Source organism: Nicotiana tomentosiformis, chromosome 4, assembly GCF_000390325.3.
Source record: "Nicotiana tomentosiformis chromosome 4, ASM39032v3, whole genome shotgun sequence".
In the NCBI taxonomy this organism is placed as follows: Eukaryota; Viridiplantae; Streptophyta; class Magnoliopsida; order Solanales; family Solanaceae; genus Nicotiana; species Nicotiana tomentosiformis.
The window spans coordinates 10,869,366-10,941,454 of NC_090815.1; the positions used below are offsets into that span (position 1 = coordinate 10,869,366).

General features: G+C 37.0%; 3 protein-coding genes across 4 annotated transcripts; all 3 read right to left on the bottom strand.

The window, feature by feature from the left end:
* Positions 1–12,469: 12,469 nt before the first annotated feature.
* Positions 12,470–15,298, bottom strand: LOC104089736 (UBP1-associated protein 2A-like). The gene is made up of 2 exons (XM_009594704.4): positions 13,976–15,298; positions 12,470–12,752 (listed from the first exon to the last, which is right to left on the bottom strand). Coding segments are annotated over exons 1-2 (1,203 nt in total). The 5' UTR covers positions 15,178–15,298; the 3' UTR covers positions 12,470–12,751.
* Positions 15,299–25,320: 10,022 nt separating this feature from the next.
* LOC104093653 (pumilio homolog 1-like) lies at positions 25,321–34,083 on the bottom strand. 2 transcript variants are annotated; one of them, XM_009599434.4, is made up of 10 exons: positions 33,098–34,083; positions 31,817–31,973; positions 30,562–31,585; positions 30,335–30,476; positions 30,088–30,195; positions 28,950–29,162; positions 28,753–28,863; positions 27,914–28,108; positions 26,361–26,535; positions 25,321–25,741 (listed from the first exon to the last, which is right to left on the bottom strand). In XM_009599434.4, the coding sequence occupies exons 1-10, from the start codon at positions 33,731–33,733 to the stop codon at positions 25,701–25,703; spliced, it is 2,802 nt and encodes a 933-aa protein (XP_009597729.1). In that variant the 5' UTR covers positions 33,734–34,083; the 3' UTR covers positions 25,321–25,700. The 2 variants fall into 2 exon arrangements, with proteins under 2 accessions (XP_009597729.1, XP_009597728.1); XM_009599433.4 differs by having other exon boundaries at positions 30,562–31,973.
* A 19,830-nt stretch (positions 34,084–53,913) lies between these two features.
* Positions 53,914–54,300, bottom strand: LOC138909251 (uncharacterized). The gene has a single exon (XM_070200437.1). It carries the CDS (start codon positions 54,298–54,300, stop codon positions 53,914–53,916), a length of 387 nt encoding a protein of 128 aa, XP_070056538.1.
* Between the last annotated feature and the right edge of the window lie 17,789 nt (positions 54,301–72,089).

Sequence of the window (72,089 nt, forward strand, 5' to 3'; positions counted from 1 at the left end):
TTTGTGCAGCAACAGAACCTCCGAAAGGGTAATTTTGTCTGAAAATTCCAGCTTTGTATAAATAGACTACTTTTACGAAATTAGGTCAAGTTTTGAAATATTAAAAGCACTGTAGATGTTTTTCTTTATCCCTTTAGAAAACTTTAGCTTATTTTGGTGATTTAACATTGGATTTTTATCTTTTAATCTTGCAATATGAGTTTTATCATTTTTTCTTCTTTATTTTCTTCTATATCTATTATGAGTAGCTAGATTTCTAACTAGAGTTGTGACCCAACCCTAGTGTATAAACCTAATGTGTATTTGATTTATGGCTTGTTTATAGTTGGAAGTTTATTATTTAGCCTTGTTCTTGCTTTTGATTGTAGAATTAATGGTTGCAAATATTAGTTCATGCCTATTTGACTTGGTCTCTTCTTGAGAAAGAGAGACTTAGTATAGGAAACCTTGGCTAACAAGAATTTGGGATAAAAATAGGAGATTGACAGTCCCAATTAAAGGGTTGAACCTAGAGATAGTAAAACCCGACTTGAGCATTTTATCAACTATTTTGTTCAATAAACATTTGGACTTGAGAAAGCCAAATTGGGCAAAATCACTCTCTTACCGAGAGGTATTGAGTGGGTACTTGAGTGTTGATAGTTATAATACACCCCGACCAACAAAACAAGCTTTATATTTTACAATCTATTAGGCAAACACCTAGGTGAAGGTCATAGCCCTAAGACTTTTTATATATTTGAAAACCATCCAAAAACAATAATCTCTAGTTTTATATTTTTAGAATTGCAATCCTTAAAGTAATTTTAGAAGTAAAAATAAAACCATATTTGTGGAAGTGCAACCAAGATACTTCACGCGCTTTATCTAAATATATACCACTAATCTCATCTCAGCTCCCTGTGGATTCGATCCCGGCTCCTTGTTGGGTATTATTATTGCAATCGACCATTTTACAACCCCAAATATAGGTGTGACTTGCACGAGATCAATCACTTATGCCCTCTGGTAGATATCTAGCTCCATATGCATGTGTTTGGTTCAGCCAATCATTATTGATGAACACCCAGTCAATTTTAGAGTACACTCTATTTCCTCCATGTCTATCATTCCATGTGAATCTACTCCCTATGGTAGGTAATTCCATCATACCACTAGACTCCACACAGTGCTGGAAATCTATTACTTCCCTCTTTGTAAATGGGTTTCCTCTAATTCGATTCTCCATATTAAGGATTGCATTAAAGTTACCAGTTGTGATCCAAGCATGTTGTCTCCCCATATTGATTCTATTCAAATACTTCTATAGCTCTCTCCTTTCATCATTTGTACTGTATGCATATACCACAACCAGTCTAACCATTATATTGTTAGTTTTGTTAGTCACCTTACATGTGATGGCCTATGCATTGCCAGATTCATATTGCACTTGATATTGATTTGGTCTCCAAATCACCCAAATTCTACCATTGTAGTGATGCTCTAAGTTTGTAACATAGCTCCACCCATGGAATAGTTTATCAGCTAGATGTTCTATCATTTCCTACTTTATTTTTATTTCTGCTAAACCTACCATTCCTACACTTTCTCTTTTGCAGATGAGTTGGACCTCCTTCTGCTTATTGGGGTTGTTTAGGCCCCTTACATTCCAGCACATCATGTTATCCATTCCCTAAGAAAGGTATTTGATGTCCTCCCTCATTTCGGTCCTTATTCAGTGGTCCTTGCCTACTAGTTCCTTACATATTCAATGCCTAAAATGTATTTGTAGCATGCATCTGAGTCACTTGTTTTGTCTGGTGCTTCCTATTGTTCAGAGGTGTAATCCATCCCTCCTTATCAATTTATTGTTTAGCCTTTTATGCCTTCCCTTTCTCCTCATTTTGCCTAGGGTTCTGTTGGTTCTCCTGTATCCTTTTCTCTTTTGTAACTTGTCTTCCTTCATTTGTTTCCTTCACTATGTTTGGCATAGGTCCCTTTGTTTCTTCCCCATTAGGAATATTCTTCTTCCTGCAGTTTTCATTTGTGTGCCCATATTTCTGGCAGAACTTGCACAACGTAGGTCTCCAATCATATTTCACCTTTTGTTCAACCAGATTTCCTCGTTCATTCCGGAATAATATCTTTTCAGGTAGTTTGCCATCAATGTCCACCTCAATTAGAAGCCTAGCAAAGCTCAAACCCAATTTTTTTTGTATTTTGGTCCACCATAAGTGGTTTTCCGATTAAACTTCCAATTTTACTTAGTCCTTTGAGACTCCAATATTTAAAATCCAATCTCTGGGTACTGTATGTAGTTTTATCCAGGTAAGTTTATCCAAATGGGTACTGTATGTAGTTTTTTTTTCGTGAACTCCATCTCTGGGTTCCAAGCTTTCACTATGAACGACTTATTACCAAAATGGTAAATGCCTCCCTGAACAGCATCATCCCTCCCAACTACAGAGTCAAACCTTACCACTACTATCCCATTTTCAGTATTAGTATCTTATTTATCCCATATTTAGCCCACAGACGTTGTATGTATCTATTCAGTACTGAGAAAGGGGTATGTGCCACCAACACATAACACATAACAGCAGTTTGCCAATACTCTATTTCAGAAGTTATGTCATCTACTTCAATTTCACAAACAAGTACCTCATCGATTATCACTGGCGTAACGAAATTTAATTTGAAACCAACATTCGATATCTTGTTGATGTCGAAATTGTCCCAAATTGAGCTCTTCCTGGTCGATTTTCTTGACCTCTTTAGTTCAATCGCCTCTGCTTTAACTTCTTCTGCCCATGACTTCTTCTCATTGCTACTAGATGCTTGGATTGCAGACCATTCCTCTATAATTGGGGAATTTTCAGTTCATGTACCCTTTTCTTCATTCACCCACTACAAAATAAATTGGAATTAGCTACGAATGTCGTCACTAATCCGTTGCTAAAACGCTCGTAGCTAGCAGAATTTCTTGATAATCCGTTGCTAATCCATCGCTAAATGAGATTAGCGACGAATTTTTCTGCTTAGCTACAAAATTTGTCCGTCGCTAAAACTTGATTTTTTAGTAGTGACCTCTTTCCTTTTCTCTGATGCTTCTGGCTACTGTTTTTCATCTTTTGTGCTTGATTTTCCTGTCGTTGTTGTTGGCTGCGTATTTTTTGTGCTTGTTCCTGCGCCATTCTTACCTTCTCCTTAGGAATTCGAGCTCTCATTCTCATGGATGGCGTAGGTTATGCTAACTTATGCCCAGAGAGAAACATTTCCTGGAGAGAGAAATAATAACCTAAGAATTGGATATGTGCAAGATATAGTACATAGTATTTAAAATTGGATATGTGCAGGATATAGAAGACCATGGAAATAACCTAAGAAACTCGAAGCAGCATTCCAATTGTACATTAGCTGTTAATTAGAAAACCAAGCATTATGCTTTGAGTAGATCGATCACCAATGGAAATCAAAATATTTTACGTTTTAGAATATTAAAAAGTCGTTTATTGCTAGTTACTTTAAGTTTACTCTTAATTTCTATTGGTAGAGTGTTAATTATGTGAGACGTTTTTTGAAAAAATAAAGAATAATTTAGATGAATACTTTTATAGTAAGACTATAATCCAAGAAGTCATTTATTACTAGTTCATCTATTTCTTAAAGGATCGAACAAAAATATTAAAAGATAGGTAACATAAAATATGATTATAACATTCAATGAATCCAAAACATATGTTTTATATATACATATTTATCACTTAACTATGATTAAGTGAGAAGTATTTTCACTTTAGTATTTAATTATTAAGGTTAAATTGTGTAATCTGATGTAAATATCCGGATAAATATTTACCATAATTATTACCCACCCACTTTTACTTTTCATGTTCCAACTTTAACTCTTTCCACCAGACCAAATTATACGTAGTATTTAACTATTTATCGAGGATCAAAATATGTGGGCAAAATGTATCCTTCCAATGATTATGTGGGAGAAGTACATAGGCTGAGGTCTTTGTGTTTCCTAATATTAGTACAAAACAACAACAACAACTCATTATAATCCTACTAGTGGGTATGAGGAAAGTAGTTTGTATGCAGACTTTACCCCTACCCTAGGGTAGAGAAGCTATTTCCGATAGAAACTCGGCTCCCTCCCTCCAAGAATTCCTCACCTACTCCCTCCATCCAAGAAAATTCTCCACCCTGCTCTTGGGGTGACTCGAATTCACAACCTCTTGGTTGGAAATAGAGGATGCTCACTAATAAAGCAACACACTCTTGTCTTTCCTAAAATTAGTATTTAATAAATTAATTAAGATCCACTGAGCATGTAATATGTGGTGTGAAATGGTGTTAAGAAAATTATATTAACGGTTTAAAACGCATTACAACTTCAATAATTTGCCTCTAATAATTTCTTTCCCTTTTTTTATTCGAACCCATTGACAATTTGGCATAGGAGCTCAATGGTAAAGTTAAAGAAACTTCCCTAGTGAAATGTACATTTGAATTTTGACATTTCCCTCTCCTTAAGTGAAGGAAGTGATAAGAATGACAATGACTCAGGTTACAATATAAAATTTAATATTGACTTTAATTTGCAAAAAAGAATCTTCATATAATTGAGGTTACTGTCTCTCTATTAGTCAACCAAGAAACAGTCACATACTTTCAGGAATAGTAGCCAATTAATTGAGTTGGTGAAAAATACTACTCCATAATACATTCCCTTTTTAAACCCTAGAGAAATATAATTTGTTAGAATGATATATCTCCTTTAATAATTTATGTAAGAAGATTGACATTATTATTTGCTGGAGCCGAGTCTATCAGAAACAACCTATTTATTTCGCACAAGATAGGGATAAGATCTGCGTACACCATAACCCTCCTCAGACCTCACATGTGGAATCACATTTATGTATTGTTGTGTTGTATTGACATTATTATTTGGAGAGTCAGTCAAATTTTTGTACTACAATTTTTCAATTTATTGAAAAATTTTATATAATTTCTAAATATGTAGATTTTAGTTATAAATATAAAATCAATATATGCATTCAGTTTGAAGATTAAGTGCGTAAAACTTCTTATTATGATTCAACGGCTTGCTATTAATTAAAGATTGTATTACTACATAAAAGAATAATACTGTGATTTGAAGTTAGAATAGATTGAGATAGAGAGTTTTGGAACAATGATAAAATTGCCCTCGTGTAATCTATAGGTTATGAGTTCGAACTGTGGAATCAGCCATTGATACTTTCATCAGGGTAGGCGGCCTACATTACACCCCTTGGGTGAGGCCCTTCCCCGAATCCTGCATAAACGCAAAATACTTTGTGTATCGGACTGCCCTTTTAATACACAGAGAAACTGCATCATATTGAAGCTAAAAAGAACTTCTCAATTAATATTATGCTAAAAATCTAACACTTTTGTGACAAGTCAATTTCCATTTATGTCCCATAGTCACGTATTTAAAAAACTTATCAGTGCAGATCAAACCAATTAAACATATTAAAAATATGTATTACTTAACAATGCGCATGATCAAGTTAAATATATATTTCTTACTTTAATTTTCATCTGTTAAAATTAAATTGCTTAGCTCAATATAAACACCGAGTATTGATAATTTTTTCATAACACTACTGTCATATTTTATCATTTTAGCAAAGAACAAAAGTGGAAAATTTTCCCATCTTATCATCCTCTTATTTTTTGCTATTCAGGCTTGTTGAAGGTTGGTCCACTTATCTACTTTACATATTAATTTCCTAGACAAAGTAATGAATATTTCTTGCAAGTGGACTTTATTGGGTATCACCTTTCAATATACCTACATCTATTCTCCCCCTCCCCCCCCCCTACAAATGGCATGATATTTATCTAAAGATAGATGCCTAAAGAATAGAAACTTCTAAACAACTACTAACATTCTTTTATATCACAAAAAAGAATCTTGTTTCATTTCTCCCCTTGACATGTTATTGTTGTAATTACTTATTTGAAGGATAAAAAGAACATTCACCTTTCATATCATTCAAAAGAATATTCCACATCAGCTGAAGATGAAGCTAGTATCACTAGTTTTTCTCTTTTAAATTGTCCTAGTAAACAGTCACTAGACTCAATAAAACATTTTAATTAGTATTTCATGTTTAAAAATTGAGCAAAAAGTATTAAAATTTATTAAGGATTTTCAAAGCTATGTTTTTTTCAACAAAAAAAAAAGGAAGAATATAAAAAGGTTCTTTAAAAAGAATTTCATTTTGCTTAGACTTTTTAAAAAATATCGTCGAATGTGTGTCGGATCCTTCAAGAATAGTGTGTTTTTGGAAAATTTGACGCGAGTACGGCAGCATTTTTGGAGAGTCCACACAGCATAACAGTTGTGTAATGGTGATCAGGGGCGAAGGCGCTATAGTGTGTAAGATACTAGTTCGGCCGCTACAAGTAACTTTAGTTCAACCCCTATATTTGTTATCTTAATATGAAACTCAGTTACTTAAAACGACTAAAATCTCAAATACAAATTTTAAATCATGGCTCCGCCTCTTAACTAGTACTAGAGTTTCTCTTTGTCGGAAGTAATAAGGAATTTGCAGATAATTCCTTGTCCATAATGAGTCGATGGTTAAAGATCCGTGTACAACATGGTTCTAACCCTAATTAACATAATTAAGCAAAGATGTCTAGCTAGCCAATATTAATTTATCCACTTAGCCAAAAGAGATAAGATTAAATAAGGATAACAGTTTAATTTGGTCATTGTGCTGAAATTATGTGTAAAGATACAATAACATCAACAAGCAAAGGTGGTAGTAGTACCTACCTATCAATGGATATATGATAATTTTTGTTAGTGATTTTCCTTTTCATATTCTCTGTTTGGAGGTAAAATTATATGGAAAAATACGTCATACTTCCCCAACTTTATATATTTTCTTTTCCATTTTCCTCTCAAGTGCACTCTAGTTAAGTGGATTTATCACTAAGAGTGGCTAAGGTGGCGTCACAATATGTAAAGATTCAATTATAGGAATTCTTTGAAGAATTTATTAGATTCTCAAACCCCATGTTTGGATCATGCAATTATTATGATTTAGGGTTCAATAGGATTTTGGTGGGGTTTTATCATATTTGGATCTCATTTGCTTGACTTTGTTTGTGGCTTCATAAGGAATGTTTATCTATATATGAACGGTCAATAATTTTCGTTAGATGAATATGTGATTGGTGAAGTACTTTAATCTAAATAGCCGACAACTCACCGCTTAAATTAAAAACAGCCGGCAGATATATAATATATGTATAGTTCATGTATACTTATGTATAACGATATATAATTAATGTATAATCTATGTATATAAATTAGAAAAACTAAATAGTGAATCCACTCATCTATTTGTGTAAAGATCTATATATATATATATATATATATATATATATATATATATATATATATAACCGTATATAATTCTGTGGTGAGTTACCTTTATCTTACTTCTATCAAATAAAATATAGCATCATCAACTAAGTAGGCGATTGGACATAAGAATTATAAAATTCGAAAAAATGGTGAAAAAAATTTTCAAGTGAAAATGGTATTTGAAATTTAGAGTTGTGTTTGGACATAAATTTTAGTTTAGGTTGTTTTTGAAGTTTTGTGAGTGATTTGAGTGAATTTTGAAAAATAATTTTTTGCAGTTTTTCAAATTTTCGAAAATTTTCAAAATGCATCTTCAAGTGAAAATTTGAAAATTTTATGAACAAACGCTGATTTCGAAAAAAAGTAAAAATTTTTTGGAAAAATCTTCCATCAAATTTTATGTCCAAACGGGTTCTAAATAGTTGAAAATTCCATTAATGACATATATCTTTTAGAAGTGTACGATAATTTATCTCTCTATTTAGAACTTCATCAGCAATATAATTCTAGTGAAATATGAATCACTTGTCCAATACGATCAATCATTTTCTACTCTTTTCACATTTTAATTTTTAGTTAATGTGGTTAATAATTTTGTTTTCAGTTAGTTTCGTTAGAGCCATTTTCTCACTTAGTTACCAACTTCCAATTCAAGTAGTCATAAGAAGGTGGTCTACGATCATTAGATCCTTAGAAAGAGGAGCAACTAAGAAGAGAGGGGGTAAAAGAATGAAAGGAATATCGAAGAAAGGCCGAGTGGAAGGCGCGGTCAGCTGACTGTTCTTTGCCATGCGCTTTGCTTCGCTTTATTTTAAAGGCGCATGGCTTAGCCTTGCCTTTTAGAAGAAGAAATAGAATAAATTCCTTTGAAGGGTTTAATCCCCGTCAGAAGCAACCTCAGCAGAAAGCCTTCTTCCAGATGTCGTCACCGCTTAGCTTGATTTACTTTGGTTTGAATGTAAACTAAAATAAGCGGCATTTATTCAAACAAGTCTTTTGAAAAACTTCACTTCATTTGTTCCAATGCGTAAGAACCTTGAAAGCAATAACTCCACTAGTTTTCCCCCCTAGTACCTGTCTGTGGGAGCTTTCGGAAATCACTTAGCACGTCTTCATCATAGGAAGAGGGACTAATCTTTCTTATCCGAAAGCAAACAAGACAACAAAGGAGGTTTTACACAACTCGCTGGTTTCCAGATGGGTATCCTTGCGGGTGTGTCCACTTGTTTTTCTATTCAAGTTCTGATTTCAATTTCAGAAAGTTCAACTCGCTCAGAAGAAGATAGACCCTCCACTGTAGATTTGTCAATCCCTGGGTGGTCTAACTAGCTCCACCTCTTTGATGGGGGAATGTACTTCATGTCCTAGCTTTCCTTTCTTTCGGGACTATTTCCTTCGCTCTTTTTTCTTAGTATGAGGCACCTCCCTCACGTCCTATATATAATTATTAAACATATAAAAATATTTTAACATTTGATTCAACTCAAGTATTAATTTGAGCTTCGAAAATCCAATTATTCTTTTTGGGACAAGGAGAATTCATAAGGCAAAGACAACTTCTATCATTTATCTTGAATAATATTAAAATTAGGTACGAGACGCACATCTCCACGACATCTTCAAAATATTGGAATAAAAAAGAAAAGGCAAGGGCTATTTAACAAATAATCCAATATGATTTTGAATATTTATGCTGCTTTCTGTTCCTTGGCAATCACATTAAACCTTAGTTTCTGAATGGTTCTCCTATAGAGGATAAGGTGTACAATTAAAGAATAAAGAATACAACAACTGTCATTTTCAATTACTTAGATTAAATTAATCCGCAAAATATTAACTCGGCAATTATATAAGGAAATTTTCTATTTAAGATGAAGTTGCAAATTTTAGGCTGCACCTATAATATTAACTTTTGGTAGTGGAAAAGTCAAGAGTTAGCCGCATTTAACCATGTTTCAAACTTAATATCATTGATTGTACATTTGTACCATATAATAAAATTTACTTGCAAAGAAGGTTTACACCAAATTATATAAATTTATCATAGTTAAGTTATTTAATGAGATAATAACAATTAACTATGGTAGTGAGAGAAGTTTATATGCTAACATATATCATAAACCTATTGATTTGACGTAAAAACTCAATATACCATCATTATAGTGTTCCAACTAAGTATTGATCTATCTCTTCTCTTGGCTAAGTGATATCAACATCAAATTGTATATAAATTATAAATTTTCACCGAATATATATATATATATATATATATATATATATATGTATTATTAAAAAATTAATTACTTTCTATAAATAAGCAAACCTAGCTAAAACTGAATAAATAAAGAATTAACCGAAATAGCCGCCCACTAATTGCTTAAACTAAAAATAATCGGCGGATGTATAATATATATAATTCATATATTGTATGTGTATAATTATGTATAGTGACTAGAAATCACTGGCTATTTGTGTTAAAATCCCATATATACACGAAAAAACCCCATTCACCAAATCACTGTTGGAGGCCCAAAAACCTCACTTCATCAATTATGAGCTTCATTAAGGAGTAATAATCTTCCTAAACCACACAAACTTAACCATAGCTGGTAATTAACTATAGTTAGTACAAGGCATCTCTAGAAGATTTTTGTTTTCTTTTTTCTTGAAAGCACAATAGTTCACATAACTTACAAGTCACCATTTAATTACTCAAATAACCAAAAATCTTAAAAGTTCACTACTCGCTAATTATCACACCATGGTTAATCAACCCTTAACTAATTATCACACTTCTCAGCAGGGGCGGGGAGGCATGTTGATGACATCATTTCGTCGGAAAATTATAAAAATATGCACAAAAAAAAAGATAAGAATTTAGTATTGTAAAACAAAGTAGTAACCACCCAAAAACAACTCAGTGCAATCCCACAAGTAGGGTCTGGGGAAGGTAGGATGTACGCAACCTTACCCCTACCCTGGAAAGGCAAAAAGACTATTTCTGATAAACCCTCGACTAAAGAAGATGAAAGAAGCGTTGATAGCAAGTAATAGCAAGACAATATAATTAGAAAACTAAATCAAAAATAGCAACAGAGAATATGAAAGAGGTACAGATAGCAAGTAATAGCAAGACAATATATTTAGAAAATTAAATTCAAGGTAGCAAACGAGAAACAAAGTAGAAGCCACCAAAAAGCAAAAATTGTAAAAATAAGGATCTTGATTTAAAAAGATTGAAGTGATACAGCAAAGGTCGCATTAGCATCCAACTCACATGAATTGATATGAGCTCTATAAAATTAGGCCAAATATCAAGGCGGAGGTCACAGTTTCGAGCAGTGAAAACAGCCTCTTGCAAAAATGCAGGGTAAGACTGCGAATAATAGACCGTTGTGATCCGACCCTTCCCCGGACCCCGCGCATAGCGGGATCTTACTGTACCGGGTTGCCCTTTTTATCAAGGCTTTCACGGTATGAAATACGAGTAAAGGCAGTCTTGCTTCTGATACAAATCAAATTCAAAGCATAATGACTTAACTGAAGTTCACAGCTGAAGAAACAAAATAAGAACAAGTAAATCTTAAGGTAACCTTGAAATGTTTCTGACCATTTTCATTTCAGGATAAGAACTATCTACATTTGTGGCAAGAAGTGCTGCCAGCAGAAATTAAACTAGTAATCTCATTTGCGGATATTTGCTGAAACATCAGTATGCCAAGTTACACGACGACAGAAAGGATAAAGATTAAAGGAGCAGCCTGGTGCACAAAGCATTCAGCGTTCAGGCAGGGCCTAGGGAAAGGTCGCACCCCAGGGGCGTTATGTAGACAGTATAACCTAATACAAGCATTAGTGGCTACTTCCACGGTTCGAGCCTGTGACCAGACACAACTTTACCGTTACTCCAAGGTAAAGAATGAAAGGAAAAGGATGAAGATAATAGGTAGTGGTTATACAGATGATATGAGCTGAGCTGATAACTGCTGAAGAATCCTTGAAGTTACAGATATCAAACTTTATTTCGCGGACAAAAAAGAGAGGAAAGAAAGAAACTAATGCAAGATATTTTCTTAGTTTTTGCTTGGTCTGGAAAGTGATGCAGAAAAAGAAACTTTAGCACTTCATTTCTCGGCTCATCTCATACTGTTAAAAGTATAATTGACCGAAAGGATTGTCAGGCAACAAAGTACAAGAAAAGGTAAGGGAAGTATGCCTTACAGGAATTACTAATCTAACCTAAAAAAATTGTTACAGATTAATACTAATACAAACAGAAACCAGAAGTTCAATGTTATAAGCTGAACAATGAAAACATACCCCAACATCAAAATTACTTGGTTGGAAGTAAGGACAAAAATGACATCCAGCTCAAAATTCTACATAAGAATTTAATAAAAGTGAGAAGCATGAATTTTCATGCAAAGGAGGTGACAGAAGGATATGGCCTTCATTCTCTTTTAAAAGTTATTTATCAACAAAAAGAGGCAAAGAAGAAAATGAATTAATACCTATACCGAAAAAGGCCTAGTTAGCTTTCATATGAACACATGAAAACAAAGAAGAAAACAAAGCCCAAGTTTAAAAAAAGATACCAATAGGTAAAATGGAGAAAATATCAAAATCGTCTATTACTTAACAATAGACATCCATGAACCCTGAATCATCCTGGTTAAACAGTCGAATGATGTTTAAGAAAAAAGACTGAAAATAAACAAAAGAAAACATCCAGTCGGACGCGTATAAGAATTTTACGAACTCAAAAAGGCATGATTTTGCATGCAAAGAGGGGAAAAGAGGATACAGCCCACAAAAAGTCAAAAGAAGAAATGGATTATAACAATATCAAGAGAAAAAAGGCCTATTTAGCTCCATGGAACAAATTTTCACAAAAAGAAAATGTGAAAAGATAGTAAAACAGCAAAATATCAAAATTGTCAACTAATAAGTACACCAGATCATGAACCTGAGATATCTGTTGATACCACTTAAATAATAGATAAAAAGAGAAGAATGAGAGAAACAAAAGAAATCAAAAAGGCACCATAGCGCAAACCTCAGAAAAATATAAAATCAAGAAAAATGAACAAATCCACTTCAAAATAAATCTAAAAGAAAAAATTGAGAAATTTATCCACCGATAAAAAAAAACACAAGACATAAAATCTGCCAAGTCCTGTAGGAACTTGGCTTAACAGTAAGAGGTATGAAAGTAAAGGAATAAGAGGCAAATGGCTACAAATCCAATAACAAAAAACCAAGCCATTGACCATAAGAAACTCATCAACGCTTCAATAACTTTGTTTCCTCGTGGTCAGGCACTGTTCATCTGCAAAGATCATGCACAAGTATTAATACATTTAATAAGGGGAGAAGGGGCGGGATTTAAGTAGAAGGCAAAAGCAAATCAAAATACCATTTAACTGATATAGAAAGAGAAAGAAGCACAGGAAAGCTACGGCTACTGGACAATCCACTCAAACTAAGAACACATCTTTGTATATTCAAGCGCGAACAATAACATCACGAGTTGAATGACTTTTTTGTGTAGAATCTACATGTCATACAGACACTAATTTGCTAATATAGCCTTTTAGCTCACTACAACTGAAAAATAAGTTCTAAGAGAACTCTTCGGTCTTTGAGATAGTCAGCGATCAATCAACTAAGCCTCATTTCAAAATTAGTTCAGTAGGCTACATGAATTCTCTAAACCCATCCGCTCACTTCATGCCCATTTCACATCACCTATAACTAATCTAAAACACATTCAAGGCGCTAATTACAAGGATATACCAATTAGTGAATGCTTTTGACAGCAGAACCAGGCACTCGGAGACAAGAAATATTTAGAAAATCATGAAGAACTTTACATCTACCGCACGCCAAACATGTAAATAAAAATAAACACAACAGTGTTAACCTAGTCGACCTAACTTTACAGATTTTCTAGCATACCAAATCCGCGTAGTTAATCAAATCACTAGCAAACATGTTAGTAGGAAAAAAAATCAAGAAAAGCTGCATTTTCTGGAAAGAAAATTCTTAAGAGTTTGTAAACATGATGAAAAAAATTTCAATACTGGGAATCTGGTATGCAAAGATCTGCAAAGTAAGAACGGAACAAAAAGACAACTTAACACAAACATAGTACTACTCCCTTCATTCCGGTGACACACTTTCATTTTTAATTTGTCCTAAAAAGAATGACACTTTTTCTAGATTTAGAAAAAGGGTTGAACTTTAAATTTTCTATTTTACCTGATAATGAAATGATATATAGTCATACAAATGTTTATAGCTTGGTTTACCCCCCACAAGTTTCAAAATTCTTTTTTTTCTTTCTTAAATTTCGTGTCCAATCAAACGACAACACATTAATGAAGACAAAGGAAGTACTTAATGAGCCACACAAATATCTATGACTTATTTCAGACCACATATTTCATAATTCTTTTTTTCATTCTTAAAATTCCGTATCCAAATACCACCACATAAATGAAGACAAATGGAGTACTTAATACGAGTATTATCAAATAGATGACTAAGTACCACAAGTGCGACGAGTAGCCACTACTCCCCGGTAGCTTAGCAGGTGAAGGTTGGCCAACATGCTTATTTGGGTAGGCCTGTATTAACCCGGGCGCCACTCCCCTGCTAGAACCACCTATGCTGCTACCACCAACAACACCACCATATGCCCCTAAACCTGAAACATCCCCTCCTAAACTACCCAACATCCCACCATAAACTCCTACAAACGGATTCATAAATCCTACATAAGGATTCACAACCATTCCACCATACAACTGGTTCATCATCGCCACATTCGGGTTCTGACCCATCATCCCCATATTCTGAGCAGCTGCAACTGATGGCATTGCCAGCAGGGGCTGCTGTATAACCTCAGTCGTAATACTGGCCTCTCCGCCACCAATTTTTGGCTCAGCAGCCTTCTTGCAGTACAACTTCCGCCCCTCAAACACCTTACACGGCTCTTCTAAACATCTCTTCGCCTCCTCAACCGTTTTATACAGAAACAAAGCATACCCTTTTGATTTCCCAGTTGTTGGATCAAACCCCATTGGTCCAGCCTCGATTTCCCCGAACTCTTCAAAAAACAACCTTAATCTCTCCGGAACCACATCACGCGGCACATTACTCACGTAAATCTTCCTATTACCAAACTCCATGGTCCCATTAACGGCAGCGTCCTTCACGGCAGCCAACTTACACGTAGCCACTCGCCCGTTGATTGTCATTTGAGGTTTTTTTAACGCTTTATCGGCCGATTTTCGGGACTTGAAGACCAAAAAAGCGTACCCTTTTGCCTTGCCAGTGTTATGGTCCATCACGACGTTGCATTCCTCGACTTCTCCGAACTGTTCAAAAACGGTGATTAGGGTTTGGCGCGTGGTCTCACGCGCTAAGCCGTAGATGAAGATTTTCCGGTGAGTGATGTCATTGTCGGCAGCTGAATTGATAAGGTTGTAAAAGGAAGGGTGAGCTAGAGCGGTGTCTACGGCTAAGGTAAGGAGTTGATCTTTAGAGTAAGGTTCGAGAAGATTCTGGAGTTTAACGGGTGCCGGCTGGTCGGAGTCCGAATCAGAATCGGGTCGGGTTGGGTTATTGGATTTGAGTATCTTTTGCTGCTTCTTGTTGTTCTTCTGTTTTTTGTCGATTTTTGAGGGTGTAGCATTAATGGAATCTGCCTTTTTGATGAGCTTTCGCTTTTTTGTATTGTTTTTAGCCATATGGAGTTTGACGTTCTGTCAAAGAAAGGAAGAGGGTAAGGTTTTGGGTGAGATTTTGCCTCACAAAAAGAGAGAAAAAACGAAGGGAAGAGGGCAAGGTTTTGGGTTTCGTAACTGTGATTGCATTTTTGTTTTTCAGAAGCAAACAAGACTTTAGTTAGTTCTTTGTACTTGAGGCCCACAAAGATTGAAGGACTGGCCCAATGATCAAATAGTCCACTAGCCCTGCTAAAATGGAGGAAATTCGCGAATAGCCATATTCATAATTATTATTTGAAAATAAGCCACATTTCAAAAAGTAATTGAAATATAGTTATTCTTTCATGCGCATATAAAATTTGGACAAAAATACTGCAAACTTTTAAAAAAAAACACAAAGATCCGCTTTCTCAATTTTTTCGCTTTTCTTAACACTAACACATTATCCTGAAAGTCCTTGGACTTCTACACTTCAAGATATTTAGAGCCCGCTTCGACATAAGAATTTTTTCACTTTTTTTAAAATCAATGTTTGGCCATATAATTTTTAATTTTTATTTGAAGATGAATTTTGAAATTTTTGAAAATTTAAAAAATTTTAAAAAGCTGTTTTTCAAAATTTTCACTCGGATCACTCACAAAAATTCAAAAACAATCCAAAATTATATGTGATTTTTACCTTCATATACACTATTTGAAACATTATTACCCTCTCTACTCAAGTTTCAGTTTAATTACATGGTCATATATAATTTACTAATTATATACAAACAAGTTTTAAATGAGTATCCATTTATATTATGGAATTGAATAAGGAATATAAGTTATTTCCCTACCCCTTTATACTTGTCCATACTCTCTCTCTCTCTCTCTCTCTCTCTCTCTCTCTCTCTCTCTCTCTCTTCGTCTCTTTACTCTCCTCTATTTTTTCCCTAATTTTTCTTCATTTGGTGTTATCTATTTTTTTATGTTTTCTTGTTGTATATAGTTTTAATGGAATTCATCAATGGATTTCAATTGTCTTAACTTAGCAATTTCCTTTCATGTTGCACAATTGGTGTTCAAATTAAAATTGCCAATCAATAAATTTTGAAGGGGTTTGACTCTCCACCATTGACAGCCATTAAAAAACTTTGAAATCGAATTTGGGTTATCAAAACCCATTATTTGTTTGGATTGGGTGTTATTGCAAACAATTGGGAATATTGTTTGGAGTTTATATCTCAATTTTGAGGGTGTTTTGGTAAAGATTAGACTTGATTTTGGCTGAATTTCATATTGAAACTCGAAGAAGAAGAAGAACACATGACATACAATATAATTACGAAATTGTAGTAAAGTTGTAGTATAATTGCATGTAAATTGTATTTTATTATAGTTATATATATTTTTATTTGAATGTTGTATGAAAGTTAAAAAATAGTTGTATAATATATAAATCGTTGTATAAAATTTGTATTTAAGTTATCAATACTATCTTTTTATATAAAGTTATTAATATGTATCAAAATTATATTCAGAGAGTAAGTTTTGATTGGAATTTTAGAGAGAAAGAAGCACACACCACACACAAAATATATACAAATCAGATACAAAAAAAATAATGTATAAAATTTGTATTTAAGTTGTATGATATTGTAGTTGTATTTAACTAGGTAGAAATAATGTATGAAAGTTATAGATTAGTTGTAAATAAGTGTATACTGTATAGTTAGTTCTATAAAATTTATTTTTAGTGTGTATGAAAGTTGTAGATCAGTTATAAATAAGTTGCATATTATATAATTAGTTGTATAAAATTTATTTTTGTTTATATGATATTGTAGATGTATCAAATTTGTATTAAATTTTTATGATTTTTTTTTAATTTGTATGTTGTTGTACCATACAAATTTACCATCTCTCTGTTCTACTTACGCTTCAACTCCAACTAATCTCGAGATCATTGATATACATGTCATGTTTGTGGTATGTGCTTCTTCCTCTCTAAAATTCCAATAAAAAAAGAGCTTGGTGAAGCCGGAATTAACTTTTTAAAAGTTGGGAATATTTACAGAAGCTTTGAAAAAGGACATGGCGGATGACAAAAATCTGTTCCGAATTTTTTAGATGAACTAGGTGAAAAGGAAAAAGATAAGTCAATTGAGAAAAGCAAGAATTCTGCAATGAACGAAATAATTTATATTCCTTAAAGAAAACCATGCTGGCAACTAAGGAATGCAAAATAACTCTGTAATTAAAAGAAATAGTTGATATGCCGATTATGGAAACAGAGAATAGGGAAACGTGACGAAGATTAGCTGGAGTTGAATAGGGAACATGCAATTGAAAGGAATGCAAATTTTTGGGTCAAAGAATAGGGAAATTGAGGGGAGGAGAAAAAAAAAAGGGAAATGATGCAACTAAATTCCTGAATTTAAGGCACTAATAATGGATTTGGATCCTTTTAAGGTGGAACTAGATTTAGTGTACGTGCGTTGTACGTGTGGTTAGTGTCAATCAGTAAAATATGTGTATATGAAGAACATGTAAATCAAGTTATCAAATGCTAAGTTTTAAAAATGTCTACATTAAGTTAATATTTTAAAATAAGTAACTTTGTACACAGAAATGTATAGGGAGTTGTCATTTATTTGAACGAATACCAGAAAGAAAATTAATTAATGGCAACTAACTTAGAATATATTTTGTCTTCTAATGTTTCATTCTTATTGTTTTTAACGTTTGCATTTTTAACAGTTTGACTCTTACTACTATATTATAATCTATTTTATTATAAATTTCGAAAAGAATGACTTGGATTTTTTGTAAATTAGTTAAATCAAAGACTTATTTGGTTAAATAGGATTGTCCTTAACGTTAAAGAGATTTTTTTGCCGTTGATTCAAATCTTAATAATAGCTCGTCCCAAGTTTTAAATATTTAATTGTAATTATAATTTTGTCCAATAAGAATTTTACGTTCAATATAATAAATAAAAAATCGTTCAGGGTACGCACATCGCACGTGTATCCTATCTCAATGAGTGTTTGAGTTATGAAATAAAAGTATAAGTTCCTAACAATAGTCATTAATATTGACATTGTACGTATAACTAACTCAATTAAGAAAAAAACGTCTCATAGAAATCCTCAATCATCAGTTAATAATCCAAGTTAAAATTTATGTCACTTTTTTAATAAATAAAGTTAGCATGCTTCCTTTTCAGTTTAAGTAGTACACATAGTCTTTGAAACCAAAAATAGTGGATAGAACTTCACACATATAGCAAACACTTAATAATTCATGAATTTCAGATGAACATAAAATCAAAGTGCCCTGAAAATGAGAAAAGACATTCAAAAAGAATACTAAAGTAAGCTAGTAAAATACATCGGAGAATGACTCATAATTATATTTGAAAGAGTATATTTAGTTTCGATATATCATTATTCAAGTGGAATTAGAATTCTAAATAATTCTAATATTGATTAACTCCATTTGTCGTTATATTTGAAAATAATTAGATTTATAACAATTCTAAAATTTATTTTCAAAAGGTAAAATGATCGATACAGATTTCGATTGAAGAACACATATTTCTTCTTAATTTGAAGGGCATATCTTTGGAAACAATCTTATGAAAATTGTAGTAATTCATGTAACATGATATTGAATCTAAAATGATTGATATATCTATTTTTTGGTAATTAAATTTCGATTTTTATTATGTATTTTTATTATGATTCTTCAAAAGGCCATCAATAAAAATAATTATATTTTTTTAGAGATTTGGAATAAAGAGGGTCGTCATATAGTTTTTAGAAGAAACTGGTTCACACGTAAAATATTTGAGCACATATATTTTATATTAATTTGAAGGGCATATCCTTTGGGGTAAGCTTACAAAAATTATAATAATTTTTGTGACATAATAATAAATTTAACATGATCGAAATCGTTATATATTTTTATTATAATTCTTCAAAGAGTTATCAAATTAACACTAATTAAAAAAATTGTATCTTTCTTTTAGAGCTATTTGAATGAACGGCTAGGTTATATAGTTTCTAGGGAAAAAAATGAATAATTAAGTAACAATGTAAGGTATAAAACTGACTAATACTAAATGTGTATTTTACAACCAATAACTTATTACGTATACAAAAAACTATAGAAGGCCATTTATTGGAATAGATGAAAAATAAAAATAATAATAAATGTCAACTTATTATTTCATTCTTATTTCTTCTATTTTGAATTTTAACCAAGTTAATTTTGAATACTATATTATAATTAATTTGACTTTATTTTCTAATTTCTTTCATCATCGGTGGTCATTTTTATTGAAATATATCTATTTAAGCCAAGATTTTTGTCGATCTGAAGATAGTTTTACTTGTGTAATGAATTTGAAAAATAATAAAATAAATTTTTTTTCTAATTAGCTATTCCAAATACTTAATTATTTATTTTCAGCAATAAAAGATATAAATTATATTTTATTGTAAATTCTTAATATTAGCTCATACTAAATTATAAATATTCGATTATAATTATATTTTATCGAATAAAAATTCTTTTGTCAAATTGTAAGAAAATCAAATGAGCGGGAAGTTTTGTATATTTTAAAGTATTTTAGTATATAAAAGAGTTCCACCTAAATCAAAACATAAAAAAAAGTTACTCCGTCATCTTCCAAGGACGTCGTACGTCCTCTTTCTTTTCTGATTGAATTCTTGGTATCTGTCCAAAGGGATAAACTTCTAAAATACCAAGTGGTTACGGCCTATTTGGTTAGTATTTTTAATTCTTTCATTTTCTTGCCATTTATATATAATTTAAGTGTAAACATTTATATAAAATAAAATATTAATATTTTTGAAATTCTAAATATTAAATTTTTCCACGTAATCCAATTAAGGAAGAATGTAATATATAAAATTTAGTTGATTTTGTAGTCTTAAATATTAAAAAAATAATTAAATGAGTATTCCTACATATTAGGAAAATAATAAAATGAGTATTTCTACATATTAAGAAAATAATTAAATTACTATTTTATCCAATACAAACTCTATTTTTAAAGGGTAAAAAAGACGAACGACATTTCGCTAAGGGCCTTCGTGGTTTTAATATAATATAGATGTATATAATTTGTAAGTAATCCTTGTTTAAGGCAGGTAATATACAAAATTAGAATAATTTAGGTAAATAAGTTTTAAATATTGTATAAGAACGAAAAACCTCCAAATTATATTTATGTCCAAACACAACTCTAATTTTCAAATATCATTTTCAATTGAAAAAAAAATCACTTATTTTGGAATTTTACAACTCTTATGTCCAAAAGCCCACTTAACATAGTCGACGAGAAATTATGGATGGACTGATGTTCCATCTCGTTTTGGGGCCTCCTTTCCTATAGTTTATGCATCTGGATTTGCGAGAGAGATTTTTTATTCATCAATAAAAACTCACTAGTTTGATCACATGTAAAAACTTGAATGATCAAATGTAAGAAAATTGTAACGATTCGATAGGTCATTTTGAGTATTACAATCCCGTTTCCCTATTTACTGCTCAAATTGGACTTTACAGTTGTTGTGTGACTTGTCGGGGCAATTGGTTCGGGTCCGGTGAGGTTTTGGAATGAATTGGAACACTTAGTTCCAAGGTTTAAAGCTTAAATTAAAATAGTGACCGGATGTCGACTTATGTGTAAATGACCTCGGAATTTAATTCTGATGATTCCAATAGCTCCGTATGGTAATTTTGGACTTAGGAGCGTGTCCGAAAAATTATTTGGAGGTCCGTAGTGGAATTAGGCTTGAAATGCCGAAAGTTGAATTTTTGGGAAGTTTGTCCGGGGGGTTGACTTTTTGATATCGAGGTCGGAATCCGATTCTGAAAATTGAAATAGTTTCGTTATGTCATTTATGACTTGTGTGCAAAATTTGAAGTCATTCTGGATTGATTTGATGTATTTCGGCACAAGATATAGATTTTGAAAGTTCAAAGTTCATTAGGCTTGAATTGGGGCATGATTCGTGGTTTTAGCATTCTTTGATGTGATTCGAGGCTTCGACTAAGTTCGTATGATGTTTTAGGACTTGTTGGTATATTTGGTTGAGGTCCCGAGGGGTTCGGGTGAGTTTCGGGGTAGTTTCGGACCATTTTTAGGCCATTATTAGTTGCTGGTTTTTGGCCATAGAGGTATGCATCGCGATCGCAGACAAATGATCATGATCGCGAAGAGCAATTTTGCTGTTTGGGCACTGTGAATCGCGATCGCGGAAGCCTTTTCGCGATCGCGTAGAGGAAAATCCTGCTGCACTGATTCGATTTTGGAAGCTTATATCTCGCAATTTATAAGGACTTTGGAGATGATCCAAAAATGAAAGTTGTAGCTCTTGATGTCTAGTTTTCAGAAATGTAAACCAAATGTCATTTGGATTTGTGTATAAAAAGTTATGGTGGATAAACTATAGGTTGTTTGGGAAGAGTTTGGAATTTCACTGTTGCACAGGGCTGCATTTAGAAGAGATGAGCAATAAATGAAAGTTATAGCTCTTCGTGTCTAGTTTTCAGAAAGCTAAACCAATTACAATTTGGAGTTTTGTACAAAAGGTTATGACCATTATACTAGAGGCTGTCTCGAAGAGCTGGGCATTTGTTCTTCGCGATCACGAAGCATTTTCCGCAATCGTGGAAGGCAAATTTTGGGCTGGAAATTTTGTTCTTAACGATCGTGAAACTTTTTCCTCGATCGCGAATAGTAAATGACTGGACAGAAGATAAAATCGTAAATTTTGGTTTCTTTCTTCATTTTCGGATTTTGGAGCTCGGATTGGGCGACTTTGGAGAGAAAATTTTTCACAAAACTTGGGGTAAGTGTTCTTGACTCCCTTGTGATTATATTCCATAAATTAATATTCGTTTTCGGCGTTAGATTATTGATTTTTTCAAAAGAAATCAGAGGAATTTCTACAATTTCATAAAAATGAATTTTCGAGATTTGAACACCGAATCGGAGTCGGATTTGAGTGAAATTAGTATGGTTGAACTTGTAATTGGATGGGTTGTTGGATTTTGTGAGTTTCGTCGGATTCCGAGACGTGGGCCCCACGGGCAATTTTTGAGTTAAATTTCGGATTTTGATGAAAAATTAGCACTTTCTTATGGAATTAATTTCAATAAATTTTATTGACTGAATCAAATTAATTGTGACTAGACTCGAGCCGTTTGGAAGTTGATACGCGCAGAATAAAATTTCTGGAGCATTGCTTAGCTTGCTCGACATTGGATTTGGCTTGTTCGAGGTAAGTAACTCTTCTAATCTTGGAGTTGAGGGTATGAACCCTAAATATATGTATTTTGTGAATTATTGGGAGGTGACGCACATGTTAGGTGACGGGCGTGTGGGCGTGCACTATAGAAATTATGACATAATTATTTCTGTGAAATTTTGTAGTTAAATAATCTTGGCATTTTCCATGCAGTTTTATGTGTTAAAGAAATTGAACTGAAAAACATATTAAAAATTATATTGAGGCTATGTGCCAGTATTATTGGGACCCACAGAGGTCATATTGATGTGAAATATTTATTTTTAATTGAAAATTCATACTCAGTCATATTCACTTCTTTGCATATCATATCTCAATCTCTGTTGTTATTTATTGATACATCATATCATCATTTTTGGGCTATTCTCATTACATTGTGAGCCCATGAGAGAGACTGGAGAGATTGATGACTGAGGGAGGCCGCGGGTCTGATTGTGAGGATATTTTTGGGATCGGGTTGCACGCCGCAGCAGGCCATGTTGGTTTTATATATATTATATTATTGCACGTGAGTTGGCCATGCGGATCTATATATTATATTATTGCACGTGAGTTGGCCATGCAGATCTATATATTATACTACTGCACGTGAGTTGGCCGTGCGGATCCAGATATTGTTATAGCACGTGAGTTGGCCGTGCAGATCCAAATATTATTATTGCACGTGAGTTGGCCGTGCAACACGTGAGTTAGTCGTGCGGATCCTTATATTATTATTGCATGTGAGTTGGCCGTGCGGATCCAGATATTTATATTATGGCACATGAGTTGTCCGTGCAGCATGTGAGTTGTCCGTGCAGCATGTGAGTTGTCCATGCTTATAGCGCTTGGGCTGTAGGAGCCCCCCGTGAGTCTGTACACCCCTAGTGAGCGCAGTCGACTATAAACAGGGATCGGGCTTATAGCATTGAGTGATTGAGTGTGCTGAGCACAGTGAGAGAGAATGCGAGATAATGAGATTGAGTACTCTGAGAGTGTGAGTACATGAGTGCAATCTCTGAGATACATTGCATTGACATGCACACATGACATATATGCATAGAGATGTATTTTCCTCATACTGTACGGTATCACATTATTCATGATTTCTCTCACATGTTGACAGATGGGCATGGTGATGCATTTGTTTTACACTGGTTATCTGGGAAAGAAAATGAGACATATTGTTTATTATTGAAAAGATTTTTTTTTGAGAAATTTATTGTTTTCAAACTTATTCATATTTTTGGTAATCTTCGGTATACGATTCGGGTTTTCACTGATGTACTTTAAAGACAGAACTATTTTCAGAAGTCATGATTTAGCTGAGCCTTTATTATTGAGTTACTTCTGGTATTACTTGTTTAATATTGTTATGAACTATTGTTGGTTATGGAAGTTGGACTCTGACCTTGGTAGAAGCTCGTCACTACTTTCAAACTACGACTAGGTTTGTTACTTACTTAGTACATGTGGTCGGTTGTACTGATACTACACTTTTGCACATTGCGTACAGATATTGGTTGTCATTGTTGCTGTGCTCGATAGTTGCGGGATTTGAAGATGTACCTGCATTCCTGTTGTAGATGCCTCTTGTTCAGGGTAGCCTTAGATTTATAAAAGCTCTGTTTATGTATTATTCAAACAGACTATGTATTTATTTTATTTCCGCTTTGTATACTCTATTCTTAGAAGCTCATGATTTGTACTACCAGTTCTTGGGGATTGTGTAAGATCATGATCTTTATTCACTTAAATTGCTTTAATAATTATTAATAAAATTGATTAGTTGGAAATTGACTTACCTAACGGAATGAGTTAAGTGCCATCACGATTAGTTGGATTTTGGGTCGTGACAAAAATTAATCATTAACAACCTAAATGAAGAAACAGGAAGTATCTTATACTATATAATTTTCTTTAACGACTCTTCTGATAATTCCTTTTGGGTTTTCGATTCAGCTTGGAGCAGTTTGAAGCCTTTAGTTCATCTGCATTATTTTTGGTAAAGCTGATAACATCGGGCTAAGGGTCGTTTGGTTTGAATACGGCTTATGCTGGGATAAGTTATGGTGGGATTAGTTATGTTGAGATTAGTTATTCTGGTATTGTTTTTTATCCACTGTTTGGTATATTGTATTAAAAATGATAATTGCATAATTTCTAAGAAGAAGGTATAAGTTATCTCGACACTAATTACCCCACCCCCTACAAGGTATAAGTTATTCCGATACTAATTTTAATCCCGGGATAACTTATATCAGGTTTGCTAACCAAACAAAGTATTAAGGTGGTATTAAAATTTTATACCAGCACTATATCTACTTATACCTCGTACCAAATGACCCCTTAGAGTATACAAATACTTCTATCTTCACAAGCTAAGTTTAGAAGGAGCGGCCTTTTTAATAGATGTTGAGATGTTGGAACTCCCTCTAGCAGAGAAAAAGAACAAGTGATAAAAATTTCAAGTTAAAATAGTTTGTGGGGGGGGGGGGGGGGGGAGGGGGAGGAATGATTTCCTTCGATAAGTGAAGAAAATTGTATTTCCCCTTTTAATGAAAATTGTTTTCCTTGAAATACATTTTCTAATAACCAAACACCATAAAATTACTAACAAAAAAAATATTTACTTCCGTTATACAGAACATAACCAAACTCCAAACCAAGCACAAGTTAAAATGGTTAGCCATCATGCCAATTCCTTATTTTGTAGTTGCCAAATAGATAATAAGGTTGACGTACACAAAAATCGTGAAATTATGATTTGTTTATGTAAAATCTGGCAGTATAATGTAGGTAACATATTCTCAACGAAATTAGACCAAAAAAAAAACAAGGAAATTAAACCATGCTATAAGAGGGAAAGAGTTTCTCTATAACGAAAAAAGATAATTATCAATCCATACATTATAAGTTGCTACCTAAAACAACAGGCTCTGCACATGGCAACATTTGTACAGTTTAAGAAGATCTCACTACAGTTTCCTTTCTTTACACCCTTGTACAGTTACTCTATCTCCGCGGCAGGGGCATCAGGTATGTTTACCATCCGAGCCTCAGTTGACCTGCTTATAGATATATCTCAAACTATAATGTACACTGTTACAAACCACATACATTTATTTTTAACATGTTCCATCAGCAAGAGCTAGAGCCAAAGCTCTGGGAAAGAAAACAAAGACGACAGCACACATTCTAGCCTCAGTTAGCTGTACAAGTTCCTTCCTACACCATCTAAGCAGCAGAATATGACGCCAGGAAGCTGATCCTCCTCTCTGCAAAAGATGTGGAGTAACATGTAATTATATAAGTATATCGAGAATGGAAATAAGCTAATAGCCTTTATTGCAACTTGATTGAAGGTTCTAAATACTTCAGAAAAATAAGAGGCTCAAATTAAAGACAAAATTGAGAGGAAGAGCGAAACAGAAACTGGGGGTCGGGGAGTGGGGATGGTTGAAGATTCAGTTGAGGTTGGGATAAAATACTGATAGCCTATCATGAAAATCGAATGATATATGAGTTTCATGAATTATAGACCGGTAAAAAGTGGAACATTGGAAGTATTGTTTTTGACCCATGTAAGTTTGCAGTCATAGAAGGACTCCGAACCCCCTCACTTTACTTCACCAGCAGCCACAGACTGATATACATACATGTCATTTCACCCACCAATAATTCTGAAAGTGATCTCAACTATTAGCTGTCAGAGCTACAACTAATAGTTTGACTCTTTACTGATCCTCAGGTCAGGTGATTGCCAAGTGAGCAATTACATGCGGAAAACATGACTTTCCAATTGTCTGAATGGTAAATACTTCCCCTTGTGCAAGACGTCAGGATAAATTGTATAGTCTTGAAAACGAGAAGGGAAAAGAAAGGGCAAAAGAATACCTCCAGCAGCAACCAGCTTCTCTACACGGGCAACTATATGCTTTCCGTAAGTATATTTCTTCAGGGCATTTAGATGAACCTTGATTCGGTTGAGAATGAGTTCAAGTTGCTGGTCGTCACAAGTCTCCAGCACTTTCTGTACAACGTAGTTGGCAAACTGATCTTTCATCATTGCCTGCACATAAAATTATTCAACGATTCAACTAGTTAAAACAAGTGAAATCTTTGGTTATTGCATGATATGTTCTAGCAGTAGCACAATAACTTCTAAGCAAATAGCAGTAAAAATCATTGTCAAACAGCGCCAAACAAAGACAGAAGACCTGCTATGAGATCCCTATATATTCAAACAGTACAAACAAAGACAGAAGAACTGCAATGGGATCCCTATATATCTTTCCCAAGCAACAGAAAAAGAACAGAACTCTCGGGGGATAAGAAAGTATATAATTAAAAGACAAGAACCCAATCCATCCATCTGCCACACAGGCAGTGACATTAGAGAAGTGGTCTTCTTCCATCTTGCCACTTATACAGTTCTCTCTTTTCTTGTTCCCTTAGTTTCATAAAAACAGTTTAGATATAAACAAATTACTCTGTGTCCATATTTGTTTTAAGTAAAGTCGAGATTTTTCCATGTGTTTAATCGAATAATTGCAAACATACAAATCCTTTTCTTTCTTGCTTGGTCCAATAGCAAATTACCTATGAATAAATGCATTCCTTTTTATTATCGACTTTGTGTCCCTATGTTGCAGGTGAACTAGTACTTTGTCTCTTCATTTTAGTCAAGTATTCAACTATTGGTGGCTAGTTTGTAACTGTACTTCATTCAATGTTTTCCTGTCCACAACATGCTCATCCACCTGTATACTTACCACTATGCTTCTCTAGAAACAGATATTTAAATACAAAAGAGAAGAAAGTCTTCCATGTAAGTGAATAAAGAGTTGGAAGTGATATCCCATGCAAAGCACGGTTATAAGCTTCTTCAGGAGAAAATTGGTAATTGTCAACTAGGAAATCCTGCTTTAATCTTTTCTTCTACTCCAACATTCTCCCACTTCCAGCTGTAGCTTAGGTTTCCTCGACTTCATTAGAACTCAACTACTAGTAAAAAGCAAGGAAGTACCATTTTTATTTTTATAACTGCTCGATTTCAAGTTGTCCTGAGGCTATCATTTGTCTCCATCATGAACATGCAGCAGCAAGTATATAAAGTTATGGAGTGCTGACAGAAACAGACCAACATCAACTGCACTAAATGCATCCAGAAGACTGACTGAAGTTGCACTTTCTCCAATGTTTAATTGTTAACTTCAATCTAAAGAGCAGCACTGGAAAAGCATATAGTTCTATAGTAAAAGCTAAGTGCTTTCAGAAAAGGAATTATTGTATTGCTAGAGCATCTACAATATAAAACTTATAAAACCAATCAAATAGAGTAATGAAATCTCAGATAATCCTCTGAGAGTCAAACAGTCAGCGCAACAGAAATTTCCTGTAAGCTTGAGTATGCCATTACTGAAGAAGCATCTGAGAGAAAAACAAACCTGAAGAGGTTCATTTTCATCAGTTGTGCCAAGCATCTCGTCTACCAAGGTCTGACGTTCTTCGGGAGTTCCGAAGCATAAGCACTTCTCCACAACATTGGAGGCAAATTTTTGCTGGCTCATCTGAACTATCTGTCCCATCAGCTTACTAATTATAGACGAACGCTCCTCTGGCTTCCCATGTTCCAGTACATGCTGTAACAAAACTTGGCAGCATTAGAGAGAGGTAGAACATCTGAGCTAAAACAATAAGAGAAAGAATCCATCCTGGGGAGTTGATGACATCTCCCTCACGTACACTACAACAATGAGACATATATACTCATTTATCTATTGAAAGCAAATAGCAAGTAATAGTTAGAAGATTACTACATATGGGAAAATTGATGGCAGTATTCTAAAGAAGGACGACAAACACACACCCCTGTAGTTTTAGCTCGTATACAAGAACCCATATTCAAAATATACTTGAATATTTAGCACTAAAATTGTGCTACCGTCAACTTGGAAATATGCATTAAGTCGTGAATACACATTCATTTGCTTATCAAGTAGGAGATGGGAAGAAGATGCAGAAACCCTTGAAAGAAAGATGTGTAGCAATTCAAGGAAGAGCTTCCTTATGTCAAGCAGCTTCATAGTAGCAAAATACTGAGCAATCGAGTAAAAGAACCACCAACAGCTGGTCAAACAATATTTTTCAAAAACACAACCTCTTGGAATAAAGGCACGAATGGTTTTAATATTCTGCAGACAAGTTGCACCCTCTCTAAATTAGCAAACTCTTCACACTAGTCCCAGTAAGGATGTTCATGTGTAAGTTGAGAAATAGAGCAAACCTGAACAACATAATTCCCATATTGATCTTGCGCCAACATGCAAATCGATTGCATAATCTCATTCATCACAATGCTCTGGGTTTCAGGATTATGGCAATGTTCCAAGACTCTCTGTCATGAGAAAGAAAATTTAGAAACAAACATACCGTTGATGCAATAATACCAAAAAGAGATCCACAGATACTGAAATCTTTGACCTGTATGACCCGACATCCATATGGATGAGTGGACAATGTCACAACTTGATCATGAAATGTGGAAACAATGAACTGGATAGCTTCCTCTGGAATGCATTCGATACACTTCTGGATTACATGATTCCCATTCTGATCTCTAACACAGCGCATAACATGGCCATCAAGCTCAGCGACCATTTTAGTCTGTTGATCCAGTTCAACCACCTCTATGGCCTGAAAATTCATAGAAGAAGTCAAAACCTATGACATTCAGCAATTACATCTCATCGGAAATGATTAATACTAGCTGCCGCTCAACTGAGGTTACTACATCATCAAGCGGGGCCCTTGGTGAAATTTGGTAACATGATGTAGGAATAGGGATGTACAAACTTCTAATTAGAGGCACACAGGTTTATGGTGAGGACTAGGACAGAGAGACAGACCAGATGAATTCATTTTAATGTTAGAGAGGTAGAACAGTTTTTGACATGCCAAGACAAGAATACATACATACATACATATATGTGTGTGTGTGTGTGTGTGCGTGTGTGTGTGTGTGTGTATATGAAGGGCATTTTCTTATATATAAAAAATTTGGCGGAATTTTTAAGTTTTTTTAATCATGATATATTTGAAGGGGAAGTTATGAATACTGTCACACTCCAATTTTAGAATAGAAGGCAGCACTTGGAGAGTTGTCGAAAGCTCTAGCAGGCGGTATCCATTCTGGCAATATAATTCTCAGTCTCACCAAGACCATTCAAAAGGCATGTAAACAAAGAAAGAAGAGAATACCATAGAAATCAGAAGTAGCAACGTGAAATTTAGGCATTAGAATTATTTCTGTATAATGACAGTGGAATAACACCAGCTCAGAATTTCAAATAACAGCAACTCGATGAACTTCCCAGTTTAAGACAGAGAAAACAAGACGTGGGAGCAACCATAAATAGTGAAACAAGAACGAGATTTGTAAACATTAAAAACCATACACCACAGTGAATCAGATCACTTAACAGATTAAGAAAACTGAAGGATTAAGGGCGAGAAAATGATAACGAGATCACTATAACTACAATGAAAAGATACCTTCCAGATCACTCACAACCATATGATAACGAAATGACTATAACTACAATGAAAGGAACTAAGATACCTTCTGGATCACTCGGCAACCATACATCTGAAGGCTAAGGGTGAGTACATGCCCATTGAGCTGCTCAGCCAGTTCTCTTATCTGGGATGCACTTCCATGTTCGAAAAACTGGGAAATGTGAATAACAGAAGGCAAGAAGAAGGTTATGTGACCTATTCATTTGATTAACAGCAATTTTCTTTCAACATAGCCTAAAATGAAGACATAATATGAAAAACACTTAACATAGAAACACTGAGGAACATACCTTCTGGATCACATAATTACCAAACACATCAGTCATCAAAGAAAGGGCTTGCGGCATAATTTCATGGAAGACCATGTTTTTCTCTTCTGTAGTAGCAGTCTCAAGTTTTTGTTGAATGAACCGGCTCCCATACTGGTCCGCGCTGCTCAAACAAGATTTTTATTAATGGAAGTTTTTAGAGGTTAAGATGAATTGGACGGGCAGTGCTGCTAGTCAAAAACGTATACCTGAACTGAACAACGTGGCCTTCAATCTCTGATAGCTCAAAACACTTACTCTTATTGCTCTTAAACTCATCCAATAACGAGGAAGCAAAGCTTTCACCCAAGTTAGAAACAGACTCGGAATGCCAAGCTCCCATGACACCACCAGCTAAGTTTCTCATCCCTGATGGAAAATGCATGTTCCTTTCCCCATACCTTACAGGACTACCAGGTCCAAAAGGGGAATTTGGAAGAACTGCACCTGCCAAAGGGCTTCCTGGATATGACATATTAAGGCCATTTGCTGTGTTCCCATAGTAACCATGATTTAGGCCACCAGATTTGCCAAGATAAGGAAGACCATATTGGGAATTCTGAGATGCAAGCAACGTCTCCAGATAAGCTTTCTGAAGCTCAATCAAATCCATGTATGAAGTCCCCAAAGATTCCCTGTTAACTGTTGGGTCATTGAGAGCTGCTAGCTGAGCAGCATGATACTCAGTTGATCTCAAGTACTGCAGGTACAATGGATCCATCTGAGACATTTGCAGAGAACCTCCCAAGGTCTGATTACCAAGTCTAAGGTTCTGCAGTTCAGCTGCGGCAGCCAATAAATTAGGACCCAAACTCAAACTTCCTCCTGTTGCTCGAGCATCAATTCCACATGCACCCACTGGGGACGCTATATTTCCCAGTACAGAAGGAAAATTACCTACCCCAAGCTGGTTTTCCAACATAGATGGTGATGAAGGGTTCATACCATAACCCCCTAAAGCATAGGCAGAAAACGTTGAGTTAGGACTATCAATAGTTGGATATTGAGATGGAGAACCTCTTGCACAGTTGCGAGTTGGCGTAGAGGGCCCATTCAAGTATGCAGCAGGGGATCCTGCAGACTTGTGAAACTGAACAGATTCAGACTTTTTTGCATATGGATGTTGCTTCATAGGATTCTGACCATTCTGCAATCGAAAGAGGTTCTGATGATCATCCATCTCATTATGAATCTGAGACTTTGGATGTTTCCCTTCGTCTCCCCTATTGTTCCCTGATAGACTCATGCCAGACAATGCAGCAGCCAAATCAGTATGCTCACCCATATGAGATGAAACATTCTCTAGTGATGCTATCCTCCCTCCTCCAGCAGAAGGAATACGAGGACTAGGAGCTCTAGCCACAAGCTGAGGGTCAGGGGTGGTACTTCGTGACAGTGATCCACCCACGGCTGAAGCATAAGACTGAGAGCCAGATGCGCTGACATTTTGAAGGGTAGACATACCTTGAACCTTTCCCCGAGAATGTAGTGCGTCCAAAGTTGCCATCTCATGATGGAGATGAACAAATTGGGACTCAGAAGGATCAACAATATCATCATATGCACGGGAAGCAGGACGTGATGGATGCCTCGAAGTAGATGTTGGCTGGCTCATATTGTCCTACATTTTATTAGAAGTGTCAGAACCAGAAAACAATAGCCAGTAAGATGAATCTCCAAATAAGCCAGGACTTCATTAAGCGATTACAAGTTGAATAAAGAAATGATAATAAGGCATGCCTGGAAGTGCTCCGAAAAACAAATCATCATAGTTTGGTAATATGATAGCATGTCAATTAAGAAATTCATTATATTTTACAAACTTCTTTAAATCAGAAATGTGTGTCTTGATCATTAAGATATTTTTTATCAAATAAAAGCAAGTCTGAATCGAAAGCAAGCAACTGTGCTTAAAGAATACAATTGCCAATACCACCATGTTTGCAACTTCGGGATGTTAGAAGTTGCATTTTAAGAATGCTGTATGATTTCTATAGTAGCTCGATGTGCTCCACAACTACTCCAAATAAGGAGATGAAAAAGAAGTTGCAAGTTTCAAACTTCCACATTAATGAGCAAGAGAAAGAATTAATTGTCATCACGAAATGGGCCTTTTGCCTTCTCAGAAAGAGGACAGAAGGGATGGACACTCTCAAAAAACACGTGCGACTTGCAAATTACTGATCTTCGAAAAAATTATGGTGCATTAAATATATGAATATCCCAAGTACATATTCCACTTAAACAAACTGTTAATAACTTTCTCAAGTGCAAGAAGCACTCCGAAGTGGGAACACAAATATCCAGCAACATTTGGATACCGTTTCTATCCACTAGATTGGCCCCCGGATAGATCGAGATAACAAAGACAATAATCTAAGGCTCAAATTAACTAGCCCAAAAGTGTTGTTCTTAACATGCTGAAGACCAATCGGTGAAGCAAGATGCAAGAAGACAAGTAACATTCATTAAATGCCGGTAACTAATCTGTGCCATACATATATGTGTCATGTAATGTTAAACAACAATGTTAGAGATACACAAACTATATAAATACAACAGATTTTGACAGCAAGCATTGGAATCTCTATCAAAAGGAAATAAGTTTCAGTATTAACTTAACAACTAATCCCACACAAACGCTATGATAAATAGTAAACACATATCAACATTCATGAATTAAAACATTTTGAACCAAAACAATAGTACTTTATCATCTAAAGATATTTTCCATTTCTATTTCACCTGAATCATCTCGGCAATGCTCTTTTGTCGGCTTCCTAATCCTAATCCAGGCAATCCAATAAGTCCATCCCCGCCCCACTCCTTCCCCGCCTCACTTCCATTTTCCTCATTTTCCCCACCAAATCCTATCGGCTTTGAAAAAAGCGACTCAACATCACAACCACCACGGTTTCCTTTCCTCCTATCTCCAATCCCTCCTAATGCCGGTGAACTACCACCACTACCACCTCCACCGCCACCCTGTAGACGCTGGGCGAACCTCCAGTCCTCTTTAGACAAAAGAGGCGGCGGAAGCCTAGGGTTTAGATTCACATTCGAGTAATAATAGGAAATGTACGCTGGATCAGACCTTAACTCCTCTTCTGAAAGTCCACTAATATCACTACCATTCCCGCCGCCACTTCCGCCGCCTATCAAAGCGTTAAGCGATCCTTCGACAGTCGGCGGAGCTGAACCGCTACGGAAAATGCTGAGTTCTCTCTCTTGATCACTCACCTCTTGTTGCTGCCGCCTTTGTTCTCTCAGCAAAAACCCTAACTCTTCGCTAAAATCGTTGCTACTAAAATCGTTGTTTCCTCCTAACATTGATCGCATTCCCATTTCCGACATCATTTTCGCATAGCTATCAGTAATCATCGAAAAAATTTACAGAACAAATACACCTCAAAATAAAATCAGCAAAAATTTCAGAGTTTTAACTCAAATTAGCTTATAAACTTCATTAATTACCCAATTTTTCAGCTTAAATTAACTAATTTCATATTCAAACTTTTATAGCTAAATATTTAAGCTAAAAATTAAGCTAAACTTCAAAAGAAACCATAGTTTCAGTTGAATTTGATTATGAATCAAAGAGATCGAAAGCAAAAACGGTGATCTCCAAGTGTTCGATACATTGTTTAGAGAGAGAGAATCTGTATTCTAGAGAGAGAAAATGTAGTTTAGAGAAGTGCACTGAATAATAGTGAAGTGAAGTGAGGGAAAAAAGTGTGATAAGCACGAGTGCCAGGTGAAATATCAGCCGTTCGATTATGATTTTGACGGTTGAGATTGCCAGTTATTGTTCTAAGTGTTGGCTTGTTACAGGTTAGGGTTTTTATTGTTAGATTGGCTAATTTTGGTATATTTGGATATTTTTTAGATTTGTTATTATTATTTTAATTGAGATTTTTTCAGAGGCATAAAGAAATTATTTTTCTGACATATGAAGATTTTTTATTACATTTCAATTTGGATATGAGACGGCTAGGGTTTGTACAACGTACTCTGATGTGTTATAATCTATCTTATGCTATCATTTTATTCAATTCTCATTTTGTTTTTTGAAAATTTTACTGCTAGAGCTTCCATAATATCTAAATCTAGTTTAATCAGACATCAAATATGAAATAACAGTAAATTAAGTAAAAATAAATATAAATCTAAAACATAAGATAAATATATTTAAAAAATAAGATGAGATTTTGACTACTTGTACAAATTTGATACATTTTTTTATAATGAAACTATTAATCTCAAACCCGTAAGTCATTCCATCAGTTACTCGTAAATAAATAAACAAATAAGAAAAAAAGCTTCCACAACACATAGAATCAATGATAACTAATATACATGACATTAGGAGTTAAAGTAGACATAATACATACAGGATAAGTGATAAATTTTTCTATTAACAATATATTTTTAAAAAAGGGTAGAATAATAACTGGAAATACATTAGGAAGTACGTTATTGTATTGAAATCCAAACATGAATTTAACGTAATACATATAATTGCTTTCATGTCTTTATTGCTGAAATATACTATTGTTTGAAAGGACAACGAAAAGAGGAAAATAATAAGGTTAAACCTAATAATTTTGTGGTCTTGCTTTTTTTAGCGGGAGGAATAAGAATAGTAGAGTCATACTTTTCTAAAGCAGTCATCTTCAATAACAGTATTTTACTATAACGATCAATTTTTCTTGAAATCGATTTTTTTTGTTATGTTATATTATATGTTATATATAATAATATTTCTCTATAGTAGCCAGAAATCTTCCGGATAAACAATGTCATTATAAAAATATTTAACTATATTTCTCGTTAAGTGTATGTAGCCAAAAATGTCCAGGTAATTTGCAATTTTGACCAAAGAGATAAACTTTATCATAACTGCCTTTGTTATGTATATGAAACAGATTTTGTTCTAAAAAAAGTTTGTTTTTTTTCATGCAAAAGCACAACGTCATTGCCTATATTTAGAGAAACTCTTTCCCATAAAAATTAAATGCCCGTTTTGTGGCAGATTTAGACCATAACATGGTTCACGGAACCAAGTAGTTTTTCGCATGGTGTATATTATATATTTTAAAAAATTTATTAAGTATTTAAAAATATTTAAATATGAATACAATTATTATTGTGTATTAACTTAAAGTTATTACAATTTCATAAATTTTAAATCGTGAATTCGTCTTAGGCACCACTTGTTTCAATCGAGATGCATTACACTTGTCTTGGTTTCTTAAAAATAATCTAGAATTTAAGCTTGAGTTTCTCATAAATTTAAGAACTATTGCATATTATACCTTAGATGGAATATATTGAACTTATGTAGTATAATTTATATGTTATCTTTTAATGTTTGTGTTTGCCAAATGAATCAATTGATTAATTTCTTTTCGGAATATATTGAATCAATTGATTAATTTCTTTTCGGGCTATACGTGTCACTAATTTAAATAAAAGCAAAATAATTTTTTTTATTATTATTTCATTAATCAAACCTATGAAACGTGACTTTTGAAAGTATAGGGAAGACAAGCAAATGTTATTTTCTTTACCCACTACGATTGGCCATATAAAACAATAATGTTTTCAAACATAAAAAAGAAAAGAAAAACTTCTCAATTTTAGTTAGGTGCCTTAACATGTTAACAAGTAGTAGAACAACTCCTCAAGTTTCATTTTGTTACTGCATTTTTAGGTCATTTACCTGAGAAAGGACCAAGGTAAAAGTAAAATTATGAAATCAAATTTAGTGGTTATAGATTATATTTAGCTCATTCATCTATGGAAAACCAATGTACGGAACATAAAACGAAGAAACAACAACAACAATAACATCCCAGTAAAATCCTACTAATTGGGTCTGGGGAGGGTAGTGTATACGCAGACCTTACCCCTACCCCGACTGGGTAGAGAGACTGTTTCCGAAAGACCCTCGACTCAAAAAGAAACAAAAACACAAAAGGACGAAAAGGAGACAATATTAGTATCACAACAACAATCATATGATAAATAGAAACACCATGAAATCCAGAAGAAGGATGCAAAGCAAAGGGAGACAATATTAGTAAATATTAGTATCACCACGACAATCATAAGAACAATAGGAACACCATGAAATCTAAAAGAAAGATGCAACGAAAAAGTGATAGCTAGTAAATAAGACATGCATTGAAAAGCGAAATAGTAATCCACAACATTGCCACTAGCTATCTCAGACAAAAACCCTACATGACTAGTCCCACAATGGTACGAAGTAAGGCACGACTCAACTACCTCATAACCTACAACTCTAATACTCGACCTCTACATCTTCCTATCTAGTGTCATGTCCTCGAAAATCTTGAGTCTCGCCATATCCTGCCTGATCACCTCTCCCCAATACTTCTTAGGCCGCCCTCTACCTCTTTTGGTGCCCTCGACAACCAGCTGCTCACACCTCCATACCGGAACATCTAGGCTTCTCCTCTGAACATGTCCGAACCATCTAAATCTCGCTTCCCGCATCTTGTCATCAATAGGAGCCACATGCACCTTCTCCCGAATATCATCATTCCTAATCTTATCTATCTTAGTGTGTCCGCACATCCACCGCAACATCCTCATTTCTGCTACTTTCATCTTCTGGATATGTGAGTTCTTAACGGGCCAACACTCAGCCCCATACATCATGGCCGGTCTAACCACCGCTTTATAAAACTTACCTTTGAGTATCGGTGGCACTCTCTTGTCGCACAGGACTCCAGATGCTAACCTCCACTTCATCCATCCTACCCCAATACGGTGTGTGACATCCTCATCGATCTCTCCTCCCTCCTGGATAACCGAACCAAGATACTTGAAGCTGCCTCTTCTCGGGATGACCTGCGAATCAAGCCTCACATCCACGCCCACTTCCCCTGGCTCAACGCTGAACTTACACTCCAGGTATTCCGTCTTCGTCCTACTCAGCTTAAAACTCTTAGACTCAAGAGCCTGTCTCCAAACGAAGAAAAAGAAGCATATTTTATATATTTGTTTCATTTGTTATAATTTACCATAATTCAATTTAATATAATTTCATTAAGTGAGAGTGTAAAAGGTTTTTTACACAGCTTGTAGTAAAAGGAAGTAAAAAATTTAATAACTTGAAAGAGAGGGTAAACGACTAGATAGAATCGATTAAATAATACAGATATTACTCAAATCTTTTTCTCCTGATAATGTCTAAAACCAAGTAAAACCTAAAATATCATTAGTTTAATATGTGCTTTAGGATTCTTCAAAAACGGTTAAGAGACAACAGAGTTGAAGATTTACCTCATCCTTTGAGTTTAAACTGTTTAATTAGTTGGCCCAAATTTGTAAAACAATAATGTTTTGGGCAAGTTACACTTTTGGCCACTCGTCCAAAAATAATTATATTCGCTAGTCAATATATAAAAATTATATGTATAATATATATTTATATATTATATTATTTTATTAATATAAAAAATATTTATTGATTATTATTTTTAGAGCGGCTATATTCTGTAGTTTTTCCTAATGTTTAATGTTGTTGGGTAGCGTGCTTGAGCAGGCCAATTTAAGAATACAGAAATCTACAGAAAAATCCAATTTCAAATGCAGACTAAATGCATACTTACACGGGCCTTTCAATTAAAATATACCGGGCCAGGTCTAGGCCCAGGTCCAAGCCATCTTTTTTAAACAAAAAATTGCAGAAATATGACACTTTTTGGGGTGGTATTTAATTTTTGACCTTGCTTGCCCCATAGGTAGAACTTCAAGGTCAAAAGTTATAGGTTTTGTCCATGGGGCTAGCGAGCGGCTTGTTAAACTTGAAGTTCTGCACATGAGACAAACGGGAATAAAATTCAAGATCATCCACTTTGAGGGCTATGTGTGTACTTCACCCCTTTTAAAATAAAACATCTCTCAAATTACATAACCCACGTCTCTTTCAAATTTGAATCCAAATCATCCTTTTAGCATAAATGAAAACTATCTTTATTTTCGCTAGCAGCCATTTTGTGCTTAACTTTTGCAAATTCTTTGAGATTGCAAGAACTTGTAAAATTTGATGTAAACTTACACCCTTTAACTCTCAAAACCTAAAAGTTATGTGCAACTAACCCTTGTCGACTCTCTCTCTCTCTCTCTCTCTCTCTCTCTCTCTCTCTCTCTCTATTATATATATATATATATATATATATTATTTTTTGGTTTCCTATACTGTTATTTGGTATTTGCTTTGGATTCTAATTAATCATTATTCATGCCGTGTAAGGTCCAAGGGCAGCCCGGTACACTAAATTATCGCTATGCGCGGGATTCGAGGAAGGGTCGGACCACAAGGATCTATTGTACGCAGTCTATAAGGTCCATTATAGGAAAATGTTCTCTATTAGAATTTTTTTCATTTTCAGGACTCGAGAGCTCTGGTTAAGGAGGGAACGATCCTACCCATCCTACCGAAAACCTTAATGATATGGCATATTTACTGTTTTAGCCTTAGGTAAAATTATAGTCATTTTTTTCAATATGGTAGGCTGAGGACTTGGTCCATTTTGATAAAACCAAAAATGTGATGTTCACATTAATTCGTATATCATACTTTGGTTCGAAATCTTTTGTCAATATTTGTTATCCCAATTGACAAGAAAAAGGAAGAAAAAAGAGTATTCGTTGGCAGTGAACAACAATCGTCTTTCTCTTCCCCACTCATCCAGAAAGAAAAGTTCAAGTCCTCTGTTATTTAGAGTAACTCTTTCCCAGAAATATTTAATGCCCGTTTTGTGGTAGATTTAGAGCACAACATGGTTCACCCGAACCAAGTAGTTTTTCTCATGTTGTGTATTATATAAAAAATTATTAAATATTTATAAATATTTGATTGTAAACACTTATTATTATATATTAACTTAAAGCCACTAAAAAATTATAAATTTTAAATTATGAATCCACCTCTGAACTAAGACACAACTTGTTTCAAATTGAGGTGCATTACACTTGTATTGGTTTTTGGTTTCTTAAAAATAATCTAGAGTTTAAGCCCGAGTTTCTCGTAAATTTGAAAACTATTGCATATTGTCTCCTTAGATAGAATATGCTGAACTTTGTTAGAATTCGGAGAAGATTGGGAGAATTTTCTGTATATTTATGTGTATTTGATCACTGTACAATGCTATGTATTTATACAAGTTTGTCTAGAAAGACAAAATACAAAAAGAATGTAAATAGCTATACAGTTGTACGAATTACATTTGTCGTATTTTTTAACAGACTAAATGATTTTGATTCCTTTATACTGCCAAATTCTTTACTCATGTGAGAAGCTTCTAGAGAAGATAATTTGGCATAGCTGTGATGATTATTATTTGAATGGCTAGCATTTAATGCACCATGTACATAGCTTGAACGACTAGGATTTAATTGCTTGTGTGTGCCTTTGTGCTATGAGAGAAAACATGTAAAGTTGACGTGACGTGATCAAGACAGGGCCTTTGCATATAGTGACTAAGAGTCAAAATAGCAAAGGAAAGGTCCGATCTTGTGTGAGTGAGGTAATTAAGCTTCCCAACAAGGCGGCGATAAGCAATAACATCAGCTAAAGGAAATTCAGAATATGCAGTCAATTTGGAGGAAGCATCTTGAGGTGAAGAGACAAATGGCATGCTGGAGCAATCAAACTCACTAAGCAAGTCCATTGTAAACTTCCTTTATGTGATAATGAGTCCCTCTTTTTCTCGTAATATTTCCAATCCCAGAAAGTAATGAAGCGGCCCAAGGTCCTTAAACTTAAATTCAGAAGGGTTAGTGGATATCCTTTGAAACTCAATGCCCTAGCAAGTCTAGCATATCATTGTCTAGAGGCATGTTTTAGGCCATAAAGAGACTTCTTTAGTCGACAAACATGATTAGGACTAGGTGGAGACAAATCTGCAGGAAATTTCATATAAACTTCCTCTTGTAAATCCCCATAAAGAAAGGCATTACTCACATCAAAATGAGAAATAGGCCATTCTTTCTTCACTGCTGCAGATAGTAAACATCTGATCATAGTCATCTTAACCACCGGGGAGAAAGTCTCAATGTAGTCAATGCCCTCTCTTTGGATGTCACCTCTGATAACTAATCTAGTTTTTAGTCTTTCCATGCTACCATTAGCTTGATGTTTGACCTTGTAAACCCATTTACAAGGCAATGTTTTCTTCCCAGATGGCAAAAGAACTACATCCCAAGTCTGATTTGTTTCTAAAGCCTCTATTTCTGAATCCATGGCTTGCTTCCACCCTGAATGTAGACAACCTTGGGAGTAACTGGTAGGTTCAGTTATAGAAGAAACATGTTGAAGAATAACCTGATTATGAGGAATGAGAGCAGAGAAAGAAAGAGCAGGTAGGGAAGAAGGGTTAGTGAGACAAGGAGTAGTGAAATTCGTAACATAGATATTATTACAAACAAAATCTTTGAGGTAACCAGGCTGAACTCCTTTGTTGCTTCTATCTGATCTCCTAAGTGGAACTGGTGATGGTGATGAGGAGGCAAGGGAGATATCATTATGAAATATAGGAGGTGAATGAGATGTCCTAGGTGTAGGAGTTGAGGTATGAGAAAGGATAGGCGAAGAGCTAATAGATGAAGGCATAGAAGAGGATATAGGTAAAGACATAGAAGCTGTAGGATTTTCAGAAGGAGTTGTGTTAAATTTAGAATGGAATAAGGGTGTGGAAATGGTGTTTGAGGCAAAAGGAAAAACGTGTTCATGAAAATGAACATCTCTTGACACAAAAACCTTCTTAGAGACCAAATCCAACAATTTATATCCCTTTTGTTAAAAAGACACAAGCCTTGACTCTAGGTTTAAATTTACCTTTGTTATGGGATAATGTAGCTGCATAACAGAGACAACCAAAGCATCTTAAAAAATGATAAGAAGATTGTTGACCATAGAGTAATTCATAAGGAGTTTTGTCATGTAGCACTTTGCAAGGGAATCTGTTTATAAAAAATGTAGTAGTAAATATGCACTCTCCCCAATAGACAATAGGAACCTTAGACTCAAACAATAAAGCCCTTTCTATCTCTAGCAAGTGTATGTGTTTCCTTTCAACAATGCCATTTTGTTGAGGGGTTGCTACACATGAAATTTGGTGCGAAATTCCTTGTGATTTAAGGAAAAGAGAAGTTGTTGTCCCCTTTACTAACTCCAAGGCATTGTCTGATCTAATAACCTTCACTTGAATATTGAACTGCCTTTCCACCATGCTTAAAAATTATTTCAAAATGCAAAATGCATTGCTCTTGGTGCTCACAAAAATGTCCAAGTACTTCTACTAAACTCATATACAATTATGAGAAAGTACTTGTAGCCACTATAATGTCACGACCCAAAATCCCAATCTGTCGTGATGGCAATTATCTCAAAGCTAGGCAAGCCGACAATTTTCATAAATCACATTTTCTCTTTAAGTTTGAAAATACAAAATTTAAATACAATACAAAATTCCACAAATACTGATACGAACACTCCCCAAAACCTGGTGTTATTGAGTACATGAGTATTTAATATGAATACAAGACTGGAAAATTCGGTCTATGATAATGTGAGGCCAAATACAGTAACAAGGAGATAGGAAAAGAGAGACAAGATCTGCGAAATACGGCAGCTACCTCTGAATCTCCGGAAAATTAACTGTACGAGAGAATCAACACCCGCTATGTCCGGAAATACATGAATCTGCACACGAACTACATGGTGTAGTATGAGTACAACCAACTCAGCAAATAACAATAATAAATAAAGAATTAAAGATAATGATGAGCTACACAGTTATAGTTCATTTTCAGTAAATCCATCAGAGAGTAGACATGCTTTCAATTCCAAAAGTTTAAGTCAAATTAGTTTTATACATTTCAAGTTCATATAATCCGGATATAAAATCTTTTAGAGAATTTCATATCAATGAAAGATTGCAACTAAGTATAACAACAAATGAAAAACAAGTACAATCTCTCAGGCAACATATACTCAACTCGTCACAACAGCTCAACCACTCGACTCTCAGCCCCCAACACTCGCACTCAATGGGTACCCACGCTCACTGGGGGTGTACAGACTCCGGAGGGGCTCCTACATCCCAAGCGCTATAATCTGCACGGCCAACTCATGTACTGCACGGATAACTCATGTGCCATAGTATCAATATCTGGTTCCGCACGGCCAACTCACGTGCACGGATAACTCACGTGCCATAGTATCAATATCTGGATCCGCACGGCCAACTCACGTGTTGCACGGACAACTCACGTACTATAATATAATATCTCACAATCAGGCCATCGGTCTCACTCAGTCACAAATCTCTCAGTCTCTTGGGCTCTCAATAATCATGAAATCAGCCCAAACAATAATGATATGATGCATCAATAATGAACAATAGAGACTGAGATAAAATAAACAAGTAAACTGTGACTGAGTACAAAACAACATTAAGCATATAGTTCAACATGTACACGACCTCTATGGGTCCCAACAGTACTAACATGTAGCCTAAACATGGTTTATAACATAATCTGCAGTCAAATCTCTATAACACAGAGAGAGCATATAGCTAGCAACAAGTTATACAACTTTACAGTTTCACGGAATGGACCAAGTCCCAATTCCTACGGTGCACTCCCACACGCCCGTCACCTAGCATGTGTGTCACCTACAGAATACTCACATAATCCAATAATTCGGGGTTTCATACCCTCAGTACCAGATTTAAAACTGTTACTTACCTCAAACCGTGAAATTCTTTATTCTACAATGGCTTTTCCTCGTGAACTAGACTCCAAACGTCTCGAATCTAGCCACAAATAATTCGATTCAGTGAATAAAATTTATTGGAATTAATTCCATAAGAGAATGGTAATTTTTCATAAAAATCCGAAATTTAGCTCAAAAATCGCCCGTGGGGCCCACGTCTCGGAACCCAGTAAAAGTTACAAAATCCAAAAATTCATTCAACCACGAGTCTAACCATACCAATTTTACCAAAATCCGACCTCAACTCGACCCTCAAATCTTCAACTTAAACCAAGAGGGTTTTCTAAATTTTCCAACTTGATTCACCCAATAAATGATAAAAACAACAATGAATTCGGGTAATTTAACCAATATTGAGTTAAGAACACTTACCCCATTATTTTTTTTGAAAAACTCCCAAAAATCGCTTCTTCCCGAGCTCAAATCCGTAAAAAATGGAAGTCCCATTTTCAGAACTTAAACTCTCTGCCCAAACATTTGCTCTACGCTATTGCGGACAAACACACGCGATCGCGAAGCACAATTTTCCACTGCCCAGAAAAGAACCTACGCGATCGCGGTTGTCTTCAGGTGATCGCGATGTACAAGATCCCAGCTCTATGCGATCGCATCCCTCTTCACGCGATCGCATAGAGCAAACGCGTGGCCCAGCTTCCTCTCATGTTCCCCTATGCGAACGCAGCCTTTCACACGCATTCGCGTAGCACAGACTAGCCCAAACTACACAATCGTGGTTGACCTTACGCGATTGCATAGGTAAAATCAACACTACCTCATCAAGCCTACGCGATCGCGGACCTTCTCATGCGATCACGTAGAAGGAAACTAGTGACAGAAAACCAGCATTCTTCAGCTGGAATACCAAGTCCAAAATTGATCCGTTAACCATCCGAAACTCACCCGAGACCCTCGGGACCTCAACCAAATATACTGTAAAGTCCCATAACATCATACGAACTTATTCGAACCCTTAAATTATCTCAAACAACGCTAAAACCACAAATCATACCCCAAGTCAAGCCTAATGAACTTTGAAATTTCAAGTTTCCACAAACGACGACGGAACCTATCAAATCAAGTCTGATTGACGTCAAATTTTGCACACAAATCATAAATGACATAACAGAGGTATTCCAATTTTCAAAATCGGATTCCGACCCCGATATCAAAAGTCAACCCCCCGGTCAAACTTCCCAAAAATTCAACTTTCGCCATTTCAAGCCTAATTCCACTACGGACCTCCAAAAAAAATTCAGACACGCTCCTAAGTCCAAAACTACCATACGGAGCTAATGAAATCATCATAATTCAAATCCGAGGTCTTTTACATATAAGTCCACATCCGGTCACTTTTCTAACTTAAAATTTTCAATTATGAGGCTAAGTGTCTCATTTCACTCCGAATTCTTTTTGGACCCGAACCAACTAACCCAGTAAGTCATAAAACAACTTTAACGTATAAATTGAGCAGTAAATGGGGAAATGAGGTTAAAATATTCAAAACGACTGGTCGGGTCGTTACATTCTCCCTCTCTTAAACAAACGTTCGTCCTCGAACGGGTTTAGAATCATATATGGAGTCTCAAATAAGTGTGGATAATTGCTCCGCATCTCCTGCTTAATTTCCCAAGTAGCTTCTCCAAATGGCTGGCCTATCCACTGTACCTTCACCGATGCTATGTTCTTTGACCTCAGCTTTCGAACCTACCGGTCTAAAATATCTACCAGCTCCACATCATAAGTCAGATTATCGTCCAACTGTACTGTACTAAAATCCAGAATATGAGATGGATCCCCGACATACTTTCGGAGCATGGATACATGGAACACTGGATGAACACCTGATATACTAGGTGGCAAAGCAAGTTCATAAGCCGCCTCTCCAATTTTCTTAAGTATCTCAAAAGGCCTAATATATCGAGGGCTCAACTTGCCCTTTTTCCCGAACCTCAACACACCCTTCATGGGTGAAATCTTGAGCAGAACCTTCTCTCCAACCGTGTGAACAACATCACGAACCTTCCTGTCAGCATAACTCTTTTGTCTAGACTGTGCCGTGCGAAGCCGCTCCTGAATCAATTTAACTTTCTCCAAAGCTTCCTGAACCAAATCAGTACCCATTAGCCTAGCCTCACCTGGCTCAAAGCAACCCACCGGGGACCGGCACCGTCTCCCATACAAAGCCTTATACAGAGCCATCTGAATACTCGACTGGTAGCTGTTATTGTAAGCAAACACCGCGAGTGGCAAAAATTGATCCCAAGAACCCTCAAAATCAATGACACAAATGCGTAACATATCCTCCAAAATCTGAATAATACGCTCGGATTGTCCGTCTGTCTGAGGGTGAAATGTTGTACTCAAGTGAACCTGTGTGCCGAATTCTCGTTGCACTGCTCTCCAAAATTGTGATGTAAACTGCGTGCCCCGATCTGAAATGATGGACACTGGGACACCGTGTAGGCGAACAATCTCGCGAATATAAATCCCAGCCAACCGCTCCGAAGAATAATTAGTACCAACTGGAATAAAATGCGCAGATTTGGTCAACCGATCTACTATTACCCAAACATCATCAAACTTTCTCAAAGTATGTGGGAGCCCAACTACGAAGTCCATGGTAATACGCTCACACTTCCACTCCGGAATTTCAATTCTCTCTAGTAATTCACCCAGTCTCTGGTGCTCGTACTTTACCTGTTGACAATTTAGACACCGAGCTACAAACCCAATTATATCTTTCTTTATTTGCCTCCACCAATAGTGCTGCCTCAAATCCTGATACATCTTCGCGACATCTGGATGAATGGAGTACCGCAAATTGTGAGCTTCCTGGAGAATCAACTCACGCAAACCATCTACATTAGGCATACATAGCCTGCCCTGCATCAGTAATACACCGTCATCGCCAATAGTGACTTCATTGGCATCACCGTGCTGAACCGTGTCCTTAAGGACAAGCAGATGTGGATCATCATACTGACGCTCTCTGATGAGATCATATAAAGAAGACCGAGAAACCACACAAGCCAAAACTCGATTCGGCTTGGAAACATCTAATCTAACAAACTGGTTGGCCAAGGCCTGAACATCTAATGCTAAAGGCCTCTCTGCTACCGGTAAGTATGCTAAGTTGCCCAAACTCTCTGCCTTACGACTAAAGGCACCGGCTACTACATTGGCCTTTCTGGGATGATAGAGAATGGTGGTATCATAATCCTTAAGTAACTCTAACCACATACGCTGCCGCAAATTAAGAACCTTCTATTTAAATAAATATTGTAGACTTCGATGATCGGTATATACCTCACATTGGACACCGTACAAGTAATGCCGCCAAAATTTTAAGGCATGAACAATAGCTGCTAACTCAAAGTCATGGACTGGATAATTCTTCTCATGTGCCTTTAATTGTCTGTATGCATAGGAAATCACCTTGTCGTCTTGCATAAGTACTGCGCCGAGACCAATACGAGAAGCGTCACAATACACAGTATAAGACTCTGAACCTGTAGGGAAGACCAATACTGAAGCTGCAGTCAAAGCTGTCTTGAGCTTCTGAAAGCTCTCCTCACACTCATCTGACCACCTGAACGTGGCACCTTTCTGGGTCAATTTATTCATAGGTGATGCAATAGACAAGAAATCCTCCACGAAGCGATGTTAATAACCGGCCAAGCCGAGAAAACTCCGAATATCAGTAACTGAAGATGGTCTGGACCAACTCTGAACTGCCTCTATTTTCTTCGGATCCACCTTAATTCCTTCACTGGACACTATATGTCCCAAGAATGCCACTGAATTAAGACAGAACTCACACTTAGAGAATTTGGCATAAAGTCTCTCCTCTCTCAGCCTCTTTAATACAATACCCAAGTGTTGTCCATGCCCCTCCTGGATACGTGAGTACACCAGAATATCATCAATAAATACTACGGCAAATAAATCAAGATATGGCTAGAATACACTATTCATCAAATGCATAAAATGTTGTTGGGGCATTGGTTAGCCCAAATGACATCACAAGAAATTCATAGTGACCATAACGAGTTCTGAATGCCGTCTTTAGAATATACGAATCCCGAATTTTCAACTGATGATACCCCGATCTCAAATTTTGGAGAACACCCTCGCTCCCTGAAGCTGGTCAAATAAGTCATCAATACGCGGCAAATGATATTTATTCTTGATTGTAACCTTGTTCAACTGCCTATAATCAATGCACATCCGCATAGTACCATCTTTCTTCTTCATAAACAGAACCGGTGCACTCCAAGGTGACACACCAGGCCTAATAAACCCTCTTTCAAGGAGTTCCTGAAGTTGCTCTTTTAATTCTTTTAACTCAACTGGTGACATACGATACAGAGAAATAGAAATGGGCTGAGTGCCCTGCACCAAGTCAGTACCGAATCAATATCCCTATCGGGTGACATACCCTGTAGGCCTGTAGGAAATACATCTGGAAAGTCTCGCACAACCGGTACTGAATCAATAATAGGAGTATCAGCATCAACATCTCTCACAAAGGCCAAATATGACAAACATCCCTTTCCAACCATACGTTGGGCCTTCAAATAAGAAATTACCCTGCTAGGAACAAATTCTATAGAACCTCTCCATTCAACCTTTGGCAACCCCAGCATCGTCAACGTCACGATTTTTGCATGACAGTCCATAATAGCATGATATAGAGACAACTAATCCATTCCCAGGATTATATCGAAATCAACCATACCGAGTAATAAGAGATCAACTCTAGTCTCCAGTTCCCCAATAGTTACCACATACGACCAATACACACGGTCCATAGTAATAATATCGCCTACCGGTATAGATACACGAACATGTGAAACTAAGGACTCATAGGGCATGTTTAGATAATGAGCAAAATACGATGATACATATGAATAAGTGGAACCAGGGTCAAATAATATAGAAGCCTCTCTATGGCACACTGAAACAATACCTGTGATCACTGCATCTGAGGCAACAACATCTGGCCTAGCAGGAAAAGTATAGAATCGGGTCTGACCGCCACCTGATTGGCCTCTCCCTCTTGGGCGCCCCTAGCTGCCTGACCCCTACCCCGAGCTGGGTGGGTGGGTGGTGTAACTGCTGGTACTGGTGCAATCAGTCGAGGACTCTGTTGTGGAGCCCCAGTCAACAACCTAAGACACTCTCTCTTGAAATGACCAAATTCTCCGCACTCGAAACAACCCCTCCTCTGACAGAACTTCTGCTCCTGATAACCCGAGGAATTATATGTAGAAGCCTGAGCGGACAAGGCATGATGTGAACTCTATGCTGGTGGTGCACTGAATGAAGACTGGCCTGAGTGAGCACTGTAAGAACTGTGGCTAGCTGATGCACCACGATGAGTTGGACGACCCGCGTGAGCGTGCATGTAAGAACGACCCCTACCGCGGTAAAATTGACCCCCTGAAGGAACACCGTTATAATCACCTGGACCACGAGACTTCTTAGCCTGCCTCTCTTCACGTTCCTGACTAAGAACCATCTCTATCTGCCGAGCAATGTCAACTACCTCATCAAAAGTAGCACCAGATATCCTCTCCCTAGTCATAAGTAACCGCAACTGATATGTGAGGCCATCAATGAACCTCTTAATCCTCTCCCTATAAATGGGAACCAACCAAACTACGTGACGAGCCAACTAAAAAAATCTCATCTCATACTGCGTCACAGACGTGCCATCTTGATGTAACTGCTCAAACTGTCTGCGCAGCTTCTCTCGGCGAGACTGCGGCATAAACTTCTCCAAAACGAGAACGGAGAATTACTGCCATGTAAGTGGTACTGCACCAACTGGACTGTGCCTCTCATAAGCCTCCCACCATCTGAAGGCAACCCCAGAAAACTAAAAAGTAGTGAATGAGACCCCACTAGTCTCCAGAATATCCGTTGTCCGAAGCATCCGCTGACACCTATCCAGAAAACCCCGAGCATCCTCTGACTCAGTACCGCTAAATGATAGAGGTCAAAGCCTCTCAAATCTCTCAAGTCTCCTTTACTCATCATCTGCCATAACAGGAACTACCGGGGCCTGAGCAGCCATAACCGGCTGGGCTGGTAGTGCCCCCGATATCTGAAGTCCCTATACTACCTGGTCTGGAGTACGGTCAACAGGGGTATGAGTACCTCCCCCGGCCTGAGAAGTGGCAGGTACGGCCTGAGCCGAAACTACCTGAACAAGACTAGTGCAAGCTGCCAATATCTGGGCTAAAGTCTCCTGAAGGCCTGGAATCTCAATGGGCACAACTGGTGCCTGAGCTGGTCCTGTCGGCTCAACTATATCTGGAATCTGCTTTTGACCTGGAGCAACTGGTGATACTACAGGTGCGGGTCCAGTTGTGGTACGAGCTACACCTCGACCTCTACCTCAGCCCCGACCTTTACAACGAACCTGGCCTCTCGCGGCCCTAACTGGTGGCTGACTGTCCGATCCGGTAGTACGTGTCCTCACCATCTGTGAGAGGATAGAATAACATGAATTTAATTTCCGGAATCAACAAATTTGCACGACAGAATACAAGAAAGTGAAATTTCCTAAGGGTTCTGCAACCTCTCGAAGATAAGTACAGACGTCTGTGTACCGATCCGCAAGACTCTACTAAACCTACTCATGACTCGTGAGACCTATGTAACCTAGGCTCTGATACTAACTTGTCATGACCTAAAATCCCAACCTGTCGTGATGGCGCCTATCTCAATACTAGGCAAGCCGATAATTTCCATAAACCATAATTTCTCTTTAAGTTTGAAAATATAATATTTAAATACAATACAAAATCCCACAAATACTGATACGAACACTCCCCAAAACCTGGTGTCACTGAGTACATGAGCATCTAATATGAATACAAGTATGGAAAATACGGTCTATGATAATCTGAGGCCAAATACAGTAATAAGGAGATAGGGAAAGAGAGACAAGGTCTGCAAAACACGGCAGCTACCTCTGAATCTCCGAAAAATTAACTGTGCGAGAGAATCAACACCCGCTATGTCCGGAAACACCTGGATCTGCACACGAAGTGCATGGTGTAGTATGAGTACAACCAACTCACCAAGTAACAATAATAAATAAAGAATTAAAGATAATAACGAGCTGCACAGTTATAGTTTATTTTCAGTAAATCCATTAGAGAGTAGACATGCTTTCAATTCCAAAAGTTTAAGTCAAATCAGTTTTATACAGTTCAAGTTCATATAATCCGGATATAAAATCTTTTAGACAATTTCACATCAATGAAAGATTGCAACTAAGTGCAACAACAAATTAAAAGCAAGTACAATTTCTCAGGCAACAGATACTCAACTCGTCACAACAGCTCAACCACTCGGCTCTCAGCCCCCAGCACTCGCACTCAATGGGTATCCTCGCTCACTAGGGGTGTATAGATTCCGGAGGGGCTCTTATAGCCGAAGCACTATAATCTGCACGGCCAACTCACGTGCTGCACGGACAACTCACGTGCCATAGTATCAATATCTGGATTCGCACGGCCAACTCACGTGCTGCACGGACAACTCACATGCTATAGTATCAATATATGGTTCCGCACGGCCAACTCACGTGCTGCACTGACAACACACGTGCTATAATATCCTGTATGGACAACTCACGTGCTATAATATTATATCTCACAATCAAGACCTCGACCTCACTCAGTCACAAATCTCTTCAGTCTCCTGGGCTCTCAATAATCATGAAATCAGCCCAAACAACAATGATATGATGCATCAATAATGAACAATAGAGACTGAGATTAAATAAACAAGTAAACTGTGACTGAGTATAAAACAACAATTAAGCAGATAGTTCAACATGTACACGACCTCTGTGGGTCCCAACAGTATCAACATGTAGCCTAAACATGGTTTATAATATAATTTGCAGTCAAATCTCTATAACACATAGAGAGCATATAGCTAGCAACAAGTTATACAACTTTACAGTTTCACCAAATGGATCAAGTCCCAATTCCCACGGTGCACGCCCACACGCCCGTCACCTAAAGAATACTCACATAATCCAATAATCCGGGATTTCATACCCTCAGTACCAAATTTAAAACTGTTACTTACCTCAAACCGTAAAATTCTTTATTCTGCAATGGCTTTTCCTCGTGAATTGGCCTCCAAACGCCTCGAATCTAGCCACAAATAATTCGATTCAGTTAATAAAATTTATTGGAATTAATTCCATAAGAAAATGCTAATTTTTCATAAAAATCCAAAATTTAGCTCAACAATCGCCCGTGGGGCCCATGTCTCGGAACCCGACAAAAGTTACAAAATCCAAAAGCCCATTCAACCACGAGTCTAACCATACCAATTTTACCAAAATCTGACCACAACTCGACCCTCAAATCTTCAACTTAAACCAAGAAGGTTTTCTAAATTTTCCAACTTAATTCACCCAATAAATGATAAAAGCAACCATGAATTCGGGTAATTTAACCAATATTGAGTTAAGAACACTTACCCCATTATTTTTCTTGAAAAACTCCCAAAACCGGCTTCTTCCCGAGCTCAAATCCGTCAAAAATGAAAAATGGGATGAAGTCCCATTTTCAAAACTTAAACTCTCTGCCCAGACATTTGCTCTACGCGATCGCGGACAAACACACGCGATCGTGAAGTACAATTTTTCACTACCCAGAAAAGACCTTACACGATCGCGGTTGTCTTCACACGATCGCGATGCACAAGATCCTATCTATACGCGATCGCATCCCTCTTCACGCGATCACATAGAGCAAACGCGTGGCCCAGCTTCCTTTCATGTTCCCCTGTGCGAACGCGGCCTCTCACATGCGTTCGCGTAGCACAGACTAGCCCAACCTACGCGATCGCGGTTGACCTCACGCGATTGCATAGCTAAAATCAACACTACCTCATCAAGCCTACGCGATCGCGGACCTTCTCATGCGATCACGTAGAAGGAAACCAGTGACAGAAAACCAGCATTCTTCGGCTGGAATGCCAAGTCCAAAATTGATCTGTTAACAATTCGAAACTCACCCGAGACCCTCGGGACCTCAACCAAACATACCGTAAAGTCTCATAATATCATATGAACTTATTCGAACCCTCAAATCACCTCAAACAACGCTAAAATCACGAATCATACCCCAATTCAAGCCTAATGAACTTTGAAATTTCAAGTTTCCACAAACGATACTTGAACCTATCAAATCAAGTCTGATTGACCCCAAATTTTGCACACAAGTTATAAATGATATAACTTAGGTATTACAATTTTCAGAATCGGATTCTGACCCCGATATCAAAAAATCAACCCCCGATCAAACTTCCCAAAAATGCTACTTTCGCCATTTCAAGCCTAATTTCAATATGGACATCCAAAAAGTTTTTCGAACACGTTCGTAAGTCCAAAATTACCATATGGAGCTATTGGAATCATCAAAATTCAAATCCGAGGTCGTGTACACATAAGTCCACATCCGATTATTTTTTTAACTTAAAATTTTTAATTATGAGGCTAAGTGTCTCATTTCACTCCAAATTCTTTTCGGACCCGAACCAACTAACCCGATAAGTCATAAAATAACTGTAACGTATAAATTGAGCAGTAAATAGAAGAACATGGTTAAAATATTTAAAACGACCGGTCGGGTCGTTACATGTAAGTAGGAACCTTGTAGGGTCCCCAAGTATCAATATGAATTAGATCAAAGATATGTTTAGATTTAATATGACTAGTTGGAAAAGATAATTTAGATTGCCTAGCTAAAGGACATATATCACAAGCATAAATAGAATTGGACAAAAACAAAATAGAACTGTTGTATTTCATTGCATTGAAAGGCAAAATCCCCAACCTAACATGCGCGAGTTTTACATCAGATTATGTTCTTATTGGTAAGGAAGCTAAAACTGAGACATAACTAGGACAACATTTTTGTGAAAGTAAAGCAACATTCAAAGAAGACCGATTTTTAGAATGAATACTAGGCTCCAATAGATAAAGACCTCCCTTAGCTTCACCAAAAACTTAAGGGCTCTTCATGTGAGGGCCATGCATAATACACCCACAAGAAGTGAATGCTAAGATACATCTGAAAACCTTGCAAAGTTTATGAACAGAGAGTAGATTATATCTGAAACAAGGAACATATAGTATATTGTCTAAGATAATCCCTGGGAACAAAGATACTTTCCCTGTGTGAGTGACTCTTACTTTAGAAGAATTAGGTAACTTGACAATTAAAGGGATAGATAATGGTAATAAAGACAAAAAAGAGGCAGGATTAAAACACATGTGTTCAGAAGCTCCTGAATCTATTATCCAGGAGCTGAAATTGGAATTTTAAACTGAATAAGTGGAATTAGAGTTGGTGAAAAATATACCAGCAACAGAGTTGGCATTGATCTCAGAAGAGTTTGACTGTCCCACTTAAATCTGATTGGGAAGACTAACCAACTATGTGAACTGATCTGAAAATAGTTTTTGAGCAAACTGTGGTCCTTCAGTGGGATTAGGTTGCATCACTTCTGATTCATCATGTGCATTAGCAACATTACTTCTTATAAGTCCTTGAAACTTCTTGGATTTGGTGAATTTAAAATCAGGCGAGAAACCTATAAGCCTATAGCAATTCTGAATAGTATGGTTAGTCATCTTGTAATAGGAACATATCTGATTGTTCTTCTTTCCTTTGTAGTTTGGATTTCCCTTGTTGTTACCAACTTTCTACTAGAAGTTGGACTGAGTAAATGGTGCCTGCTTTCCTGCCATGAAAAGAGATCCATCTCTAGGAAATGTAGAAGGTGCATGCACATCTCTCTGATTTTCATCTTGTATTAGTAGGGAATAAGCATGGCTGATAGTTGGCAGAGGATTGATCATCAGTATGTTACTCCTTGCTTGTGTATAAGTTTCATTCAATACCATAAGGAATTGAATGAGTCTGTCATCATCTTTGAATTGATTCATTTTTTGTTTTCCGCCACAGTTGTAGTTATAAGAGCAGTGAACATTAGTGTTCAGTGTGTCAAGCTCATCCCATAAACACTTTAACTTGGTAAAATACCCTACAGTATCATCTGATCCCTGCACTAAATCAGTTAATTCCTTTTGCATGTGATACAACTTAGCACCATTTGGTTGTCCAAAATTGTGTTCCTAGCCAGTCTAGAGACCCTTTGTTGTTTTGGAGTACAGAACACTGTCAGCAATGTTCTTGGTGAGTGAGTTCAATAGCCGAGATGTGACCATCAATGAAGCCCAATTTATTTTTGGCTGAAAGAGAGATGAGAATGGATCTACTCCAACCTACATACCCACGTCCATTAAACGGAGGGTTCACCAGTACCATCCCTGGTGCATCAGAAGCATGAAGGAAAGAAGGATGGGTTGGATCAATTACTGTTTCATTTTCTCCTATTGAAGTTGTTTCTGTAGAATTCTCAGAAACAGATGCAATTGACATGATGAAATGAAATGAGAATGAAGGGCAGTGAGTAAAAGAAAATCAGAAAATTTAGTGCTTTGATACCATGTTAGAATTCAGAGAAGATTGGGAGAATTTTATGTATATTTATGTGTATTTGATCATTGTACAATGCTATGTATTTATACAAGTTTGTATAGAAAGAGAAAATACAAAAGGAATGTAAATAGCTATACAGTTATACCAATTATATATGTCCTACATTTTAACAGACTAACTGATTTTGATTCTCTCATACGTGCCAAATTCTTTACCTAAGTGAGAAGCTTCTAGAGAAGATAATTTGGCACAACTGTGATGATCATTGTTTGAACGGATAGGATTTAATGCACCATGTACATAGCTTGAACGACTAGGATTTAATTGCTTATGTGTGACTTTGTGCTCTGAGATGAAGCCACGTGTCTGCTCCTTTAATATGTGATCTAGATATAAGTATGAACTCTTTGTTTTGTCCGAAACCTTTGTCTTTCCCTTTTCATCTTTGAGCTCAAACCTTTCTCTTTTCGATTCTTCCTGAGAGATGAGAGAATGAGACAATTGATTTCCAACAATGTAATATAATTTATATTTGATCTTTTCATATTTGTATTTGCCAAATGAATTGGAAAGTGATTAAAATTTTAATGGAGTTGGTTCAATATTGAATCAATTAATTAATTTTCTTTGGGGTATATGTGTCGCTAATTTAAATGACAGCATAATAATATATTTTCTTTATTTTCGTTAATTGAAACTTTGAAACGTGACCTTGAAAGTATAGGGAAGGCAAGCTAATTTTTTTTTCTTTACCTATTACGATCGGCCCTAGAAAAAAGAAAATAAAAACTTCTCAAGTTTTGTTAGGTGCTTAACATGTTAACAATTACTAGAACAACTCCTCAAGCTTCATTTTGTTACTGCATTCTTAGGACATTTACCTAGGAAAGGACCAAGGTAAAAGTAAAATTATGAACTACCTATGAAAGTATTTTTTACTCAATTTACATTAATTTCATTAAGTGAGAGTGTAAAAAGTTTTTTACACAGCTTATAGTAAAGGAAGTAAATTTTGATAACTTAAAAGAGAGGGTAAACGACTAGATAGGGTCGATTAAACAATACTGATATTATACAAATCTTTTCTCATGTTGATGTCTAAAACCAAGTAAAACCTAAAATATCATCAGTGAAAATGCTTAAGGATTCTCTAAAAGGATCTCTACACAAATAGTCATCCATATTCATTCATTGAGTCTAAGCTATTTTTTAGTTGGCCCAAATTTGTGAAACTATAATGTTTTGGGATTTTTACACAAATAGCCGGTCAAATTCACTATTTATATTTTATAGCCGATAAACACAGATTATACATAGAGTATACGCGATTATACATATATAAACATAAAGTAAACATATATTATACATCTGCCGACTATTTTCAGTTTAAGTTGTTGAATGAGCGGCTATTTGAGTTAATTATTCTTGGGTGGCGTCCTTGAGCAAGCCCATTTAAGAATACTGAAGTCTACAGAAAATCCAATTAGAAATGCAGACTAAGTGCAGACTTACACGGGCCTTTCAGTTAAAATATACTGAGCCAGGTCCAGTTCCGAGTGATCCTTAACAAAAAATTGCCGAAATATGACACCTTTTGGGTGGTTTTTCGTTTTGACCCCTTCTTGCCCATGGGTAAAACCTCAAGGTCAAAGTTGAAAGTGTTGCCCATTCGGCAAGCGAGCGCCAACACTTGTTAAATCTAAAGTTCGCCCATGAAGCAAGCGAGAACAAAAATTCAAGACCATCCACTTTAAAGACTATTTGAGTACTTCACCCCTTTTAAAATAGTACAACTTCAAATTACATAACCCACGTCTCCTTTTTATTTGAATTCGTGTAATCCTTTTAAAATAGATGAAGACTATCTTTATTTTCATTAACCAGCCATTTTGTGATTATCTTTTGTAAGAAAGAATAGATCAAGTTACTCTACTCTCTGAGATTGTGAGAACTTTTAAAATTTGATGTAAACTTACGACCTTTAACTCTCAAAATATAAAACGTTATGTGCATTCTACTCCAACTAACACTTATGGGCTTTTTGTTTTTGGTTTCCTATTCCATTGTCTGATATTTGTTTTTTTTCAATTAACGACTCCTACTTTATTCATGTGTGATACTTAAAACTGAATACATTCGAGAAAGGAGGACATGCTACCTGACCCTTTCATAGTATTTGAGAACTTGAACAGTAGGTTCTATGACTAGGTGTTAAGAATTGCATAAAAAAATAAAATTTCTACTTCTACTACTACATGATGCTACTCATCAAGGTGGCTCAAAGTGGATTTTCGAAGCTTTCATTTGCCTGATTCTAAATGAGGCCACTTCCCATTTGTCCAGTTAAAGAAGTCCCCTAATTTGCCTTGGCACACCAGAAAATTCAGAAAATATTATACGTTGCCGATGTATATGATTAATGGATACCAATTTATCTGCGACCTTGTTAGCTTCTCTATAACAATGTTTAACCTTTGCTCTTTTTTCATGTACGATTCTCTTGATTTTGTCCACAATTTAAAGTATTGTCCATGGAGTACCTGATTTTTCATTGGCGGAAGATATCAATACTTTTGAGTCAGCTTCAACTTTAATTTTGTCAAATCCCCTTACTAAACACTGTTGTAATCCAAACAACATGGCTTATCCCACTGCCCAATTGCTCGTCCCTGGCCCGAGGTAGACGGAGTATGCCATGATGAAAACTCCATTGCAATCTCTCATTATTCCTCCATCCCTACAATTCTCTTCTACACAACTTCCATCGCTGTTAATCTTGAAATACGTAGGAGGAGATTTTGTCCATCTCACCATTTTATACATTCTGTGATTAATCGGTTGATCAACAATACTTTGAAGCTTTTTCCATGTAGTTTCCGTATGAAGCTGGCCAAACTTCTGCTTGACTATACATGAATGGTTGAAGGAAATCATGGAAATAGCTTGTCGCGTAACGCCCAATAAAGAGAAAAATATTTTTTAGGATTTTTTTATTTTCAGGGCTTGAGACCTCTGATTAAAGGTGGATGAATCATTTTTATCCTACCATAACTCTTAGGGGTCTTTTCGTTTGAAGACAAGTTATTGAATTAGTCATATTGAGATTAGTTATATTAGGATTAGTTATGCTGAGATTAGTTATCCTGGTATTATTTCTTAGTGACTGTTTTTATGTGTATTAATTCTGGAATTGTAAATTTTACTACTTTATCTAGGAACTTATCCCGGGATTACTATTCTACCATCTGGCAGGTATAAGTTATCTTGATACTATTTTTAATCATGGGATAACTATTAATAACCAAATAAAGAATAAAGCGGTACTAAATTTTTAATTATTTTTTACTTATCTATCGTACGAAATGATGGTTCTGGCCTATTTTTCTATTTTAGTCTCGGGTAAAATTATAGTCATTTTTTTCAATATGATAGGCTGAGGACTTGGTCAATTATGATTAAACCGAAAATGTGCAGTTCACATTAATTTGTATATCATACTTTGGTTCGAAATCTTTTGTCAGTATTTCTTGTTCCAATTGACAAGAAAAAGGAAGAAGATTATTGGTTGTCAATGAACAACAATCGTCTTTCTCTTCCCCCCTCATCCAGAAAAAAAAAGTTCAAGTCCTCTGGTTATTACTTAATCATCTGGTTTCTTTTATTATAAGTAAGATTAAAAAATGGAATTAAACCATTAGACATGCAAATTGAAAAACTAAATGGAGCTTTCACTTCTTGAGAAAGTAAGCCAATTCCCTTTGCTTAAAGGAATTAGAATATAGTTATGCGGTTATGGTCTATCAACATAGTCCTCAGCATTTCAAAATTGTTACACAAATAGTCGGTCAAATTAAATATTTTTTTTTTTAGCCGGTATACATAGATTATACATAGTTATACATATATATTATATATGAATTATACATATAATATACATCGCTGACTATTTTTAGTTTAAGAGATTCGGCGAACGACTATTGGGTTAATTCTTCTTAAAATGTACATCCTCATGCACAAACTTTGTTGTATCATCTTCTTTGCCATCCCAATTCCTAACTTACAACTAATAAGTATTAATTTAACGTATATACATTCACATAATAATTTTTTTTAACGTTAATATCAAGTATTTTAACATTTTGTAGCAGATTTGGCTTATTTTTCAAGTTATTAATTCAAGTTATTATTTTACAGTTACTTGTAGTTATGTTTAAGGTGACCAGATGATATAGAAATTCGTTTACATTATTAACGTATAGAAATTAAACTCATACATATTTATAGACAAAGGTTCTATTTTAAAGTAATGTCTTGCTATAAAATTTTCTCCATAAAGTTATACCTTGGCTTGAAAGAAAGAGAATTTTCCATAGGATGAAGAACCAATTAAGGCCAAAAGATAACAAAAAGGTGATAAAAATCAGTTGAGCAACCACAGCTGTTGATGAGCCGCAAATGGAACCAAAGTTTCTAACCTAACTTCAAAACTTTCTTACAAGTCTGCACAAGAAATAGATAGTAAAAGTTTAAACCATTTGATAAAGACACTCTTTTACCGCCAAGAGTTTGCAGTGCGATGTATATATGATCTATTCATTCTTAATCAGAAGTTTCAATTTAAGCATTAAGAACGAAAAAGTTCTAGTGAGGAATGTTTCCTATTTAATGAGTCTTACGTAGCGCGAATCGAAATTAGTCGAACCCAATGCAACACGAGAAGACAACAGGCAGGAAAAAGAAAAAAAAAACACTCTTTTACCCCCAAGAGTTTGCGGGGCGATATATATATGATTCATCCATTCTTAAGATCAAAAGTCTTGATTTAAGCATTAGGAACGAAAAAAGTTCTAGTAAGGAATGCTTCCCCTTTAATGAGCTTTGCGCAGTGCGAATCGAAATTAGTCGAACCTCAATACTAACACGAGAAGACAGTTTAAAAAAAAACACTCTTTTTACTTTTCTTACCAACTTTGTATCTACATCAAGAAAATTTTCAGAATAGCAGGTACGTTACAGGTTGAGATATATTCAGAAAAAGTGTCATTTTAATATTACTAACTTGTAATAATTATCTATAATGTAAAAGTGGAGAATTTGCCAAATTCAAAGCTTTCATAAATGGACAAAGCCGGTCAACTATAATTAAGTGGTTGATAATTTTTACACGATTGCATTAATTAACTAATGGCATAATTAGGACTCAATTTGATGAAGTCAGTGGAGACATTGTGATATAATCAAACCACCGTGTTTAATTTATTTATGAATACAAACTCTTTAGGAGAAATTGGATCAAGCTGCAGCCAAATCTTTTTTTTAAATACTTCTAGAAACTTTTTCAACTTAAATTTCAGGTTTTTGTTTTCAATGTATAATCTGAACCGTAACAGTGCGTAAATTATTTTTCTGCATCTCAAATTAAAGTTGAAAACCCCCTCAAGTAGACCATGTGACCATTTCAAACTCTTGAATTAATTAATTCCCATGACTAAGTCGCCATCGGCTAGCTGCCAAGTTATGGTCGAGCTGAAATATTTTATCCCTTTACGTTATTAGATCTAAAAGTTTTAACGATGTTGACAGTAGAATATAATTAATGATTGGAGTTTGTTCTTTAAGACAAGAGGAGGTTGCTCTAGCGGCGAGCACTCTCTACTTCTAACTAAGAGGTTGTGAGTTTGAGTCACCCCAAGAGCAAGGTGGGGAGTTCTTGGAAGGAGGGAACCATGTTTCTATCGGAAACAGTCTCTCTACCCTAGAGTAGGGGTAAGGTCTGCTTACAAACTATCCTTCCAGACCCCACTAGTGGAATTATACTGGGTTGTTGATAGATTTGATTGTTGAATCATGTACTGGATCGTTAAAATTGCAATAACAATTTGTTATTTTTGGGCAAAAGTGTCACGACCCAAAATCCCACCACAAGCGTCGTGATGACACTTAGTCTCTAAGACTAGGTAAGCTGATTTCAATTATATTTTGAAGCTCTTTTTTTTTTTGAATTAAATAAGTAATCAAAACTAACATCGAAACAAATATGAATACACAACCTCCCAAGACTGGTAGTACTAAGTCACGAACTCTAACTGAATACATGGAATGATCATGAGGACCGAATTTACAATACTGTTTGATTAAAAATTAACAGTACAATGAAATGAAAAGATTCCAAGGGACTGCGACGACCAAGCAGCTTTACCTTGAATCCTTACGACCCCGCTTTAACTCTGCTCAAGTCCGATATTTCTAATACCTAGCTCTGCATAAAAATATGCAAAAGTGTAGTATGAGTACACCACGGTCGGTACCCAGTAAGTATCAAGACTAACCTCAGTGGAGTAGAGACGAGGTACAGTCAAGACACTCACTAGTCTAATAGCATGTGCAATATAATATACAAAATAATAGGAAACAGATAATAATAAGGGCAACATAAAACAACCAATGATATACACAGTAAGACAATGAGAACACCATTAATAAACACAATTACACCCAATTAAATCAAGTCCTTCAAATAAATGTCTTTCATATATAATTCTTCCAAATAACTCTCTTTCAATTATAATTTTTCTCAAATAATTATCTTTCAAATATAACTCATTAAATAAATCTCTTCAAATATAATTTTCTCAAATAAATATCTTTCAAATACAATTTTTTCATAATCATAAAAATACGGGTCTCAGCCCATTTTTATATTTTTCGTAAACACGGGTCTCAGCCCATTTTTCATATTTTCACGGCACCTCGTACCCATAATTAAATCATCATATTTCCCCAACACCTCGTGCCCTCATTTCATATCACCACTACACGGACAATTCACGTGCCCAATATCATTATCATTCAATCACAGCACCTCGTGCCCACATTTCATATCACAACTGCACGGATAATTCACGTGCTAATATTCTCATTATTTACTCACGGCACCTCGTGCCCACATTTTATTTTATAATCCACCTGAAAATAGCCACATGCTCTCAATTTCAATATAATTCAGATTGTTATCAATTTACCAACAACAAGACAAATTGCACAAGGTATAAAAATAAATACAAGAAAATCACATAATCACATGAAAATCACCAACACCACAACTCCACATCATCACATATCGTCCCTGACAATAGCCACCCTTATCGCTCCTATTGCCACTCTTATCGCTCCTATAGCCACCCTTATCGCTCCGCCCAGACAATATCAATAGCCACCCTTATCGCTCTTATTGCCACACTTATCACTCATATAGCCACCCTTATCGCTCCGCCCACATAATATTCTAACAAACACAACAACAATGAAATACCACCCTTATACCCACATAATATCAACGGTGAAATGCCACCCTTATATTCTCAAAATAATAATTAACACAACACAATAATTTACACGAAAAATTATTACGACAACATAACAAAATCAATTCATATCACAATTTACCCAATGGCCACAACCAAAATTCCAAAGATACAACCAAGTCAAATAATTTTATAACAAATAGCCGAAGGCCCCACACAATGTGTATAACACCCCAAAATAATCAATCTTAATAGAAATTACTCAACATAAAGAAAAGATTTCATTAAATCCAAATTTAGATAATTACATTAGCACTTCTTCTTAACCTTGTTTAATTAATTATTTGCATAGGAAAGATTCATATTGAAATTAAATTCCAAGAAATATCAAACCAATAATACTCACGAAATTACATAAATTTTCAAGTAACAATCACATCAAATTGTCATATAAAAATAAATTCAACAACAAGGATTTAGGCATGACAAATAGATGATTTAATAAATACTAACAATTATCCAAATTACTACACAATTTGACCAAGACTTCAACTCAATAAATTTTGCACATATAAGCTCGAGTACGTAGTCGTCACCTCGCGTACACGGCTTTTCACATTTCACAAATGGCATATAAAACTCGATGCCTAAAGGGTAATTCCCCCACTCGAGGTTAAGCAAGAGACTTACCTTTTTGAAGTTATGCCGATATTCCAAAATCTCCTTCTTGCTTGAATTGACCTCCGGACCGCTTAAATCTATCCAAATTAATTGTATAACTTCATTAAAATTCATCGAAAATAATTTCGGATAATAATACGTCGACTTAAAAATTTATTCCAAAAGGCAACAAAAGTCAATACGGGACTCGCCCCTCGGAACCCGACATAATTTTTATGAAATCCGAACACCCATTCCGATACGAGTTCAACCATACCAATTTTATCGAGTTCCAATAATAACTCGACCTCCAAATCTTAAATTTTTATTTTTGGAATATTTTACAAAAATCTTGATTTTTCTCTATTTAAATCCGAATTAAATGATGGATTCAAAGACATAATCATTGAAATTAATCAAAACTAGATAAGAATCACTTACCCCAAACACCCACGCAAGAATATCTCCAAAAATCGCCTTCTACCGAGCTCCCAATTTGATTTTTGTGTTATGAACTCAAACCCCCATTTTTGGGAGTTTTAATTCTGCCCAGGTACGCCTTCTTCGCGTTCGCGACCTCTGTCTCCCGTTCGCGAAGGCCAAAAACCCAGCTGCCTCAAAAATAATAATAAAAAATTATGAAGCACATTAAACCCACTGTAATGAATAATAAAAAAATTACTTTTGGACTTATAGCCCTCAATGGTGTACCAAAAATAAAATGACACACACGGGTTCACATCTTTAAATCTTCTAACATGGATAAACATATAAGTGGGTCATAAAATTACGAAGCTCACCTATAAGCGGAGCATAATAAGAGGACTCACCTCAATATTCAGAACCGAATCAAACTAAAAAAAAATATCCTTTTATAACAGAATCAGGATTGTACCTGTAACGACACCATCTGGTGTATCGGCCTCAGCCAAATCTTATCGATTATATCAACGGGTTGGGCCTCCACCTCTTAGGCACCCACTACCCGCATGTCCTTGTAACGACTCGGCCGGTCGTTTCGGGAGTTATAGCCCCATTTTTCCTATTTCTGCTTCCTTTTGTGATTTTAAGCTATATTATAATATATCGGGTTAGTTGTTTTGGGTCCGGGGTGGGTTTGGAGTGAATTGAGACACTTAGTCTCTAAAGTAGAAGTTTAAGTTGAAAAAGATAACTAGACATTGATTTATGTGTAAACGACCTTGGATTTGAATTTTGATGGTTCCGTTAGCTCCGTTAGGTAATTTTGGACTTAGGATCGCGTCCGAAATATGATTTGGAGGTATGTGGTAGAATTAGGCTTAAATTGGCGAAAGTTGGAAATTTGGCGATTTTGGTCGGCAGTGAAAAATTTGATATCGGGGTCAAAATGGAATTCCGAAAGTTGGAATCGGTTCGTAGTATTATTTTTGACTTGTGTGTAAAATATGAGGTCATTCGGACATGGTTTAGCGGGTTTCGGCATCGTTGGTGGAATTAGGAAGTTTAGAAGTCCTTAGGCTTGAATCCGAGTGTAATTTGGTGTTTTGATGTCGTTTTGAGTGTTTCGAAGGTTCGCCTAAGTTTATATGTTGTTATATGACTTGTTAGTGTGATGGGTTGAGATACCGAAGGCCTTATGTGAGTTTCAGGTAGCTAACAGATTGATTTTTGGTGTCGAGAATTGCTGATTTTGCTGTTGTTGAGGCTGGTGGTATTTTCCGCATATGCGGATGGGAGCTGCAGGTGCGAGGTCGCAGGCGCGCACGGGAGTTTGCAGGTGCAGACAGAGTTGAAGCAGGATGGGTCTGCAAGTGCGTAGGAGAGGTCGCATCTGCGGGTCCGCAGATGCGGATAGGTGCCCGTAGAAGCGGAAGTGAGGAGGTCAGACAACGTCCGCAGGTGCGAGGTCTTTTCCGCACCTGCGTGGTCGCAGATGCGGATATGGAGCGCAGGTGCGAAGTTGGGGGAATTAATGATTTTTTGCAGGTGCGGAGTTTCTCGCGCAGATGCGGCATCGCAAGTGCGCATATTTGGCCGCAGATGCGAAAGCCCTAGGCAGAAAGTATAAAAAGAACACTTCGCGAATTTTGGTTCATTTTCACCATTTTCAAGTCGGTTTTGGGAGCTTTTGGAGTGATTTTTAAGAGAGATTCAGGGGGTTTTCATTGAGGTAAGTTGCTTGAGCTCTAATACTCCTATCTATGGTGATTTTTCGTTGTTTAATCATTTAATTAGTGGAAATTAGGGGTGAAAATAAGGGGTTAGGGCTTGGGACTTTGGAGAGTTTGATGGGAGGATTTGAGGAATTAAATGGTGTCGGATTTTGATAAATTTTGTATGTATGGACTCGTGAGTGAATGGGCTTTCTAGTTTTGTAATTTTTGTCGGATTTCGAGATGTGGGCCCGAGGGGACGGGTTTGAGCCAATTTCGGGGTTTTGGTCTAAATTGGTAGTTTTTCTTGTGAAATTCATTCCTTTAGCATAAATTGATGGTATTGTACTGATTGTGAATAGATTCAGAGCATTTGGAGGCCGAATCGAGGGGCAAGAGCATCGCGGAGTAGGGATTTGATCGGTTTGAGGTAAGTAACGATTGTAAATCTGGTCCTGAGGGTATGAAACCCCGAAATTTTGTATCATTTTACTATTTGGATGTGGCGCACATGCTAGGTGATGGGAGTGTGGGCGTGCACCGTTGGAGATTGTGACTTGGTCCATCCTGTATCAACTATAAAGTTGAATATTTTGTTGAAACTATATGATTCTTATGTGTTTTAGAAAGAATTTCTGTAAATCAGGTTGGATGCCTTGTTTAAGCCTTATGCCAGTGTTGTTTGGACCCTTAGAGGCTTTTTCTTGCTATCCTCTTATTGTTTTTGATTGAAAATCTATACTCAGTTATGTTTATACATATTTACAGCATAACTCAGTCTCTATTACTCTATTTTGATGCATCATATAAATGTTGTTTGGGCTGAATACTTTGTTTTCTGAGAGCCCGAGAGGCTGGAGAGGTTTATGACTGAGTGAGGCCGATGACCTAATTTGTGAGGATATTTATGGTATCGGGATGCTCAACGCATCATGTTTGATATAGGCCGAGGGCCTCATTGATTTATGCCATGTTTGGGTTGATATAGCGCTTGGGCTGAAGGAGCCCTTCCGGAGTTTGTACACACCCCCAGTGAGCGCAGATACCTATTGAGTGTGAGTGCCGAGTGCTGAGTGATTGGGAGGCATGAGCGATTGGGAAGAATGAGTGATTGTGAGATTGGAGTGATTGGGAGGACTGTGTGATATTTTACCCGAGGGGCAGTATATGATTTCATCCGGTGTGCTCAGAGCTGCTTTGAGTCCTTGTTTGAGAACTGTTGACATATATTTTTATTGGTTTTACCTGAACTGGATTTAAACAAGCTGGTTTGACTTAAACACTGGTTTTTAAAGCATGGTGTACTTTACGGAATTTTTTTGATATGAACTATACTTGCATCTAGCTCGACACTACTTCTCGGCCTTTATTAATGCTGGTACTTACTGAGTTGGTGTACTCACATTACTCCCTGCACCTTGTGTGCACATCCGGGAATTTCTGACCACGATAGCGGTTGTTGATATATTCAGTACCGGATCATCGGAGATAGCAAGGCATCTGCCTGGCGATCGCAGCCCTATTTTTCTCCTTCCTTATCTTCCCCTTAGTTGTATTGGTTTTTCTCGGACTATGCTAGTCTTGATGTTATCAGACAGTTTGCAGTAGTTGCTCATGTCTTAGTGACACCCCAATGTCGGGCTATCCTTTCCGCATTTTATTGTTATTTTGGTTTCAACTCTTTAATGAAGATTCTAGTAAAGTAAAGCTTTGACTTATCTTTTAAATGAAATATCGATGTGTATTGGAAATGTGTCAGCTTGGTTAGTACCACGATAGGCACCATCACGACGAGTTAGGTTTTGGGTCGTGACAAGTTAGTATTAGAGCCTAGGTTACATAGGTCTCACAAAGCATGAGTAGGTTTAGTAGAGTCTTGCGGATCGGTACGGAGACGTCTGTACTTATCTTCGAGAGGCTGCGAAACCTTTAGAAAATATCACATTCTTGAATTCTTGTCGTGCGAATCTGTTGATTCTAGTAACTAAACATCTGTTGTTTCATTCTCTCACAGATGGTGAGGACTCGTACTACCGGTCAGGATGGACAACCACCAGTACCACCAGCTAGGGCTGCGAGAGGCCGAGGTCGCGGTAGGGGCAGAGGTGAAGCCCACACAATAGCTGGGGCAGTACCTACAGACCCACCAGTTGCCCCAGATCAGGATCAGATTCCAGTTGTTGATGCACCAGCTCAGGAACCACCTGTGCCTATTGTGATTCCAGGCCTTCAAGAGGCCCTAGCTCAGATTCTGGCATCGTGTACCGGACTTGCTCAGGCGGTCTCTATCTCGACGGCTGCAACTACTTCTCAGGCCGGGGGAGGCACTCAGACTCCCGCCGCTCGCACACCAGAGCAGGTTGTTCAGGAACTTTAGACACTAGGGGAACCACCAGCCCAGCCAGTTGCAACTGCTCAGGACTATGTAGTTCTTGTTATGCATGAGGATGAGCAGCTTAGATTGGAGAGGTTTGGGAGACTCCAGCCTCCATCTTTCAGTGGTGCAGAGGGTGAGGATGCACATGGTTTCTTAGATAAGTGTTAGAGGATGCTCCGGACAACAGGTATTCTGGAGACCAGTGGGGTCTCATTCACTACTTTCCAGTTCTCTGGGGCTGCATTCAATTGGTAGGAGGCTTACGAGAGGCGTAGGCCGGTTGGCGCAACACCCCTTACTTCGCAGCAGTTCTCCGTTCTTTTTATGGAAAAGTTTGTACCTTAGCCCTGTAGAGAGGAGCTGTGCAGACAGTTTGAGCAGCTTCATCAGGGTGATATGTCTATGACACAGTATGAGATGCGGTTCTCCGAGTTGGCCCGTCATGCGATCTGGTTGGTTCCCACAGACCGAGAGAGGATCAGGAGGTTTATAGATCGCCTCGCTTTTCAGCTTCGGTTGCTTATAACCAGAAAGAGAGTGTCTGGTGCTACTTTTGATGAGGTTGTCGACACTGCTCGACATATTGAGATGGTTTGCAGTCAGGAGAGGGTTGAGAGGGAGGCCAAGAGTCCTCGTGGTTAGGGTGGATTCAGTGGTGCTCTTCATGGGGGTCAGTTCCAGCACGGCAGAGGCCGTCCATTCAAGCATGCTCAGTCAGCTCGCCCAGTTCACCGTGGTGCATCATCGGGCCATGGTTCTCACAGTTCTCATCAGGGCCACTCATCATTTAGTGCCCTCCCAACCTAGAGTTCATCCCGTGCTCCATCAGTTTAGGGCTCCTCCATACTAGGTTCTTCTACCAGTTATCCTGGTGCTAGGGGTTCCCTTCAGTCCCCGTCTGCAGCACCAGTGGTTGTTTTGAGTGTGGGGAGTTTAGGCATATGTGGAGGCAATGTCCTCATCGTCATAATGGTCTGCCTCAGCAGAGGAGTCAGCCATCGACTTCACCACTCGCCCAGCCAGCTAGGGGTGGAGGTTAGTCAGCTAGGGGTCTCCCTAGATGGGGAGGTCGATCAGGTGGTGGTCAGACCCGTTTCTATGTACTCCCGTCCAGACCAGATGCTATTGCTTCAGATGTCGTGATTACAAGTATTGTCTCAGTTTGTCATAGAGATGCCTTCGTATTATTTGACCCTGGTTCCACATATTCATATGTTTCCTCATATTTTGCTCATTTTCTGGATATGCCCCGTGAGTCTTTAGTTTCATCTGTTCATGTATCTACTCCTGTGGGCGATACTATTGTTGTGGGCCACGTATATCGGTCATATGTGGTGACTATTGGGGGTCAGGAGACCCGAGTGGACCTTTTTCTGCTCAGTATGGTTGACTTTGATGTGATATTGGGTATGGATTGGTTATCTCCATGTCATGTTCTAGATTGTCACGTTAAGACCGCGACGTTGCCGATGCCGGGATTTTCGAGGGTTGAATGGAGTGATTCTATAGATTATGTACCTAGTAAGGTAATTTCATATTTAAAGGCTCAGCGTATGGTTGAGAAGAGTTGCCTATCTTATTTGGTGTTTGTGAGGGATGTTAGTGCAGAGACTTCTGCCATTGATTTTGTTTCGGATGTGTTTCCTGCAGACCTGCCGGGCATGCCGCCTGACAGGTATATTGACTTTGGTATTGATTTGGTGCCTGACACTCAGCCCATTTATATTCCACCATATCGTATGGCACCGGCGGAGTTGAAGGAATTGAAAGAGCAGCTTCAGGAACTCCTTGATAAGGGGTTTATTCGGCCTAGTATGTCACCTTGGGGTGAACCGGTTCTATTTGTGTAGAAGAAGAATGGTTCCATGAGAATGTGCATTAATTACAGGCAGTTGAACAAGGTCATAGTCAAGGACAAGTATCCTTTGCCTCGTATTGATGATTTATTTGACCAACTTCAAGGAGCGAGGGTGTTCTCCAAGATTGATTTGAGGTCCGGGTATCACCAGCTATAGATTCGGGATTCAGATATTCTTAAGACAACTTTCAGGACCCGACATGGCCATTATGAGTTCTTAGTGATGTCTTTTGGGCTGACCAATGTCCCAACAGCGTTCATGCATTTGATGAACAGTGTATTCCAACCCTATTTGGACTCATTCGTTATTGTATTCATTGATGACATCCTGGTGACTCTCGTAGCTAGGAGGAGCATGCTCAACATATGAAGATTGTATTACAGAGATTGAGGGAGGAGAAACTTTATGCAAAGTTCTCCAAGTGTGAGTTTTGGCTCGATTCAATAGCATTCTTGGGGCACGTGGTGTCCAGTGAGGGTATTCAGGTGGATCCGAAGAGGATAGAGGCGATGCAGAGTTGGCCTAGACCGTCCTCAGCCATGGAGATTAGGAGCTTCCTTAGTTTGGCGGGTTATTACCGTTGCTTTGTGGAGGGATTTTCATCTATTGCATCACCCTTGACCAAATTGACCCAAAAGGGTGCTCCATTCAGGTGGTCGGATGAGTGTGAGGAGAGCTTTCAGAAGCTCAAGACTGCCTTGACCATAACTCCAGTGTTAGTTCTGCCATCAGCTTCAGGTTTTTATATCGTGTATTGTGATGCCTCGAGGATAGACATAGGATGTGTTTTGATGCAGGAGGGTAGGGTGATTGCCTATGCCTTTCGCCAGTTGAAGACCCATGAGAAGAACTATCCTGTCCATAATCTTGAGTTAGCAGCTATTGTTCACGCCTTGAAGATTTGGCATCATTATTTGTATGGGGTTCATTGTGAGATCTATACTGATCACCGGAGTTTGCAACATCTGTTTAAGCAGAAGGATCTTAATTTGCGTCAGTGGAGATGGTTAGAGCTTCTCAAGGATTATGATATCACTATTCTATACCATCTGGGGAAGGCCAATATGGTGGCCGATGCCTTGAGTCGCCGGGCGGAGAGTTTGGAGGATTTTAGCATATCTACTAATAACAGAGAGACCCCTGGCATCGGATGTTCAGGCCCTAGCGGGTCAGCTTGTCAGATTGGATATTTCGGAGTCGAGTCTGATATTGGCTTGTGTGGTCTCCAGGTCTTCTCTTTATAACCGTGTCAGGGTGCGTCAGTATGATGACCCCCACCTACTCGTTCTTAGGACATGGTTCAGCGAGTGATGCCAGTGATGTGACCATTGGTGATGTCGGCGTGTTGAGGATGCAGGGCCGGATATATGTGCCTAATCTAGATGGGCTCAGGGAGTTAATTCTTGAGGAGGCCCACAACTCGCGGTATTCCATCCATCTGGGTGCTGCGAAGACCAAGATTTGAGGCAACACTATTGGTGGAGGCAGATGAAGAAGGATATAGTTGGGTTTGTGGCTCGGTGTCTCAACTGTCAGCATGTTAAGTATAAACATCAGAGACCGGGTGGCTTGCTTCAGAGGTTAGAGATCCCAGAGTGGAAGTGGAAGCGAATAACCATGGGCTTCGTAGTTAGGCTCCCACGGACTTCGAGGAAGTTCGATGCTATTTGGGTGATTGTGGATCGGCTGACCAAGTCCGCGCATTTCATTCCAGTTGGTACTACTTACTCTTCAGAGCGGTTGGCGGAGATTTACATACAGGAGATTGTTCTCCTGTATGGTGTGCTAGTTTCCATCATTTCAGATAGGGGCACTCAGTTTACACCGCAGTTTGGAGGGCTGTGCAGCAAAAGTTGGGTACTCAGGTTGAGTTGAGCATAGCTTTTCACCCTCAGATAGAGGGGCAGTCTGAGCGCACTATCCAGATATTGGAGGACATTTTGCGGGCTTGTGTCATTGACTTTGGGTGTTCATGGGATCAGTTTCTACCACTCGCAGAGTTTGCATATAACAACAATTATCAGTCGAGCATTCAGATGGCTCCGTACGAGGCTTTATATGGGATGAGGTGTAGATCTCCAGTAGGATGGTTTGAGCCAGGTGAGGCTAGGCTCTTGGGTACAGACTTGGTCCAGGATACATTAGATAAGGTAAAATTGATTCAGGAGCGGCTTCGCACGACACAGTCTAGTCAGAAGAGCTACGCGGATAGGAAGGTCTGTGATGTGTCTTTTATGGTTTGGAGAAGGTTTTGCTGAAGGTATCACCCATGAAGGGTGTTATGGGGTTTGAGAAGAGGGGAAAGTTGAGCCCCCAATTTATTGGGCCTTTTGAGGTGCTTTAGAGGATAGGGGAGGTGGCTTATAAGTTTGCCTTGCCACCCAACTTGTCGAGTGTGCATCCAGTGTTTTATGTTTCCATGCTTCGGAGGTATGTTGGCAATCCGTCCCATGTTTTGGACTTCAACACGGTTTAGTTGGAGGGTGATATGACTTATGATGTGGAGCCGATGGCCATTTTGGATCAGCAGATTTAGAAGTTGAGGTCAAAAGATATAGCGTCAGTGAAAGTGCAATGGAGAGGTCAGCCTGTGGAGGAGGCCACCCGAGAGACCGAGCGGGAGATACGGGGCAGATATCCACACCTATTTGAGACTCCAGGTATGTTTCTAAACCCATTCGAGGACGAACAGTTGTTTAAGAGGGGGAGGATGTAACGACCCGACCGGTCGTTTCGATAGTTATAGCCTCATTTTCCCCATTTCTGCTTCCTTTTGTGCTTTTAAGCTATATTATGATATATCGGATTAGTTGGTTCGGGTCCGGGGTGGTTTCGGAGTGGATTGAGACATGTAGTCTCTAAAGTAGAAGCTTAAGTTGGTAAAGTCAGCCGGACATTGACTTATGTGTAAATGACCACGGATTTGAATTTTGATGGTTCTGTTAGCTATGTTAGGTGATTTTGGACTTAGGAGCGTGTCCGGAATGTGATTTGGAGGTCCATGGTAGAATTAGACTTGAATTGGCAAAAGTTAGAAATTTGGCG

Bases quoted from the DNA above. Each gene is read 5' to 3' on its own strand.
- LOC104089736 (XM_009594704.4), bottom strand. From the start codon at position 15,177: ATGGCTAAAAACAATACAAAAAAGCGAAAGCTCATCAAAAAGGCAGAT.
- LOC104093653 (XM_009599433.4), bottom strand. From the start codon at position 33,733: ATGATTACTGATAGCTATGCGAAAATGATGTCGGAAATGGGAATGCGA. The intron at 29,163-30,087 runs GTATCTTAGTTC...ATGAATTTTCAG, and splicing joins GTTGCCGAGTGATCCAGAAG to GCCATAGAGGTGGTTGAACT. The intron at 25,742-26,360 runs GTATTCTTTTGC...CATCTTTTGCAG, and splicing joins GAAGCTGGTTGCTGCTGGAG to AGAGGAGGATCAGCTTCCTG.
- LOC138909251 (XM_070200437.1), bottom strand. From the start codon at position 54,300: ATGCAAAAGGAATTAACTGATTTAGTGCAGGGATCAGATGATACTGTA.